The sequence below is a fragment of the Dipodomys merriami genome, unplaced genomic scaffold (assembly GCF_024711535.1).
Source record: "Dipodomys merriami isolate MVZ:Mamm:240054 unplaced genomic scaffold, mDipMer1.0.p SCAF_2117, whole genome shotgun sequence".
Lineage (NCBI taxonomy): Eukaryota > Metazoa > Chordata > Mammalia > Rodentia > Heteromyidae > Dipodomys > Dipodomys merriami.
The window spans coordinates 2,299-72,887 of NW_027203513.1; the positions used below are offsets into that span (position 1 = coordinate 2,299).

Below are 70,589 nucleotides of genomic sequence, written 5' to 3' on the forward strand. Positions count from 1 at the left end.
CTATGTCATATGGTTTTTTCTTTCTCCTTCCCCACTTTTTTGCCCTTGTGGTGAATATTGAACTCAGGATCTTGTGTATACTATGCTCTGTCACTGATCCATACCTCCAAACCTCATTATTTATTTGTTTGTTTTTGTTGGCTGTGGGGCCTGAACTGGCACTGTCCCTCAGCTCTTCTGCTCAAGTCTAGTGCTCTACCACTTGAGCCACAGCCCCACTTCCAACTTTTTCTGCTTATGTGGTGCTGAGAAATCAAACCCAGGGCCTCATGCATGCAAAGCAAGCACTCTACTACTGAGCCACCTTCCCAGCCCCACTCACTGGTTCTTTATTTGTGAAGAAAGAATGTAGTTTCTGCCACATACATATTAATAGCAGCTAGTAGTAATTTCTGATGTGTCTTTCAGAAGTCCCTTTGTCTTTTCTTTCCTTGTTTGATTTTGACCCTAGGGCTTGAACTTAGGGTTAGGCACTGTCCCTGAGACATTTTACTCAAGGTTAGTAGTCTACAACTTGAGCCACAACCCCACTACTGGCTTTTTTGGTAGTTAATTGAAAATAAGAAACTCTTGGGCTTTCTTGCCTAGACTGGCTTCAAACCATGATCTATAGATCTCAGCTTCCTGAGTAGCTAGGATTATAGGCATGAACTACTTTCACACAGCCTTTTGTCTTTTCTTTATTTGATAGATATATAGACCACAGTCTGATATAGTAAGCAGTTTAACTGGATTTTGTGAGGTACTCTTATAAAACTGAACCTATATACCTTCTGTAGAATTTAATTCCTTGACTCAGTAGTTCAGTAACATTTGGTTTGTATCTTTCACAGTGCTTACCACATAAGTATTTAATATGAATCATTGATTAAATCATATGATTTTAGAATTAGAAAAAGGACCTTTTAAATCATCTAGTTCTCTCTGACCTATTTCATAATTGTTAATGGAGGATCATATATTAGTAGTTTGTTATGATTTTTGCAGAGTTGCCACTTTTTTTAGGGGAGGGGGTCAGTCGTGGGGCCTGAACTCTGGGCCTGGGCGTTGTCCCTCAGCTCTTCAGCTCAAGGCTAGCGCTCTACTACTTGAGCCATAGTGCCACTTCCAGCTTTTTTCTTTTTGCTTATGTGGTGCTGAGGAATCGAAACCAGGGCCTCATGCATGCAAGGCAAGCCCTCTACCACTGAGCCACCTTCCCAGACCCAAGAGTTGCCACTTTTATTACTATATGTTTTGCCACTGATGTCATAATCAACAAAAAATAATATAGACAATGTTTAATAAATTGTACTTTTAGCCAGGTGTTGTCTGTAATCCTAGCTACTCAGGAGGCTGAGATCTAAGGGATGTGGTTCAAATCCAGCCCAGGCAGGAAAGTCTATGAGACTCTTATCTCCAATGAACCACCAGAAAACCAGAAGTGGCGCTATGGCTCAAATGGTAGAGCACTAGCCTTCAGCTGAAGTGCTGAGGGACAGCACCCAGACCCAGAGTTCAAGCCCTATGACCACCCCCCACCCACACAAACAAAATTGTACTTTGATGCAGTTTTCTTTGTGATTATGTTTATAGAATAGAAGTAGAGAAAATAAGTTTTGTGGGTTTTTTTGTTGGTCGTGGAGCTTGAACCCTGGGCTTGGGCGCTGTCCTTGCGCTCTTCAGTTCAAGGTGAGTACTCTACTGCTTGAGCCACAGCGCCACTTCCAGCTTTCTAGTGATTTATTGGAGATAAGAGTCTCATGGACTTTCCTGCCTGGGCTGGCTTTGAACCGTGATCCTCAGATCTCAGCCTCCTGAGTAGCTAGGATTACAGGCGTGAGCCACCGGCGCCTGGCTGAGAAAATAAGTTTTAATTACTTATGTTTCATGTTCTTTAAGTACTTACTTATCATTAAAAGGCATGATTTTTCTTTATTTGTATAACAATTCATATGAGAGTTTAAATGTTTTTGGCTAAGCTTGCTAGTTTACTTGTATTCTGCTACTTGAGCCTTACCTCTAGCCAAGCTTTTTGCTACTTATTTTGCTACTTATTTTGGAAAGGGAAGTCTCATGGACTTTGCTGGGCTGGCTTTGAGCCTTTGTCTTCTGCATAAAGTAGCTCTGGGTTACTAGGATTACAGGCATGAACTATAGGTGCCTGGCTTTACGAGTTGTTGTTTTTTTCTCCCTCTAAAGCAAGGAACTACTGAATATCATTTGATACAATAATATTTCTAGTGTTTCAGAAAATACAAATTTGTGAATTCTTACAAATGTATGGAATCAAGTTTTTCTAAGAAGTTTAAATGGTTAAGTACATGATATCACTATCTTAGAAACATGTTTTAATGTTATCTGTTAAGCTTACAAATTTGTTTTTACTTGTCAAGCTATGAGAGCCAGATTGCCAAGCTGCGGTCTGAGGTTGAAAAAGGCGAAGCATTACGACAAAGTCTGGAATATGATCTGGCTGTTGCTAGAAAGGAAACTGGCCTTGGAAGATGAGCTGCTGAAGAGCAATTAGCTGAAGCCCACAGGATCCAAGAAAAACTTCATGGTAAGAATATTGTTATTTCGGGGCTGGGAAGGTGGCTCAGTGGTACAGCGTTTGCCTTGTACTCATGAGGCCTTGAGTTCGATTCCTTAGCACACCACATAACCAGAAAAAAAGGGCCAGAAGTGGCGCTATGGCTCAAGTGGTAGAGTGCCTGCCTTGAGCTGAAGAGCTGACAGCGCTCAGGCCCAGAATTCAGGCCCATGACCGGACCACCCCCACCCCCCAAAAAAAAGAATATTGTTATTTGTTTTAATGTTTAGGGCTGTAACATTATTCTAGAGCATTGCTTGATGTGTAAATTTGTGTAGGATCAAAGGGAAGGTTTGGTTCATTGATGGACTTTGCTGAGTGTGCATAAAATCTGGCAATTCTGTGAATACTTACTTACTTTAGATTCTTTAAAAAAAATTTTATGATGTTGAGGATCCAATCCAGGGCCTTGTGTGTGCTAATTAATTATTCATCCTCCTTCAAAATGTATTTCAAGGGCTGGGAAGGTGGCTCAGTGGTGAAGCGCTTGCCTTGCATGCATGAGGCCGTGGGTTTGATTCCTCAGCACCACATAAGCAAAAAAGAAAAAAGCTAGAAGTGGTACTGTGGCTCAAGTGGTAGAGCACTAGCCTTGAGCTGAAGATCTGAGAGACAGCGTCCAGGCCCAGAGTTCAGGCCCCACGACCTGACCAAAAAAAAAACAAAAACAAAAAAATGTATTTCAAAATTACTTTTGCTTCCTACTACTACCATTGTTAAAGAAGGTCTTCCAAGAGTACAAAGATACCCTGGATTCTAAGGCATATTGGAAAAGACTGGAGCAGATAAATTAGATCAGTCAAAGCATTGCAAAAGTACTTAGAAGGACCAAGAGACATACAAGTCTTCTCAGACACAGTCAAAAGATTAAACCTACAGATGTAGGGATAGATGAGGAAGAAGAAATAAAAACTAAAGGCTTTGAAAACCTATTCAACAAAATAATAGCAGAAAATGTTTGAGAAATAGAGTATCATCCTTATGCTGGAGGCCTACCATACTCCAAACAGGCAAGATTAGAAAAGAAATGCTCCTAGATACAGTATAGTAAGCTATCTAAATATACAGAATATCGAAAATGTCAAAAGAGAGGAAGCAAGTAACTTACTATCACAAGCTCCTTGTAAAAACAGCAGATTTCTCAACACAGATAACTAAATGCAAGGAGGACTTGGAAAGACATTATTCCAGACCCAAAAGACAACTGTCAACCCAGACTATTTTACATAGTGAAGCTATCCATAAAAATTGGTTGAGAAATAACAACATTCCACAAAAAACAAAAACTACTGGAATTTATGGCTTTCAAACTAGCACCACAAAAGGTAGTTAGGGAAAAATTACCCGCAGAAGAAGCAAACATCACAAAAAAACAAAATGCCAGGAAACATGGCATACTTCTCTCAATACTGACATTGAATGTTAAAGATCTTAGTTCTTTAGTCAAAAGACATACACTAGTCAGGTTCTGGTGTCTCACATCTGTAATCCTAGTTACTCAGGAGGCTGAGATTTGAGGATCGTGGTTCAAAGCAAGCCTGGGCAAGAAAGTCTATTAGACTCTTGCCACCAATTAACCATTAGAAACCTGGAAGTGGAGTGGTAGCTCAAAGTAGTAGAGCACTAGCCTTGAGCAAAAAGAGCTCAGAGAAAATGCCCAGGATGCGAGTTCAACCCCCATGACTAAAAAATCGAAAGATGCGAGTTCAACCCCCATGACTGAAAAATCGAACAAACAAAACCCTCAAAAAACATAATGGATACTTAGATCAAAAAACAATACCTAAAACAAGACCTAACTCTTTGTTGCCTATAAGAAACACATGGCTTGGGGTAAAAGAATGGGAAAAAAGACCTTCCAAGCAAATGGACTTCAAAAGTGTTCAGCATTAGCCATATTTATATCTGATACTATAGATTGCAAGCTAAAAATTAGTCTGAAGAAACAAAGTCGCTTCATATTAATGAAGGTAATGATCCATGAAGAAAAATTATGATTGTTAATATATATGCACAAAATAGCTCACACTCAGATTTATTAAATATTTCTGAACTTATAAACTTTGGTAAATAATAATGAGAGACTTCAGTATTTCACTTTCACAGATAGGTTATCCATACAAAAACATCAGTAAAGAAATCCTAGAATGGCAGCATTAAATGGCAGTGTAGACAAAATGAAATCATCAGACATCTATAGATGTTACAACACAATACACATTCTTCTTGGCAGCTCATAAGACTTTCTAGAATATATAGGAAGTCTGAGAAAATATAAGAAAATTGAAATATTCTATCAGACCAAAATGGAATTAAACTAGATCTCAACAGAAAAAAGATACTACAAACAGTATTCAAACATAGACATCAAACATAATACCAAACGTCAAATTATCTTGAAGAACCAGGGTAAGCTGGGCGCTGGTGGCTCATGCCTGTAATCCTAGCTACTCAGAAGGCTGAGATCTGAGTATCATGGTTCAAAGCCAGCCTGGGCAGGAAAGTCCATGAGACTCGTATCTCCAATAAAACCACTCGAAAACGGAAGTGGCACTGTGGCTTAAGCAGTAGAGCGCTTGCCTTGAGCTGAAGAGCGCAGGGACAGCGCCCAGGCCCCCCCATGACTGACCCAAAAAAAAAAAAAAAAAAAAAAAAGAATCATGGTAACAAAAACATGGTATTGGCACTGTATGTATGTATACTTTACAGGAAATCATGTCATTTACAGGAAAGTGAATGCAATTGGAGGACATTTGTTCAGAAAACAAAATATCACCTTTTTAGTTATATGAAAACTATATATATTGGCAAGAACAAAATATCCTAAATTTCTAAAATTCTATATTTTCATACTGTTAGACCAAAAAGGCTATAGGTTCTTATCTTTTAAAAATATGCACACATAAGTGCTTTGCTTTTTGTTTGCTTTGTTTTTTTGTTGTGCTGGGAATAAAACTCAGTTGCTTGGCAAGCACCATCTATCTATGTATCTATCTATGTATCTATCTATGTATCTATCTATGTATGTATGTATGTATCTATCTATCTATCTATTTGTCAGTTGTGGGGCTTGAACTCTAGGTCTGGGTGCTGTCCCTGAACTCTTCAGCTCAAGGCTAGCACTGTATCATTTGAGCCATTGTACCACTTCTGGTTTTCTGGTGGTTTTATTGGAGATAAGAGTTTCATGGCCTTTCTTGTCCGGGCTTGCTTTGATTGGTGATCCTCAGATCTCAGCCTCCTGAGTAGCTACCAGTGCCCGGCTAGGCAAGCACTATCCCTCTTTTCTTTTTAATTCTGATCAGAGATCTCAAACTGCTTTTCATAAATAAATAAATAAATAAATAAATAAATAAATAAATAAATAAATAAATAAATAAATAAATCACAAACTGCTTTTCATAAATAAATAGCATACACATTACTATACTGCTGAACCAAATTACAAAAGAGACTCAGAGACAAAGGTATAGTAGAGGGTGCATAATTTTTTTTTAAGGATATGACAATAAAGTGTCTTTTTATTCTCTTCCTCTGAAAACTTGCATGGAGAAATTAAACCAAGGAAAGAAAAGTAATAAAATTTATAGGCCTCAGGGGTCTCAAAGGAAAAACAGAATAAAATCAGGTATCCACTAATATGCTCAGACATTGCACACTTAGTGGTCCTGAATCAAAAATTAAGAATGGTTTCTAAAGGGATGGGGAAAACATCCCCTACCCTTTACAAATTTAAATAGAGGGCAGCAGACATGCTTTACACTCCAAAACTATGGTAGCAGTCATTCTCAATGTGATCAAGGTAAATGTAGAATGGAGATGTTCTAAACACAGCTATGATTCTGCAAATCTTAAAACACACTAAAACCATGATTACATTGAAGGAAAATGCACAAATAGGGATTTTGAGGGTTTTTTTTCATTTGAAGGTAATCTTAATGCTATTAAATTCACAAATATGCTAATTTAAATACCCAATCCTATGTATCTAAAACACACAATGCATACATGCAAGTATCTATTCTCTCCACATGTCAGCGCCCATTCTTATCATGGTTTGGAAATGAGAACAGATTCCCCTTAAACTGCAAGTCAGTAGGTGTTTCTTTACAGTTAACTTTAGCAAAATTCATACAAAATAGTAATTAACAATGATCTTTACTTGTTAACTCACAAGGAAACACCTTCAAAACTGCATTTTGTTAAAGTTTCTGTACTAAAATGTAGAAAAACTGAACTACACAAATATTGAAAAATTAAAAATTCCTTAATTTTTTATTCCTGGTACCACTACCACAATTCACAGGGCAATATAGCTGATGTAATGAAAAGACAAAGACAAAGCTACAACAGATAAAAGACCTCAGGAATATACATCTAATTGACACGACGTTGCATTAATCAATAGCTGCACTTTTTGCAAACTGTGGCTATGACAGTCCTGAACAAGAAGGGTTTCCTGTTTAAGCTGCAGTAACTTTTCTGACTATGGATCATCGTTCCTTCTGTGGCAGATTTTTACAGTTCCTCTAAGGCATTTGGGACGACTGTCTCAAAGTAAACTGCAGCTTTCCTGACAACTCCTCGCTCTCTCTCTCCTGCTAAGAACTGTAGCCTTTTTTTCTGTTGTTTTAAAACCTTCTACTACCATATCCACCACTTCCACCACCAGATCCATAACCACCACCATATGGACTGCCAGAGCTTCTTCCACCAAAACTGTCCCCTTTCATGGGTCCATAATTTGATTGCTGTTGTCCACTGTAATTTCCAAAATCATTATAGTTACCACCACCAAAATTTCCTCCTTCATTGTAACCATCATATCCTCCTCCACCACCCCCATATCCTCCACCTTGGTTTCCATAACCTGGTCCACCACCACCATAGCCTCCTCTACTACTATAACCAGGACGGCCACCATAGTTGCCACCATCACCTCCAAATCCATTGTATCCACCATCACCTCCTCCATAGCTACCTCTGCTGCCACCACCTCCACCATCATAGCCTCCTCTTCCACCAAAGTTTCCATCACATCCAAAATTATCTCCACCACCTCCAAAGTTTCCTCCACGACCCATAATGTTGCCAGATCCACCTCTACGACCTCTTTGTGATCCAGAAGACTGCATCTCTTGTTTAGAAAGGGCCTTTTTCACTTCACAATTATGCCCATTAATAGTGTGGTATTTCTGAACAACAATTTTATCAACTGTATCATGATCATCAAAAGTTACAAAGGCAAATCCTCTCTTTTTTCCACTCTGCCGGTCTTCCATAACTTCTATGGTTTCAATCTTGCCATATTTTTCAAAGTAGTCTCTCAAATTATATTCTTCTGTATCTTCTTTAATACCACCAACAAAAATTTTCTTCACTGTTAGATGGGCTCCTGGCTTCACAGAATCCTCTCTAGAAACCTCTCTCTTTGGTTCCACAACACGCCCATCAACCTTGTGGGGTCTAGCACACATGGCTGCATCCACCTCTTCAACACAAGAGTAAGTCACAAAACCGAAGCCCCTGGAACGTTTTGTCTGAGGATCTCTCATTACCACACAATCTGTGAGTGTGCCCCATTTCTCAGAATGTTCTCTTAAACTATCATCTGTAGTTTTGAAGCTCAGACCACTAATAAACAACTTCCGCAGCTGCTCTGGTTCCTTTGGATCATGGCCCTCCTCCCCCCAGTGACAGGAGCGACAGCCAGAGTCAGGCTGGGGGCGACCCGGGCGGCGGTTTTACCTCCATTTTGAGACCGGACTGGCCTCTTCCAACTCGAGTTCAATATGGGACCGAGAGGAAGAGGCCAAGGGTGCATAATTTTGAAACATATTTTGGAAGGGTATAAATTTGATTGAAAGAGATGGCTTGCAGCTATGAAAATTGAACAAGGAAGCATGTTGAAATTGTTTTGGGATGGTAGGAAGGGGAGAAGGGGGAAAGGAAATTGATATAAGGGGTGAGATTGATTGGGACATATTTTAAACATGTCTGGAAATATAGCAGGTGTGAGCAACTGGTGCCCTGCTCCTTTTTATTTGTATATGAAATTACTCTCCCTTCAAGAATGCTGATACAGTTAATTCCCCTCATTAGAAAATAAAGTTCTAGCTTTCTTTGTTTGTATGAGCTTTCTTCTTTTATGTATGTGTGGTACCAGGGTTTGAGCCTAGGGCGTAAGGTTTGCAAAGTGGTGCTCTATGGCTTAAGCCACAACCCAGCACTGAGGCATGTAACTTTAAAGACATTTTTACATGTAGCTATTACAGCCTTGACACTGAAGACTTTACCTGCTCAAGGAGAGTTCCCCATTAGACCTCCCTTGTACTGGATCCTCTTTATACATTCATGTTCCGTAGAAATACCAGTAGAGTGCCCCTGAATTGTCTTCCCCTAGAGCTTCTACACGGAGACTGTCTGCATCCAGACCCTTGGCAGAAAAGGAAGGAGGGTTGGGGAAAACAATGAACTAAATAAATGGAAGAAAACTTCAATACACGAACTTATCACCTGTTTCAAAATGCCAAGTACAGGATATCATTTTTCCATCTGGGCAGATAAAACACAGAATGGGATGGGGGTACCTTCTTCGAAGAACAAGATATAGAAATACTTGAAATGTTCCCTACCCCAACCACGGCTCCCACCCCTCCAAAAACGGAGAATTCCAATGAATGGTCTGACTACCTGGCTTAGATTTACTTTATATGTACACAAAAGGTAGTGGGTAGGATAAGATGTTCTAAGGCTCTGTCCCATGTAATCCACTATGGCAGCTCAGTCAGAACCCACAGCAACATTCTGCTCCAGCTGAGACTCCCAATTTACCCCAGGGCCTGACCTAGGCTGGAGTCCTGAATGAAGACTACTTCTAAATGACATGACCAAGAAAGGACTAGAAGTCATCACCAGGTCTAATCCTGTATGATCCGGACACCTGCCAGCCGGGCATCCGTGGCTCATGTCTGTCATCCCAGCTACTCAGGAGGCTGAGGTCTGAGGATCATGACTCAAAGCCTGCCCAGGCAGGAAAGGCCATGAGCCTTTTTATCTCCAATTCATGACCAAAAAGCCAGAAGTGGAACTGTGGCTCAAGTAGTAAAGCATTAACCTTGAGCAAAACAAAAACAAAACAAAAAAGGCTCAGGGACAATGTCCAGGCCCTAGTTCAAATTCCTACCACCCCCCCCCCAAAAGATCCAAGAGCTCTTACGTCTAACTAACCACTAAAAGATAGAAGCAGCACTGTGGCTCAAGTGGTAGAGCACTAGCCTTTAGCAAAAAAGCTTAGGGACAGTGTCTAGGCTCTGATTTCAAAGCTCCATTCTCAACTACTGGGTTTTTACTGTGCTAGAGAAAGGGCTTTCAGGGAAGCACCTTGAGTAGATCGAAGACATCATCTGCATCTAGCCGGTAATCACAGAGGCGGTGCAGAATCTCCACACGGGTACGAAGAGGCAGGTCTTGGAAACTGGCTTCTCTCAGGGGGTTGGGTTTCCCCTCCTCAAGCTCCCAGCAGTAGTTGATAATGTCTTCCAGGTAGCTGTGGAATGTCTGAGGCCTATCCATAAGGCCCAGACAAAAATACATGAATGTACACAAAGCTGTGGCTTGAGAGCTGACAAACTTATCAATGGCAACAAGGAGGATCTGACGGTCTTGGCTGCTTTATGTATTAGACCAACTACATGAAGTTCCAAAGAAGATAAACGTGTCCTAAGAGCTCCCCACAGAGAACTCTTAAAACACAGGCAGCAGCACACGCAAGTCAACAGCAAACTACGAAGTGGAGACAACTGTCTAATCTTTTGCTCATCCTATTTATTTATTTATGCATGCATGCGTGCATGCGTACATGTGTACATGCCAGGCCTGGGGATTGAACTCAGGGCCTGGGCATGGTCCCTGAATTCTTCTGCTCAAGGCTAGTGCTCTACCACTTGAGCCACAGTGCCATTTCTGGTCTTTTCTGTGTATGTGGTACTCAGGAATTCAAATGCATGCTAGGCAAGCACTCTACAACTGAGCCACATTCCCAGCCTCCAAATACTCTTAAAGATCCATTTTCTCTTTACTTTCCTATTCAAAATATTAGGAAAGACCACTGGTTGTAAGTTAGTATTGCATGAATAAAGAGACGAAGACCTACTTGAAGTTACCTGTTTCTTATAGCAAAGAAACCAAGACAGAGCAGTAGAAAGAGAATGAAAACAAGGATGAGTCAACTGCTTTCTAACACCCAAGGTTAGCCACTTGATAGAAGTCAGCAAAGAGCTCTTCAGCCAGCTTCAGACAGACGACACTTCCCTTCTATTGGCCAGCCCACAGACAGAGGCAGAGGGCTGGGGTACTGGCCACTTTTAAGGGTCAGCTGGCTGGAACTGGCAGAATTCATGACTAGGCAAAGCAACTGATTTAACAGCTGCAATGTGTTTGGGATATCATAGAAAACAGGCAGCTATTGACCTCTTAGAAGCACATGTCAGGGACATGAAAAGGTATCCAGTCTCCTTACTAAGGCAAAGAACCATACACAATGCAGACTAAGTGAAAAGTAGAATCGCCTCCTTCCACACGCTTCAAGCATTGGTGAGGCTTAACTAATGCATGCACATGATTGATGAGACAATATTTAGCAGGAGTTCTTGTAAATCAGCAAGTGAAGAGGTTGTATAAGATAATCTGAGGCCTGCGGTAGAGCGCAGCAGTGCACCATCCCCAGTACTGGAGCCACAGCCACTGACTGACAGTGTCTATCCTTTATTTGTGTGGGTAGATGTGAATCCTGAGGCTTGAACTCAGGACCTGGGGGTGCTGTCCTTGAGCTTTTTTGCTCAAAGCTAGGGCTCTACCACTTGATCCACAGTTCCACTTCTGGTACTTTTACTTGTTAATTGGAAATATAGAGTTTCATAGGTTCTTGCCTAGGCTGGCTTGATCTGCAGATCTCAGACTCCTGAGTTACAGGTACCCAGCTTGAAAGTGTTTCTTCTTTAAGATCACAGAACCTAGGCCAAAATAGCTAACAGATCTTTTGTTTTGTTTTGGACAGGACTTTACAATGTAGCTAAGCCTGTGGATGAAATCTGAGGATCATGGTTCAAAGCCAGCCCAACAGACAACCTGAGATTCTTATCTAAAACAAAACAAAACAAAAACAGCAAAAAAAATCCTAGATGGAGGTATGGCTCAAGGCATACAGCACCAGCTGTGAGCTAATCTTAGGACCAACTCAAAAAATACTGAAATTGGAATTTTGCAATAATAAATGGGGTGATTTGACAAGAATACCTAGAGAAGTTCTATAAACACCTAACAACAAGACATCACACAGGTGCTGCCCCAAGCTACATCACACGGCTGAGATGACCTGGGAAGACCATGGTTTGAGGCCAGCCAACCAACAAACACAGAATTGGGCATTCCACGCCTGTCATCCCAATTCTGAGGAAGGCTAAGATCTGGAACAGTAGGGCTCCAAATCAAGACAGCCAAAGGAAAAAAATCCTGGGACTTCTTATCTCGGCAGAAAATGCTAGCCCTAAATGCAGCGAGAAGACAACTTATAAGAAGCTAAATCTGGAAAAATCGCTAAAAGAAAGCATGTGAAAATGATCCTTTTGTAGTATCACTGATTTCGCACACAGAAAAAAATGTGAAATATATAGGAAAAAATATATTACATTGACTTGAACTAAATGAAACTTTTTTTGGAGGGAGGGAGGTCATGGGGCTTTAACTCAAGAGACTGGGCACTGTCCCTGGGGTCTTTCACTCAAGGCTAGCACTCAAAGCTAGCTCTCTATCACTTGGAGCCACAAAGCCTCTTTTGGTTTTCTGGTAGTTAACTGGAGAGATGAGTCTTAGGACTTTCCTGCCAGAGCTGGCTTTGAACCACAACCTTCAGATCTCAACCTCCTGAGTAGCTTGGATTACAGGTGTGAGCCATCAGTGCCCAGCTAAATAAAAACTCTTGTTCTTTAAAAACATAAATGGAAAATACACACTAGGAGCAAATATTTACACTTTGACATTGTATGTCTAACAAGGGACTTACATCCAGACTGCATAAAAAATCTAAACAGTTCCATCTACAAACTAGTAAATACCCCTAACGGAACATAAGTAATCAAAAGATGTGAGTAAATGTTTCACCAAGAAGAGATGTACAAATGAACAAGAACGATGTCCAACATTCCTGGTCATCGGGAAAATACAAATTAAAATGACAGTGAGTTACTACCTTAAATAGGTGAAATTAAAAGAGCAAATGTTGGTAAAGATATAGAGCAAGCAACTAGACTTCTCCTATTTCACTAGTAGAAATATAAAATGTCACAACCACTTTGGAAAAAGAGTTTGGCAGTTTCTTGCCGTTAAACATACCATTACCATAAGATTCAGAAATTCTCAAAATAAATGAAAACACATTTACAGCAACATTTGCATGCAAATACTCACAGTAGCTTTATCGTAACAACCTCAAAAGCAACACACATGGAAACACATGGAAAGCAACACATGGAAAGGATAAACAGCTTGCAATTTATTTTTCACTAGATACAATTTAATCCTTCACTTGGCCAAAATGAACAAATTAATACAAACAGCAATCCCAAAGAATTCTGCAGACATTGCACTGAATGAAAGAAGCTGGACTTGACAGTGTGTTGTCCCATTAGCATAAATTCTACAACACTACCACAAGGTATCTTAGTAAAACTGAGGCCGCTGACAGCCAGACCAGTTTACATGGGAGAGCAACTACAAAGACAACTTTCTGGGAAGATGGAAATGTTCTATGTTTCTGAGCAGAATGATGACTACATGGCACATTCATTTGTTCAAATCCATTGGCCTGCCAGGTGCCAGTGGCTCACATCTGTAATCCTAGCTACTCAGGAGGCTGAGACATGAGGCTCCTAGTTCAAAGCCATCCCTGGCAGAAAAAGTCTATGAGACTCCTATCTCCAATTAACCACCAGAAAGCCAGACGTGGAGCTGTGGTTCAAATGATAGGCAGCTTTGAGCAAAAAAAGCCAAAGGACAGTACCCAGGCCTTAGTTCAAACCCCCAAACCAGTACACAGACCCAGTCATGCGCACACACAGAAGTGGCCTGTATGCTGAAGATATGTGATTTTACTGCATGATGTCACAAGTTCAAATAAACACATTTAGCAGGAGCACTGTAATTTCCAAAGAGATAATGTTTAAAGGACAAACTTTCAGTATTAGATTTTGTTTTTGAAAGCAAAGCAAAACAAAACAAAGAAAGTGGGGTTGGGAATGTGGTTCAGTGGTACAGTGCTTGCCTAGCATGAATAAAGCCCTGGGTTCAATTCCTCAGTACCACACACACAGTAAAAGCTAGAAGTGGCATCATGGCTCAGTGATAGAGTGCTAGTCTTGAGCAAAATAAGCTCAGCAACAGTTTCCAGGCCCTGAGTTCAAGCCCCAGGACTGACAAAACAAAAACAACAAAAACACCCCTGTGTATACTAGAGAAGAAAATGGAAAAAGAAACCCCAGCAAGAGTGAACAGAAGAACCCAGGTGCTTATCATCAACCTTGGGGAACAGAAGATAGGCAATATTCTACTACTAGCAGAACTTGGGCGTGCTCCAGAGCTGTTGGCTCCTACGACTCTGAAAGCATGTAACCTCAGACCCCTGCTCTACAAGTGCAAGTGCTGGACCCACACAGTGCAGATAACCCCAATCACCCATCAATGTGAACACCGACACTCTCCCTGCCCAGGAGACAGAACAGCGCTCCTGAGTTGTGTGAGGCAGCCTGTCAACTGCTTTGTACATTTTGTCCATTTACATGTACCCTCAGTTTTCCTTCTTTTGTACTTATAAAAATACATCTCTGATAATGCTTTTGCAACTTGTGCTGATTGCTCGACCTTTTCACCTGTCGTGTCTATCGGCCGGGGCGAGTCTGCTCCTGGTTCTCAGGGGGACATGGGCCTGGCACGGCCGTGCACCCCAGCAAAGCCAAGGAGCTTCGGAGAGTCCACAAGGGCCCAGAGAACCATGAGACCCTCCTCAGAATCCAGCATCTCTACTTTGGGGAGTGTTTATTTGTGCAGCAAGAGGAAATAAACAGACCCAGGGCCTCATGCATGCTAGGCAGGGGCTCTACAAAAGGGAAGGCTAACAAATGTCAGGGCTCTTTTCCAAAAATAAGGGAAAGGTGAGGTACAGTGGCACATACTTGTAGTCCAGCTATCCAGAAGGGTGAGAACTTCAAGGAGAACCCCTTGAACCCAGGAGTTCTAGACTAGCCTGTACAACACAGCCCATCCCAGGCTCCAAAGACAACCACCACCAAGAAAACAGATCTCAGCACAAAACAGTTTTGTCAACATTGATCAAATTTACTTGCTAGTGCCTTCACAGACACTAGAGAGCTATTTATTTGCCAGTTATAACGGCATCAGAGAGCCCAGAGGCACCAAGTAAATTATGCTACTGCTACCAGGTTATGTGGACAACAGAAGACACAAGTGCAAGAAATATAGAAAACTCTATCGTTTTGTTAGGCGGTATTTCACCAATATTTCAAACAAAAATCAGAAATAGGCACAAACAAGAGACAAAAATTCTACACTTGAGTGGCAGCTGGTGTAGCTACGAGTAAATGGTAACAGATTTGTGAAAAGCAAACTCAACCATCACAGTAAAGAATGAGCAGGGGCTGGGAAGGTGGCTCAGTGGTAGAGCGCTTGCTTTGCATGCATGAGGCCCTGGGTTCAATTCCTTAGCACCACATAAGCAAAAAGAAAAAAGCCGGAAATGGCGCTGTGGCTCAAGTGGTAGAGCGCTAGCCTTGAGCTGAAGAGCTGAGGGACAGCGCCCAGGCCCAGAGTTCAGGCCCCATGACCGGACCTCCCCCCCCCACCCCCCCCACCCCCGCCAAAAAAAAAAAAGAAAGCGCAGACACAGAGCCTGGGAGCTCATTTGCATATTATGCATTAGGGTATACTGTCTTATATGGACTAGGGGTAGATGCTATGATTGGCTAGCTATCCCTGTGCGATAAATATGTGCTAAGAGCACAGTTAGTAGTTACTCACTTGATATCCCTTTGCTGATGTCAGCCCTGAAGCAAGCAGGCAATCAGATCGCTAATAAACTCCACATCATCTCTGTGAAGAGCTGCCTCTAACTCCTGAGAGAGAAGAGGAAAGAGAGAGATTAAATACTGAGACTTCTTAAAATCTACACTACCACCAAAAACACAGAGCCCAAACAACAGAAAATGGCTGGTCAATGAAGCAAAGGTCTTGCTGCCATTTTCCCTCTTCCCCCAGTTACTGCTGCAAGAGGAGCAAAGAGAGCTTTCAGGTTTTTCCTGGAGTTTCTCTTACTGCCCCTACCATCCCTCCCATTCCTTTTGTCTACACTCTGGAAGACATACCCACAGTTCTTGGGGAGGGTTGAGGAAGACAGTAATGGGGGGCAGGAACTGAACTCAGGGTCTTGCACCTGCTAGACCTGTATTCTAACACTTGAGCCCCAGTGTTTGTGTGTGGGAGGGAGGAGGTTGGGGAAGACAGTAATGGGGGGCAGGGACTGAACTCAGGTCTTGCACCTGCTAGACCTGTATTCTAACACTTGAGGCCCAGTGTGTGTGTGTGTGTGTGTGTGTGTGTGTGTGTGTGTGTGTGTGCGTGCATGCGTGTGTGCATGTGTGTGTGTGTGTGTTGATCCTAGGGCTTGAACTCAGGGACTGAGAGCTGTCCTGAGCTTAATCTGCTCAAAGCTAGCGCTCTGTCACTTAAACTCAGCACCACCTCCAGCTTTTTCTGAGTAATTTTCTGGAGTTGAGTCTTAGGGTCTCCCCTGCACAGGCTGGCTTGGCAGCACAATCCTCAGCTCTCAGCCCCTTTTGCAGCTAGGGTTACAAGTGTGAGCCATGGGCGCCCAGCTCAGCCTGCTTTTTTGTTGTCTATTTTGGAGACGGAGCTTGGAAACGGTTCCCGGCTGACTACTTACTAACGGCAATCCTCCAGATCTCATCCCAGCCCCATGGCTGTGATACAGGTGCGTATTTCTTTTTTGCAAAGCCATGCTAGCTGTATAATCAACTAGTTTGCATATTGTATAGTTTTCTAATTTAGTGGCAAAACAAAATACAGGAGCATTAAATTCTTTATAATCAATTACAAGTACTCTTTGTTATATAACGGTTTCAAAAATAAACCAACTGCAGCACTGTATTTTGAACTAAACAGAACTGGGAGGAAGAAATTTGGCAACTTTTACTTTAATGATGCTACTCCTGCATGTCTAGAGGAGATTGCTAGAATAAGACGGCTCTTACATCATCTGGAGAGTAATGCCTTAGTGAGATGCCTTTGTTTTGCTTACGTTTGCAAACACTCATGTGTACAGTCTAGGGCCTGGAAATCCCTTTTCTGGGCCAACTGTACATCACACAAAGACTTTTTTTTTTTTTTGGTCGGTCGTGGGGCTTAAACTCTGGGCCTGGGTGCTGTCCCTCAGCTCTTCAGCTCAAGGTGAACGTTCTACCACTTGAGCCGCAGTGCCACGTCCAGTTTTCTGAGTGGTTTACTGGAGCTAAGAGTGTCACGGACTACTCTCCTGCCTAGGCTGGCTTTGAACCACAATCCTCAGATCTCAGCCTGCTGAGTAATTAGGATTAAAGGTGTGAGCCACCAGCACCAGGCACAAAGACTTTTCTCTACGGTCTTCCCAGGTGAATTTCACTTTGCCAATCCTCCAATTTCGATGCCTGAACTACAGTAGCTATGTACCCTGCAACACACCTGCCTATGAGTCCCTCCTCTCCCAGAGTACATCAAAAGTGCAACTTGCTTGCTCTTAAGTGTGGCTTCCAACTCTGAAGAATAGTAGAGATGGGACCCAGGCCTTTGCACACGCCAAGTACTATTCCACTGATGTAAAGTCCCAGCCCAAAAATGCTCATTTTTCATTAGAGGTGCTTAGACTGAACTATGTAATGTCTCCTAGAGTTTATATTATTACTAAATATATTACTGGCTCTGCCAAGTAATTCTAACTACCTAGGAGGCCGAGATCTGAGGACTGAACTTCAAAGCCAGCCCCAGACAGGAGTCCATGAGACTCCAATTAACCACCAAAAAGCCAGGACTGGAGCTATGGCTCAAGTGGCAGAGCACTACACTAGCCTTGAGCAAAAAAATCTCAATGACAATGCCCAGACTCTGAGTTCAAATCCTAGGCAAACGTGCACTCGTGCATGTGCGTCTACATACACACACACAGAGGACATACCAAATTAAGTTGTTTTAACAGCCACACTTGAGAACATAAGGCAAGAACCAGGAGGGCATTGCTCAAGAGAGGACTGCCAGAAGTCTAACATAGGATATGCGTGATCTCTTAGAGACCAGACTTGGAAAACATTTAATGGTGACTTTATTTTTAAAAAATAATCATGATTTGGAGTAGAATGTAAGATGTGCATTAACTTTTTTGGCTGAGGACAGCTCCTGGGCCTGGCACCTGTAGAGAAGGCTTCAACCACTGAGCTCGCCCCCAGGCTCCCTAAATCAATATGAAGGGGGAACAAAATCATAAATGATCTTCAGTCAACTACTAAGTGAGACAAGAGGCTTCTCAGGCTTCTCTCTGGGAGAAAAGTTTGCTTTCTTATAGGATAAGTACAATAGAAGGATACAGAGTCCGGACTGTTGGATTAGGAGAAATGAACAGGCCCATGCTGTCTTTCAAACAATATTCCAGCCCCTTTCCTTGCTTCCCATTTACCCCCACATCATAGGTCCTAGAATATGGTAAATAACTCAGTACAGTCTGTAGACAAACAGGTTCAAATACAAGACTGCCTTTTAAAACGTAATTCTACAATACTATGTTTAATATAACAGAACGCCACCTGGAAATATACTAGGATGGGGGAGAGGCATGCAGGCATGGATGCACAAATGCCAGACCTGAGTTAAGAAGATGGTTAAATCATTAGGAGTGACATTGTCCAAAAAGAGATGTACTGTACTCATTATCTGACTTATGTAATTGTGACCGGTCACCCTTGTAACAACAATTTTTTTAAGTTATCATTAAAAACTAGAACCAAACTGGGCCTAGGTGGCTCACACCTGTAATCCTAGCTATTCAGGAGGTTGAGATCTGAGGATCAGGGTTCAAAGCCCGCCTGGGCAGGAAAGCCCATGAGATTTTTTTCGCCAGTTTAACCACTAGAAAAACAGGAAGTGGCACTGTGGCTCAAGTGGTAGAGCGCTCACCTGGAGCTGAGGGACAGTGCCCATGCCCAGAGTTCAAGTCCCATGACCAACAAAAAAAAGAGAAAGAAACTTTTGCAAAGGTGTAGAAATATTTTCCTGCCAAAGGTCATATGGCCTTTTATAACATCATTATGGGCCATACAAAGTTATCAGTACAATCAGAGCAGATACATTCCTGTCTGTCTGTCCCCTCATTTACCAACTGACTTCCTAGGCCTTCAATGGGCCTCAGGCCAGACTTTCCCCATCTCTGTTTAAAGAGTAGTTTGAGTTGTGCAAGATGAAAAGCTCTGGAGATGTGTTTGTTTCACAACCATAAAAATACACTACTGAATATAACAATGAAAATAATACTACAGAAACACACTGGTGGCTAATGGTAATTAATTACTGTACAATGAAATCTTGTTAACAGGAAAAAAGTCATTTTCATGATTTTTCTTTTTTCTTTTGGCTTTTGCTCTACCACTTTAAGCAACAGCTCCACTTTCTGGTTTTTGAGTGGTTCACTAGCGATAAGAATCTCATAGGGGGCTGTGAATGTGGCTTAGTGGTAGAGTGCTCGCCTAGCATGCACGAAGTCCTGTGTTTGATTCCTCAGTACCACATACACAGAAAGATCCAGCAGCAGAGGTGTGGCTCAAGTGGTATAGCACCAGTCTTGAACAAAAGAAGCTCAGGGACAGTACCCAGGCCCTCAGGGACAGCACCCAGGCCCTGAGTTCAAGCTCCAGGACTGGCAAAAAAAAAAATTATAGGGATTTTTCTGCCCGGGCTGGCTTTGAACTGTGATCCGCAAATCTCAGCCTCCTGAGTAGTTAGTGTTACAGGTGTGAGCCACCAGCACCCGACTAATGGGTTAACTTTTAATTGTAGCAATGATATAAATGTTTTAAAATTGTTACCATAATTAAAAAATACTTTTCACAGCAAGATGCTGTGTGTTACTCACACGAAGTATGTGGTCTCCAAGGGGTGGTATGGACAAAGAAGGGAGGTAAATACCACCCGTGATACACAAAACAAATGCTGCACAAAGTAATATTATATTTATCTCATCTTCCTCTATGGAAAGAGAGCAAAGACTGAGGAGATACCAGTATCCTGTTTTTTGATATAAGGAATTTGAATTCTCTTCATACATAACCCACTGCTTTAAGTACGGATAAAACTGTCTCCAAAGAGAGTCCAGCGATCCAGGTTATTCAAAGCTTTACTACTTAAGGTTTCAACCCAGAGCTTAAGTCTTAGACTAAGGCACAAGGGACCCTCCTCCTAAAGACATCCACCCCAAGCTTTTTTTATTTCCTCTTCTCACTTTCTCTCCTTGGGCCTTTTGTATTCTTTCACTGTGCGCATTGAACTGTGAGCACAGAAATCTGAACTTTGCCAAGATGCTCAGGGACAGCAGAGGACGGGGAAAGAAAACAGCAGAAAGGGGTAAAAGGAGACTCCATTCCTACCACAGCTCTGTGGCTTCAGAGGAGCTGCGGAGAGTAACAGGATTTGCCTCTCTTGCAGCTGGTGCCACAGCTCATTAGGGAAAAGCCTGCTTAACGTGTGCACATGTACACACACACACACACACACACACACACACACACACACACACACACACACACACACACACACACACACACACACACACACACACACACACACACACACACACGACTGAGCAAGGGGCACCCAGACTACCTCTGGGGGAAGGGGAAGAAGACAGCGGTTAGAAAACATGCCCGCTAAGGATGAACAACCGCTCACTTTAAAAAATCCTGCCCGCCTTACAGCCAGATTCCAGACCAAGGACAGTCTAATGACATACGGAACATGAAATTTCCTTAATATAGCCAGTCACTCGACTGTAGCTTTTCTTAAATAACACTCCAGACACTTTCCTTTTGTAATGCGTACCTATTCCCTGTGTAAGTTTTCTTTAACCTTTTACCAATTTGTTTCTTTTCTTCAACTTCCAAGAATCAATATACAGATTTATATTGCTGCCATTTAGTCACAATAATTCCTTTGAGTTTATTTAGAGGAGGGAGGGAGGGGGGAAGGAGAGGCTAAGGAATAAAGTCATGTTGGTTGTATTTGCTTTTGGAGTTGCAAATCTTCCTGATTTGCCCAGGACCGACTACAATGTACATCTAGATGAAAGCCCCGTGTGGGACCAGAACCCCTCATGCACAAAGGCAGGGCAGCGGGCCCCTGAGGGACTCTGGCAGCTGCTGGCCACAGAGACTGCCTAGAGTGCCGGCTCAGGACATGGGAGTAAAGGCACACTAGCCTCCAGAAGGCACCCAGACTGGCAGCTGATGCTTTCTAACTTGGTACACGTTAATTTAACCCCAAAGGATTGTGGCATGCCAATTTAGCAGGAATGTATAAATCAGCCAGAGCAACTGCACTGCCGAGGGGCCTGAAAGCAGCTACGTGGGCAAACCTTTATCTGCGCAGCCCCCAAAGGCTAGCAGGTCTGTTCTGCTCCTTTGTATGCAGTGACCAGACTCAGCTATGTCACCGGCTACAATGCTGTGGAAACCAAACAGCTCCTTCCCTCAGTGTTGACTATAACTCAAAATCATCAACTGGAAAAATGTTAATTACACAATAAATGTGTGAAACTAGAATGACTTTTCTGCAAATGTTTAAATTAGGAATAGTGGCTCCAAAGGCTGTTTAAAAAAAGTATTCAAAATTGCCTAATCTTCCCCCCACACACACACACACACACACACACACACACACACACACACACACACAAAATACCATGACACAAACAATGCCCAATGACTGAAAAAGCAGGGAGTGTGGTGCCTACCAGGCTGGGGTGGGAGGCACTAAGCTGGACAAGCATGGCTACACAGACGGAAAGGCAGATCCTAGCCAGGACACACATGCTCTGTGCGGGTCCAGTCAGATGTCTGCCTTCACCAGCCTTCACCAGCCGGCAAAGGTCTCCCATCGGGGCTGATGACTTTCCTGGGTTCCACACCTAAGACAGGAGGTAAAAATGGCACAGCTTCCTGGAGTCATTTGCCTTTTTGTTTTATTGTTGGTGCTTGTTGCTCAGAAACACATTTTCATTTTTTTCCTGCAGTTCTGGGAGGTAGCACCCATAGTAGGTAGATGCTCTAAGATTATTTATCTGTTTAGCCAGTCCTGGGGCTTGAACTCAGGGCCTGGGTGCTGTCCCTGAGCTTCTTTTGCTCAAGGCTAGCGCTCTACCACTTGAACCACAGCGCCACTTCTGGCTTTTTCTGTGTATGTGGTACTGAGGAGTTGAACTCAGGGCTTCAAGCATGCTAGGCAAGCTCTCTACCACTGAGCCACATTCCCAGAGTCATCCTCTCAAATTTTTAACTTTTAAAACAAAGATTGGGAGGGGGGGGGACCAAGATGGCGACGGGGCAGTAGGGAAACGCCACAGCTCTCTCCAACCAAAAAGAGAGTTCGAGCTCCAACGCTTAATCTCCCCAAGAGACCGACAACAACAAAAAGACGAACACTCAGAGAAAAACCAGAGGCGGAGAATAACAAAAAAGAAACAGAGGAAAAGAAGAATTTCAGAAGAAAAGCGAAGACCCCTCCCCCAACCTTTACTGGCCGCGCGGCAGTGCGCCAAGCCGCCGGCCAGCCGGCCCGGCGGGGGCTGCGGGAGCCCCAAGAGACACAGCAGAGACACAGGGGGCCGCTTTCAGATCACCAGGTACTGGTTTACAGAACAGCGGATCGCCAGGAACAGAGAAGCCTACCAGCCGGGAGTCTCCACGAGGATCCCACCCCCACCCCTCACTCTCCACCTGAGCAGAGAGGCTCCATCCCGCCAAAGCCGCTCGGCACCAGCAGCGCGCCCGCCCGATCGCGATCGCAACGACCCGGCACTCTCCACCCGAGCAGAGAGGTTCCATCCCGCCAAAACCGCCAGCAGCGCGCAAAGGGAACTGTCTGCAGACCACCCACCCGCCCGCCCAATCACGATCGCAACGACCCGGCGGGGCCACTAGGGCCCCAGAGGTACCGCGAAGAAGCTGTCTGAGCGGGGACACTCTTGACCCGACAGCTTCGACAGAGGCAGAGACAGAAAAGAATCACACAGAGCCACCACCGCCCAACCCAGCCCGGATTGCAACAACAACTGACGACCTACACCACACAGAAACAACCAGCTCCAGGGTGAGTACCCCACAGGGGAAGTGTATCCCTCAAGGGAGACCAGAGCTGGAGGGAATCCCCAGACCCTGACCTAGACTCCCTACCCCAACACCCGGACCACAGGACCCACTAAAACTGGGAACTGTTTGAGAGCTCCACCAGCCCATGGAGCACACTCAGCTGGCCAGGCTAGAGCAAGAGCACCCCTGGAAGGGAGCTTAAATGCCCAAGCCAGGAACAGCGCCCCTGGGTCAAGACTACCAACAGTAGAAGAAATTTGAACTGTGTCCCCCAGGCTGTATAACCTAGGTGGTATACACATCAGCACAGGCCTAACAAGTGCGCTCCAGGCTGCATAACCTAGGTGGTATACACAGCACAGGCCTAACAAGCGCGCTCCAGGCTGGGATCCGGCGCCTGAACAACACAACCAACTCCTCCCAATTGAAGTAAAAAGCTGAGCATACGCCTCAACAGAGGGGAGAAAGCCAGGAAACAACACTCCCCGGGGAAGCACGCCTGTGACAACAAAAGACCTGGAGGCCCAGGACAAGAGAAGCCCAAACCCCACCAAAACTCCACCCATATACCCTAGACTGGGAATTGGGCAACACAGGCTGCCAGCACCTGATAGTAAGCAGGAGCTCAGACTGTTAAGGCGGCTCAGCAATAGAGTGATAGTCTTGGATGTATGAGGCCCTGGATCTGATTCCTCAGCATCACAAAAGCAAAAAGGGTCAGAAGTGGTGCTGTGGCTCAAACGGTAGGGTGCCAGCCTTGAGCTGAAAAGCTGAGGGACAGCACCCAAACCTAGAGTTCAAGCCCACAACCAGCCCAAAACAAACAAAAACACATCAGGAGCCCATAGCAGACTCCAGCATTTGGGAGAGTGCATCCAGAGCATCTGTTCTTCACAAGAGCACCCGTAGGAGCAAACACAAGCAGTCTAGGCTGCTCAACCCTTCCAAAGGCGGGAACTGCCAGCAATCTACAGCAGAGAGCTGAGAATCCTAAGTAAGTCAGAATAGCAGCTGGAAATAGGCTCCCAACAGAACCCAGATCAGGCACTGACTCTCTACCAATACAGAATCAGCAACCAAGCAAAGACAGACACACCAAAACAAAATTGAAGAGCAGTCTCCTGAACCTCCATGCGAAAATCACAGAGAAAAATCACAAGGTTTACTACCACCCAGGACAGCAAGCTCACCTCAAAAGCCAGCAGCCACACAGGGGAGAGCCCCAGTGGGAGCAAAGCAGGAATGGAAGACAAAGGCTACTTCCAAGGGTTGCTGGAGGCAATGACTCAAGAAATAAAGCGAGAAATTGATCAGAAATTGAAAGAGCACAAGGATGAACTATCCAAAGAGATACAGGGTATCAAACAAGAGATGCATGCAAAAATAGAAGCTGCACAAACCTCAGTAAGAAGTGAGATAAACGCCAAATTAGAGGTAATGCATACCTCATTGAGAGGTGAGATCAGTACTCTGAGAACCAACATTGAATCCATAAAGGGATCCATTTCCTCCATGCAAACCACAATAGAAGCCACTGTCAACAGAGTGAATGAAATGGAAGGTCGAGTGTCAGATACAGAAGACAGAATACACCAACTGGACCAAAAAGTGACAGATATGGAAAAATTACTCAAATTAAACCAAAGGGATATTCAAGAGCAAGCAGATAATGCTAAAAAATTTAACCTTCGCATAATTGGAGTGGACGAAGGTGAGGAATTCCAGAGCAAGGGAATGCACCACCTATTTAACAATATAATCAATGAAAATTTTCCCCACCTCAAAAACGACCATCTTAACTACATCACAAAAGCTTATCGAACACCCAACAAGCAAGACCCCAGGAGAAACACTTCTAGACACATTATAGTAAAAATGATAGATCTGAATAATAAGGAAACAATCCTGCATGCAGCAAAAATGAAGAAGGAGCTATACTACAATGGGAAAAAAATAAGAATTACTGCAGATCTCTCCACACAAACAATGAATGCAAGAAAAGCCTGGGAAAGCACCATACGAGCCCTGAGAGCCAATAACTGCCAACCCAGACTGATCTACCCGGCAAAGCTAGCATTCACATTTGACGGAGAACTGAAAACTTTTAATAGCAAAGAAAAACTAAATGAATACATAAACATTAAGCCAGCATTACAAAGAATTCTAAGAGGGGGGACACAACCTGAAGAAAGCAGCCAGGAACTGGGGCCTGCCCCAAACAGGCGTTACTCAAAGTCTAACTGAGCAAGCACAGGAGGAAAGGAAAAAAGAAAAACTTAGGAAAACGGAATGGCAGGGACAACAATGCATCTCTCTATACTTTCTCTTAATATAAATGGGCTGAATTCGCCAATTAAAAGAAAACGAACTGAGGACTGGATAAGAAAACAAGACCCATCCATCTGTTGCCTTCAAGAGACCCACCTCTCAGCCAAACATACAAACAAACTCAGAGTGAAGGGGTGGAAAAGGATCTACCAATCAAACGCCCCCAGTAAGAAAGCAGGTGTAGCTATCCTGATATCTGACAAAATAAACTTTTCATTAAAATCAGTACAGAAAGACAAGGACGGACACTACATATTAATAAAGGGAACAATCCAAGAGGAGGATATAACCATCATCAACTTATATGCCCCAAATATTGGTGCACCCAGATATGTCAAACAAATGCTCTCAAACTTACAGAATAAAATAGATCCCAATACGATAATACTAGGAGACTTTAACACACCACTCTCACCAAAGGACAGGTCTACCAACCAGAGGATTGGCAAAGAAGCTACCGAATTAAGAGAGGCCATACTGCAAGCGGAATTAACTGACATCTACCGAGTATTTCACCCTAAAACAACACAGTACACATTCTTCTCAGCAGCTCACAGAACTTTCTCCAAAATAGACCATATCATAGTTCATGCAAGGAACTTAAGCAAATACAAAGGGATCGACATAATCCCCTGTATCCTATCTGACCACAGTGGAATCAAGCTAGCTCTCAATAACAAAGCATACCGCAGAAATTTCTCCAATACATGGAAATTGAACAGCACACTCCTTAACAATGCCTGGATAACAGAAGAGATCAGAGAAGAAATAAAGCATTTCCTACAACTCAATGAAAATGAAAACACCTCACAAAGAAACTTGTGGGACACAGCAAAAGCAGTCCTGAGGGGCAAATTTATTGCCCTCAGTGCCCACATCAAGAGAATGGAGACAGACCAAGTAAATAATCTCATGTTGCAATTAAAACAGCTAGAAAAACAGGAAAAAATGGGACCTAAAGCTACTAGAAGAAGCCAGATAACCAAATTAAAAGCAGAGATTAACCAATTAGAAAATCAGAAAACCATAACCAAAATAAACCAAACAAAAAGCTGGTTCTTTGAGAAAATAAACAAAATTGATGGCCCATTGGCTAGATTAATTAAAAAAAGAAGAGAGGAAACCCATATTAATAGGATTAGGGATGCCACGGGAAACATCACCACACGTACCCAAGATATCCAAACAATTCTAACAGACTACTTTCAAAAGCTATACTCTCTAAAGGAAGAAAATCGGGCAGAAATGGATGCATTTTTAGAGAAATACAAGTTGCCCAAACTGAGCAAAGAAGAAGTTAACCAATTAAATAAGCCAATATCCTATAATGAGATACAGGAAGCTATCAAAAGTCTTCCAACAAAAAAAAGCCCAGGACCAGATGGATTCACAGCAGAATTCTATAAGACCTTCAAACAAGAACTAATACCCATACTCCTCAAGCTCTTCAGAGAAACAGAGAAGGAAGGAGCTATACCAAACTCATTCTACGAAGCCAATATCACACTCATCCCCAAACCAGGCAAAGACCCAACCAAAAAGGAGAATTACAGGCCAATCTCCTTGATGAACACAGATGCAAAGATCCTTAACAAGATTCTAGCTAACAGAATCCAGAAACACATAAAAAAAATAATTCACTATGACCAGGTAGGCTTCATCCCAGAGACACAGGGATGGTTTAACATACGTAAGTCAAGAAATGTAATCCAACATATCAACAGAGCCAAGGTCAAGAATCACATGATTATCGCTACAGATGCAGAAAAGGCCTTTGACAAAATTCAACATTCATTCATGCTAAAAGCTCTGGAGAAAATAGGAATAGAAGGAACATTTCTAAAAACAATAAAAGCCATTTATGACAGACCAATAGCCAATATTATACTTAATGGGGAAAAGCTACAACCAATTCTCCTAAAATCAGGAACAAGGCAAGGATGCCCACTGTCTCCACTCCTCTTCAATATAGTCCTAGAACCCTTAGCCAGGGCAATAAGGCAAGAAAAAGACATTAAAGGGATCCGCATAGGAAAAGAAGAAGTTAAACTATCCCTTTTTGCAGACGACATGATACTATACCTCCAAGATCCCAAAAACTCCATCCCCAAACTCTTAGAAATCATAAATCACTTTGGCAAAATAGCAGGATACAAAATAAACCCACAAAAATCAGTTGCCTTCCTATACACTGATAATGTACAGGAAGAGAGGGAAATAAAGGGAGCAACCCCATTCACAATAACCTCCCGAAAAATAAAATATTTAGGAATTAACCTAACCAAAGATGTAAAAGAACTATTTAATGAGAACTATAAAAAGTTAAAGAAAGAAATTGCAGAAGACACTAGGAAATGGAAAGACCTCCCATGCTCCTGGATAGGCCGACTTAATATAGTAAAGATGGTAATACTTCCAAAACTAATATACAAATTCAACGCAATTCCTATTAAAATCCCAATGACGTACATCTCTGAAATACAGAAAACAGTCCAAAAATTCATATGGAACAACAAAAGACCTAGAATAGCCAAAACAATTCTAGGGGATAAAGACAATATGGGAGGGCTATCCATGCCGAACTTCAAACTCTACTACAGAGCTATAATAACAAAGACAGCATGGTACTCGCACAAAAACAGACCCGAAGACCAATGGAACAGAATAGAAGATCCAGAAATAAATCCACAGGCCTACAGCCAGCTGATATTCGACAAAGGAGCCAAAGACATACAATGGAAGAAACACAGCCTCTTCAACCGCTGGTGCTGGGAAAACTGGGCAGCCACATGCAGAAAACTAAAAGTGGACCCCAGCCTATCACCATGCACCAACATCAACTCAAAATGGATTAAAGACCTTAACATTAAACCTGAATCTCTGAAACTACTGCAGGACAGAGTAGGAGAGACACTTGAACTAATAGGCACAGGAAGGAACTTCCTGAACAGAGTCCCAGGGTCACAACAAATTGGAGAGAGACTCGACAAATGGGACTACCTTAAAATAAAAAGCTTCTGCACAGATAAAGCTATCGCAACCAAGCTAGAAAGACAACCAACTAATTGGGAAAAAATATTTACCAGCAATATATCAGACAAGGGGTTAACATCCTGTATATACAGGGAACTCAAGAAACTAATCCCTCCCAAACCTAACAAACCAATTACTAAATGGGCAAGGGAACTAAAGAGGGACTTCTCAAATGAAGAAATAAAAATGGCAAAGAAACACATGAGGAAATGTTCATCATCCCTGGTGGTGAAGGAAATGCAAATAAAGACAACCCTGAGATACCACCTTACCCCAGTCAGAATGTCCCACATCCACAAATCAGCCAACGACAAATGCTGGAGGGGTTGTGGAGAACGAGGAACGCTATTACACTGCTGGTGGGAATGTACACTCATACAACCACTTTGGAAAGCAGTCTGGAGGGTCCTTAGAAAGCTAAAGATTGACCTCCCTTACGATCCAGTCATACCACTTCTAGGCATCTACCCTGAACAACAGGAACCAATATACAAGGACACGTGCACCTCCATGTTTATTGCAGCACTGTTCACAATAGCTAGGATATGGAAACAACCTAGATGCCCCACCACAGATGAATGGATCCAAAAATTGTGGTATCTATACACAATGGAATATTATGCAGCCATTAGAAATGACAAAATAATGGCATTTGCAGGGAAATGGATGGAGCTAGAAGGAATCATGTTGAGCGAGGTAAGCCAAGAACGAAGAGACAAACAGTACATGGTCTCCCTGATAAGCGGATGATAAATCCAAAATGTTAGGTGATATGACAAAACTAACAGGACTTAAGAAACAAAGAACTCCCACTCATCTGGTTGAACCACTACTAAATATCCCCATGCTGCTGATCACGTGTATGGTATATAACATATGAACACCGTTATATATTACAGACTGTGATAGACAATTTGCTCCAGGAAAGTTAGAATGAACGTGTGACTTTAAATGAGCATCATTATTCCACAATACTGTGAATTTCCGGAAATTAAGTAATCACTTAATCACAATCAAAAAAAAAAAAAAAAAAAAAAAAGAACCTTGGGGAAGGGAGGGAGGGAGGGGATGGTAGGGAGAAAACAATGGAGGGGGTAACAATGTTCAAGAGGAAGTGTACTCATTACCCCACTCATGTAACTGTAACCCTCTGTATAGAATCTTTACAATAAAAAAAAAAAAAAAAAGATTTATAGCAGAAAACAAAAAAAAAAAAAATTAAAAAAAAAAAAAAAAAAAAAAAAAACAAAGATTGGGGCTGGGTGTCAGGGGCTCAAGCTACTCAGGAGGCTGAGATCTGAGGGTCATGGTTCAAAGCCAGCCTGGGCAGAAAACTTCCTATGACTTATCTCCCACTAACCACTCAAACACTGGAAGTGGAGCTGTGGCTCAAAGCAGTAGAGTGCTACCTTTGGGGGGGGTAGGGTGGGGAACCACCTCAGAGACAGCACCCAAGCCCTGAGTTCAAGCCCCACAAATGACCAAACAAACAAAGCAAAATAAAAAAAGGCTGACCAAACCCAAAACATTTATCTATGTTTGGTCTGCATCTGCATCTACGTTTGGTATGCACAGGACATTGTGAGGGACGGCAGGAAGGTGAAGAGAGAGCCCCAGTCCAGTTGTGAGAAGTGATAGGTTGGTTACTACTGGAGGGATGACAGTGGAACAGGCAATGAGAGATGAAAGGGAAGCATTTCAGAAGCACAGTCAATAGCTTGGCACCTACTTGTAGGTAAAGAAAAAAAAAAAAGACAAGAAAATTTAGGTTGAGTTTTAATTCCGTCTAAAAACAGCTAGATAAGTGTAAACAAGGAAAAGGCTAGATTGGGGTGGCAGTGATAACAAAGAATTACACTGGAGATAAAAGTCCTCTCAGTGTATACAGTGAGATGTAATCGTGTAGTGTTGTACAGACAGCTGTTCACACCCAACTGAACCTCAGCTGTTCATGTCCCAGACTCTTGTGTAAGAATGAAAACATACGCAATCAGACGTGCTTCCCACAACTGTGGAAAGGCACCTACAGTGCCTGGCACGCACGTGCACACACACATACGCATGCACACACACACACACACTGTGTGTATGTGAAGGATAAAAAGAGAACCTATTCTTACACAATGCTGATCAAGAATGAAAGGTTGGGATAGGATTCGGCTCAGTGGAAGAACACTTGCCTGGCAAATGTAAGGCCCTGAGTTCAGTCCTCAGCTCTGGGGAGGGAGGGAGGGAGGGAGGGAGGGAGAGAGGGAGGGAGGGAGAGAGGGGAAGAAAGAAAGAAAGAAAGAAAGAAAGAAAGAAAGAAAGAAAGAAAGAAAGAAAGAAAGAAAGAAAGAAAGAAAGAAAGAAAGAAAGGAAGAAAGAAAGAAAGGAAGAAAGAAAGGAGGGAGGGAGGGCAAGGAAGGAAGGAAGGTAGGGAAGGAGGGAGGGAGGAAAGGAAGGAAGGAGGAAGAAAGGGAAGGAAGAAAGGGAAGGAAGGAAGGGAGGGAGGGAGGGAGCGAGGGAGGGAAAAGAAAAGAAAGGCAAGGTAAGGCTGGCAATTCAACGGAAGGACACTGCAATGTTGGTTCTGTCAGAATGCCACTGTGGTGGTGAACAAGGAGCCGCCAGTGGACACAGGCTGACAACAGAAAGGCACTTAGTGACACACAAGTCACCTCCAAGAATGAAATATTAAAAGTGTTTTTGTTTGCATTTGTTATGTGCAGGTCCTGGGGCTTAAATTCAAAAGTCTGGGCACTGTCCCCAACTTTTTTGCTTAAGGCTAGCACTCTACCACTTGAACCACGGCACCACTTCCAGTCGTTTTTGATGGTTAATAAATCTCATGAACTTTTCTTTCCAAACTGGTGTCACACTGCGATCCTCAGATCTCAGTCTCCTGAGTAGCTAAGGATTATAGGCAAGAGCCACCAGCACCCAGACAAACCATGTTTTAAACTAATAAAATCCTATGCTTAGCTAGGTGCCACTGGCTCACACACCTGTCATCCTACCTATCCAGGAGGCTGAGATCCTCAGACCTCAGTCTGAAGTCGGCCAGAGGCAAGAAAGTCAATGAGACTCTCGTCTCCAATAAACTACTCAGCAAAAGCCCGAAGCATCGCTGTGGCTCAAGTGGTAGAGCACCAGCCTTGAGCACAAAGAGGCTCAGGGACCACGCCCAGGTCCTGAGTTCAAGCCCTAAGACCAGCCCAAAAATACATAAATAAATACTTTTTTAAAAAATCCTGTGCTTAAATTCTGGTACTGACCAAGTCCCTTCACAGAACAATTGGTCACAGATGTTCACCAAGCAAACAAACTGGACATTAGTAGCAACCATTCTGAAAAGATGTGTGTGACTGGAGATTCTCAGGAATGCCTGAACTCCAACCAAGAGAAGAGATATGGAACAGTAATGTGAACTAGGAATCACCAGGATCTGATTCTAACTAAGAAAATGGTGCTATAGCCGGACTCCGGTGGCTCATGCCTATAATCCTAGCTTCTGAGGAAGCTGAGATCTGAGGATCACGGTTCAAAGCCAGCCCAAGCAGAAAAGTCCATGAGACTCTTTTTTTTTTTTGGGGGGGGGGGTCCGGTCGAGGGGCCTGAACTCTGGACCTGGGCGATGTCCCTCAGCTCTTCAGCTGAAGGCTAGCGCTCTACTACTTGAGCCACAGCGCCACTTCTGGCTTTTGGCTTTTTGCTTATGTGGTGCTGAGGAATGGAACCCAGGACCTCAGACATGCAAGGCAAGCACTCTACCACTGAGCCACCTTCCCAGCCCCATGAGACTCTTATCTCCAATTAATCTCCAGAAAACCGGAAGTGGTGCTGTGTCTCAAGCATTAGAGCGCTCTCCTTGAGCTGAAGAACGCAGGGACAGCGCCCAAGCCCAGAGTTCAAGCCCACGACCGACAAAAGAAAAAAGAAAACGGTGCTATAGTTTGAATCTGCAGTGTGTTCAAGGCCTAGCCCCCCCTTCCCCCCCGCACTGCAATAGTGGAAGACAGTGGAGGCTTTAAGGAGGAAGGCTAGTGAGAAGGAAGGTAGATGGGCAGGACTCCAGTACTTTCTTCTCTCTCTCTCACCCTCTGCTGGGTAAGTAGATAGTCCTGCCATGATGGACTATTACACTACAGGCCCAAAGCAACAAGGCCACATGACTATAAACTGAACTCAAAAGCAAAAACAAATATTTCCTCTTTTTTAAGTTTATCTCAGGTCTGAGACAGAATGCTAACTAATAACACAGATAGTATTGAAAATGTTAATATTAATGTCAGGTGTTGGTGGCTCAAACTTGGAATCCTAGCTACTCAGTACGCTGAGATCTGAGGGTGGCAGTTCAAAGCCAAGCCAGAACAAGCAGGAAAGTCCACGAGACTCATATCTCAAACTCAAAGAAAAACAAACGAGCTGTGGCTTTCATGGTAGAGCACTAACCTCAAGTGGAAAAGCTTAGGGACAGTATATTCAAACCCCACAACCAGCACCCAAAGGAAAAAAAACATGAAACCAGGCAATGATGGCTCACACCTGTAATCCTAGCTTCTCAGGAGGCTAAGATCTGAGGATCTCAGCTTGAAGCTAGCCTGTGCAGAAAAGTCTGTGAGATTCTCATTTCCAATTGGCCAGCAAAAAGCCTAAGGCAGAGGAATAGCTCAAGTAGTACAGTGCCATTCTTGAGCAAAAGCAGGCAAGCAAGCATGCAAGGCCCTGAGTTCAAGCCCCAGTACTGGCACACAAAAAAGAAAAAAAGAATTATTAGAATCCAGATATGATGCATGCTATCTACACTGCCAAAAAGATCCCGAGATAAAAACAAAACAACTTGGCAGTGTTTATCCAACCTTATCCTGGGGGAGAGATGCTTTGTTGGGGGGGCGAACTATTTCATCAGCCCTGGGAGAAATTATTCCCTCAAAACCAGTATCTTTTTAACACAATTCATCTGACAAAGGCCTAATATTGAAAATATACAAGGAATAAACCCCATCCAAAGCTAATAAACCAATTACTAATGGTCTAAGAAGCTAAGGAGAGACCTTCTCTGAAGAGGTAAGAATGGTAAACAAACACAGGAGGAAATGCTCATCAGCCCTGGCCATAAAGGAAATGCAAATCAAAACAACTCTGAGATTCCATCTCACCCATGGTGGACTGGTCAGCATTGTGATTTCGAACAACAAATGCTGGGGGAATGTGGGGAAAAGGGAACCCTACTGCACTGTCGGTGGGAACAGAAAGTAGTGTAACTATTCTGGACTGCAGTCTGGAGGTCAGACCCTCCCTACCACTCAGCCATAACCACTGGCCACCTACCCGACCCTCACCAGCAAGGATACCATACAGATACCTGCACATTCAGGTTCACTCCTGCATGACTCACAATATCCAAGCTACAGAAACCACCCAGATGCCCTACAAATAGCTGAATGGATCAAAATAAGAGGTACCTATACACAATGGAAATTTACACAGGCATAAGAATATCGCAGGAAATGCATGGCTCTAGAACAAATCATGTTAACTGAGGTAAGCCAAGTTCAGAGAAACAAATGGTGCATGTCTTCTACCACATGAGGAAGCTAGACCTAAAATACATGGGGGGACATGATAAACTATACAGGACTCTAGTAGATGAAGACACAGGCACATCAATATGTATCTGATCACATAACACTTATCAAAATGAACTCCAGGAAATGGAAACAAAAGATTTGTTTTTCTTTTTGTTTTCTTTTTGTCTTGTTACTTCATCTGCCTTTGGGAGAGTAAAGCAGGGCACAGAAATAGAGGGACAGAGGGTGAATAAATGCAACAGTGATACTCAGTAGACACTGTTGAAAATGAACTATATAACCTGTGGGTAGTTATGGGAAGGCAAAACTGAGAAAGTGCAGGAAAGGGTGACACTGTCCAAAAAGAAATGTACTCTTTACCTGGCTTATGTGACTAGAACCCCTCTGCATATTACCTCTTTTTTCTTTTTTTTTTTAAATCAGTTGTAGGGTTTGAACTCTGGACCTGGGAGCTGTCCCTCAGCTCTTCAGCTCAAGGCAAGCACTCTACCACTTGAGCCACAGCTCCACTTCGGGTTTTCTGAGTGGTTTATTCTAGATAAGAGTCCCACAGACTTTCCTGCCCAGGCTGGCTTTGAACTTGATCCTCAAGATCTCAGCCTCCTGCTGGGTGCTGGTGGCTCACCCCTGTAATCCTAGCTACTGGGAGGCTGAGATCTAAGGATCATAGTTCAAAGCCAGCCCAGTCAAAGAAATCCGTGACTCTTATCTCCAATAAACCAATCAGAAAACCAGAAGTGGCTCTGTGGCTCCAGTGGTAGAGTGCTCACCTTGAGTTGAAGAGGTGAGGAACCACGCCCAGGCCCAGAGTTCAAGCCCCACAACCGACAGACAAAACAAAAACAAACAAAAAAATTAAAAACAAAACACTAGTATCTTCTGATGCTTGATTCTGGTCAGTAAGCTGGTCTTACGTTAGAAATATAGCTTGTGCTGAATTGGCAGGTGTGAACATGAAAGCCACCAAAGGCACCCTATGTATTTTAAATAAATAGTCTGTCCCACAAAAAAGGAAAAAGTAGCATTTTTGTTTGAGTGGTGCTGTTGGTGGTTCTGGAGTGTTGAATTCAGGGTATTACACTCGAGCTCTACCACTTGACCTACAGCCCTTTTTGCTTTGGTCAATTTTGGGTCTGGTAGAGGCTCAGGCCTGGCTGGACTGTGAGGACATCACAGTAGAATCTTCTCACCTCTGCCTTCCTGTAGCAGAGATTACAGGTGCTCATGTCGGTGATGACAGCTCACTACCATATCTGGCACAAGAACTTTAACTTATAGAGCTCAGGGACTAATTTAGTCATCTGAAGGCAATCGTGATAGAGCAAGACACATTTAGCAGACATTCATTATATAATTATATACTTATATAATCAGAGTGACCACTTTCAAAACAACTGGTGAACAGAATGATTTTGCTGGGGAAAGAAAGACTAGAGAAGGCAAAGTACACAGGACATAGACAGAAGGTTTGTTCACTGTTGTTTTTCAGTTGGTCATGGGCCTTGGCACTCACTGTCCCTGAGCTCCTCAGCTCAAGTCGAGCACTCTACCGCTTGAGCCACAGCACCACATTAAACAGGTTTTACACAACCAAGGGCAGGTGCTAGTCAGCCAACATTTGCTGAGCACTCAGTGGTGATGCAAACTTTCTTACTGACTAAAGCTGAGTGCTCCCATGGACAAAGGCCTTAACCAGACAAGACGTTTCCCCGCTTGGTGGTACTGGGGGTCGAACTCGTGCTAGTGAGGAAAGTTCTCTTCTACTTGAGTCATGCCCCAAACCCCTTTTCTGCCTTGGTTTACTTTCAAGATAGGGTTTAGACCAGCGTGAGCCACAATCCTCTTACTTGGGCTTCATATTGCCAGCATCTGCCACCAGGCCGAAGAAATGGTTGATATGGAGTCTTACTAGCTTTTTAATGCAAGATCCCCTCATCTCCCTATGGTTACAGACTTGCGTCAGTACTTACCTGTGAATTTCACGGGGGGGGGGGGGGGGGGGGGAATCATGATGTGCTGAAATTAGAATAGAAATCAGAAAGAAAAAAAAAAGAAAAGAAAAAGGGCTGGGAATGTGGCTCAGTGGTAGAGTGCTTGCCTATTATCCAGGAAGCCCTGGGTTTGATTTCTTAGCACCACAAACACAGGAAAAATGGGAAGTGGTGCTGTGGCTCAAGTGGTAGAGTGCTAGCCTTGAGGAAAAGAAGCTCAGGGACAGTGCCCAGGGCCTGAGTTCAAGAAAGGAAGGAAGGAAGGAAGGGAGGAAAGGAGGGAAGGAGGGAAGGAAGGAGAGAGGAAGGGAGAGAGAGAGGGAGAGAGGGAGGGAGGGAGGGAGGGAGGGAGGGAGGGAGGGAGGGAGGGAGGGAGGGAGGGAGGGGAAAAGGAAAAGGCAAGGCTTTGCCAGTACCACAGCAGCCTTTGTTCTGGACTTATCAATGAACTGCCTTCCTGGGCCTTCAGCCATTACACTGAGCCAATCACCCCCTTTCTTCTGTCTCTCCTCTGCCTTCTTGTAACTGGGATTACCCCCTCCCCATCTCCTGCCTTTCTTTCTCCCAAATACAAAATGCCAACTAAATCGTTAGGTTAAGTGTATGGCATGCTTCCTTTCTGCATTTCACCACCATGGCTTCTGAAACACTTATTCTCTGCTTTCTTGTTTTCTTTTAAGCTCCTCAGAAGACCTACTCCACTACCTATTTTCAGTAAAAATGGTTAAAAACAACAAGAGGGCTGTTTCTTCTACAAACAGCCTTTTATTTCCAGTTCCTCCACTGCTGAAACAAAAGGAAGTCCTTTATTTAATTTATTTTTGCACATTGTGGGGCCTGAACTCTGGGTCTGGGCGCTGTCCCTCACCTCTTCCGCTCAAGCTAGTGCTCTAACACCTGAGCCACAGCGCCACTTCCGGCTTTTTTCTTTTTGCTTATGTGTTAGTGAGGAATCGAACCCAGGGCTTCAGGCATGCAAGGCAAGCGCTCTACCACTGAGCCACCTTCCCAGCCCCTCTTGTTCCAATTTTTAATTGGTCTTCTCATAAGTTTATTTCCCACCATCACTGATATCAGACATGCTCATCTGAAATGAGCAAAAGTACTACTTCATTACAGAAGGCAAGAGGAGGAAGAAGATAGCACAGGGCAAACAGCTGATCTACAGAGACAGTAAACACAGGGTAAACAAACAACAGGTATCACATCACAAGCATTCCTCTCCCTCTCACCCAAGGGCACCTTACCCCCATGTGGTAGAGGCTCAGGTCAGAAGCACTGTTATCGCCCTTACCCTATCTCCCCAACTCACTCCGTGTATTTCAGTGTGTCTCACTCCCTCCCTTCCCTCACCCTGTCTCCCCATGAATGAACACCACCATTTCTCCCTGCTATAGTTAAATGTGTTGGGAGCCTAGTCCCTAAATCCCTGTTTCAATGGTGTTTGAAGGCACTGAGAGGTAGGTGAGGTTGGGAGTTTGCACACAGAGACCTGGGCACACAGGTGTGCCAGCTTGGAGTCTGGGAGCTCCCCACCTCCACAGCCTGACGCCAAAGGCCGCCAAACGCTGTAAACTTGTGAGGTATCTTATTTACTAAAGCTTTAGAAAATAAACGTACTTACTACTTCATCCCCCACCTGTAAAACTGGGTGGGGAATGACCGGCTGGCCAGAGGGCAGATCAGGATTGAGAAACCAACTAGTCTGTGATGGGACAGACAGACACACGTGCTTCTGATGTGATTTTCTTCTGCTGTTCTGGGAAGTCTGCCAATATCTTGATCATTTTGTATGTTATAAATATCCAATGGCCCTTGCTTTATGATTGCCACCACTTGCAATAAGATTCCAGCTTGTCGTAGCTTACAAGGTCCTCATGATCTAGTATCCACAAATTTCTGGTTCCAATTCCTGCTATTTCCCTTGACTTACACCTGGACTCCCTTCTCAGTCCATTAAGTTGCTACACCTAAAATTATCCTGGCCTTCAAAACCTGTGCCCCTCACCCTAACCCCCTCCAGCATTTTGGAGATATTTGCATTATCACTCTCTTCCCTCAAAATTCTTCAGCCAACAGATATGGAATGCCATGTCGTTCAGATGCGTGAAGGCAAAGCTCACTGGGTTCACTGCTGTGCATAATACACTCAATGCAAATGTAAATGTACCCCAAAAAGACATTTGAATCTGAGAGCTACAGTCAGCCACGCAAGTATTAGAACTATTAAAGTTTACATTTTTCTTCCTTTTCTCATTTTTGCTACATAAACTCTCTCTTTATTTCTTCACAAGGAAAGCTACACACAGGACATGTACCAGATTAAAAGGGAAGCCCTAATGCCAGGCGCTGGTGTCTCATGCCTGTAATCCTAGCTACTCAGGAGGCTGAGATCTGAGGATCTCGGTTCAAAGCCAGCCCGGGCAGGAAAGACCGTGAGACTCCTATCTCCAAAAAACCACCAGAAAACCGGAAGTGGCACTGTAGCTCAAGTGGTAGAGCGCTCGCCTTGAGCTGAAGAGCTGAGGGACAGCATTCAGGCCCAGAGTTCAAGCCCGAGGACTGACAAAAAAAAAAAAAAAAAAGCCCTAGAGTGTCAGGAGACAAGCATCAGACAACAACGTACTATGCACTGGAGAGCGTAAGGACAGACCTAGACTCAAGACAAATTTCAGTTCCATCATTTATATCATGTATGTCCTAAAGACAGTCATCATTTATCTGAGACAGTTTCCGTCTTTTCCTAAGAGTTCTGTGTCAGCCAAGCACCAGCTCACTCCTGTAATCTCAGCTATTCAGGAGGCTAAGAGCTGAGGATCATGATTCAAAGCCACCCCAGGGAAGCAAAGCCTCTGAGACTCCTATCTCCAGTTAACCATCAAAAAAGCAAATCGTAAAGTGCTAAAAAAAAAAAAAAAAAAAAGGTTCAGGGTCAGTACCTAGTCCCTGAGTTCAAGCCAAGACTGGCACAAAAGGAAGGAAGGAAGGAAGGAAGGAAGGAAGGAAGGAAGGAAGGAAGGAAGGAAGGAAGGAAGGAAGGAAGGAAGGGAGGAAGGAAAGAAGGGAGGGAGGGAGGGAGGGAAGGAGGGAGGGAGGGAGGGAGGGAGGGACTGGGTGGGAAGGAGGGAGAAAAGAAGGAAAAGAAGAGAAAAGGAAAGAAAAGAGAAAAGGAAAGAAAAGAGAAAAGAAAAGGGGCTGGGAAGGTGGCTCCATGGTAGAGCGCTTGCCTTGCATGCATGAGGCCCTGGGTTCGATTCCTCAGCACCACATAAACAGAAAAAACCAGAAGTGGCACTGTGGCTCAAGTGGTAGAGTGTTAGTTGTGAGCTGAAAAGCTGAGGGGCAGCGCCCAGGCCCAGAGTTCAGGCCCTGCAATGGACCAAAAATAAAAAAAGGGCAGGGGAAGATTTGCCAGACACTGGTGGCTCACGCTTGTCATCCTAGCTACTCAGGAGGCTGAGATCTGAGGATTGCAGTTCAAAGCCAGTCCAGGCAAGAAAGGTTTTTCTACCCATGAGACTCTAACCAACAACGAACCACCAGAAAACCAGAAGTGGTGCAATGGCTCAAATGGTAGAGCACTTGCCTTGAGCTGAAGAGCTCAGAGACAGTGCCCAGGCCCAGAATTCAAGACCCACAAACCAACAAAAAAAAAAAAAAGAGAGGGGAGACTTTAAATTTTCAGGTAACTGGGCTGGGAAGGTGGCTTAGTGGTAGAGCACCGTGAGGCCCTGGGTTCAATTCCTCAGCACCACAGAAGGAGAAAATGCTGGAAGTGGGGCTGAGGTTCATGTGGTAGAGCGCTTGCCTTGAGCTGAAGAGCTGAGGGACAGTGCCCAGGCCCAGAGTTCAGGTCCCAGGAGCAACCAAAAAAAATTTTTTTTTTTCAGGTAATTGGCAAAAAAGAGTAAGTAACTGGGGGATTGGGTATGTAGCTCGGGACGAGCACTTGCCTGGCAAGTTCAGTCCTCAGCCTTTATTTTTTGTGGAGGGCGGAGGAGGGAGAGGGAACAGTAAGTAATTAGCTGTACTATAAAGGTGAGCATATGAGAACTTTTTTTGTGCCAACCATGAGGCTTGATTTAAAATATTTTAAAAGTCTCTTAGTGTTCAATTATTTCTATTGATCATGAACACTGTAACAACATCAAAAGAAAAGATACCTTGGTAAGTTAAAATGCACCCATAAGATGTCATATAAAAGCAAGCACTCAGGCTGGGAAGGTGGCTCAGTGGTAGAGCACTTGCCTTGCATGCATGAGGCCCTGGGTTCAATTCCTCAGCACCACATAAGCAGAAAAAAAAAGTCGAAAGTGGCGCGGTGTCTCAAGTGGTATTGCTACCCTTGAGCTGAGGGACAATGCCCAGGCCCAGAGTTCAGGCCCGCAACTGGACCCAAAAAATTTTTTTTTAAAAAAGCAAGCACTCCTGCTACAAACCTGTAATAACCTACCCCTGGAGAACAGAACGGAATACAAAGAAAGAATAAACCTCCATTTCCAGATCACAATGACTAAATACAAGAAAGAACCTTGTGGGGAAAAATAAGCCACACTACCTCGAGTGTGTGTGTTCTAGTAGAGTAATTACAGACCCAGTAAGCTGCAGTTTTAAAATGAAGGTTGAAACTGCAGTGGTAGATGAAAGGGGGCCTCTCCAACATTTGCTCTGGGTCCAAAGACAGCAGTTGGCTGGAGTCTAAGTTATCCTGCAGGGCTGCAACAAAGGGACAGCCCCTCCAGACCCTGGGTGAGACAATGTGATAAAGGACTGCTCTGTCAAGGGACCCTGAGATGGAGATGTCTAGGAGCAGAAGGGGAATGTATCTAATTTAGGAGGCCTGGATGGAAGGGGAAATAGAGGAAGGCAGAGTGACTGACAGACAGGTGCACCATCTCCTTGTCACACAAACACCTGACCAGAAAACTTTAGGAGTAAACCCTGCAAAACCCCACATCACACAAACTGGAGCTTAATACTACCATGTCACAGGAGACCTAGTTTGGTCCCTCCCAAGTCACTTGGACTTTAAGGAAAACGTTTCCACCTTCCCAGACCTCTATTCTCTATCTCCAAGTCCAAACTTAAGAAACTACTGCTTGTCTGGCTAGGAAAGTGGCTCAGTGGTAGAGTGCGTGCCTTGTATGCATGAGGTCCTGGGTTCGATTCCTCAGCACCACATAAGCAGAAAAAGCCAAAAGTGGCGCTGTGGCTTTGAGCTGAAGAGCTGAGGGACAGTGCCCAGGCCCAGAGTTCAAGGCCCATGACTGACTGAAATAATAACAATAACAACAATAATAATAAATAATAATGCTCATTTGAGTTCTGGGGATGGAATTAAATACAAAGTCCCTTCCTTCCTTCAATGCCCCCAGCCCACTAAAGACTGCTGAGTCAGAACTGAGTCAAAGTACGGGAGCTCAAAGTTCATGCTCAAATTAAGGAAATATCCATTGCCATCGAGAGAGAGAAAGAGAGGGAGACAGACAGACAGACAGACAGACAGACAGAGAGACAGAGAGACAGAGAGACAGACAAATGTTAAATCACATGGGAGGCCCATCATTTCAATTCCTCTTCCCAGCTGTCATTGTTTACACAACTCTTCCTAACAGAGGACTAACCCTGGCTGGCTCCACAGGACCTCTCTGCTGGGGAGCTTTACTGATGATGACACTCAGTCAACACAGACTATGAACTCATCAGTCAGCACATAAGGCATTTCCAATTGAAAAAAAAAATGTTATCAGAATTGACTGTGGTATAAATGCCAGCCTTGAAAACAGCTATCCAAAGAATAGTGAATCATTCATTATGCAGTCAGCATGTGATAAAAGAATAGTAAAGCAAGTTTACTAAAGCTGCATGTTCAGGAACAAGCAAGCAGCATGAAAGAGACCTTCATTAAGTCGGGCACGAGTGGCTCACGCCCACAATCTAGCTACTCAGGAGGCTGAGATCTTGAGGATTGTGGCTCAAAGCCAGCCCTGGCAAAAAAGCTCTGTGAAAGTCATTTCCACTAAACTAGCAAAGAAGTGAGAAGTGGGGCTGTGGCTTAAGAGATAGAGCACTAGCCTTGAGCAAGAGCAGCTCAGGGACAGCGCTCAGGGCCTGTGTTCAAGCTGTACAACCAACCAAAATAAAGTATTATGTATTAAAGTTACTGTTATAAAATAATAATATGTTGTATTATTGTGCAGAAAACTTTAAAAGCCAAATTGACCTTTACCTGCAATTAAGTAAAATACGACAGAGTGAAAAAGCTAGAATTTACTTCGGGTGTACGGTTCCCTTTGAAGATTACTGTTAAAACTTATGCTCCCAGGCTGGGAAGGTGGCTCAGTGGTGGAGTCCTTGCCTCACACGCATGAGGCCCTGGGTTCAAATCCTCAGCACCACAGAAAAGAAAAAGGCCGGAAGTGGCACTGTGGCTCAAGAGATAGAGCGCTAGCTTTGAGCTGAAGAGCTCAGGGACAGCACCCAGGCCCAGAGTTCAAAGCCCCATAACCGACAAAAAAATAAAAAAAAATAACTAACTAACTAAACTTATGCTCCGGCTTGATCTAAGTTATTACTGTAGGTTCTGAACATCAGATTTAATAACTACACACCAGCAAGGTATTTATACTCTAATGGCATGTGACAACCAGGAGAAAAAAGAAATCACTATTTTGCTGGATTGAGATGGATTAAGTTGTTAGTTTCTTGAGGGTGAAAAAGAGCTAATGAATCTATTATAGGGAGAACATATCTGTGGCCTTTCTAGAATTTTAATGGATTAAAAGAAAAATGACCTCTCAGGCCAGCTCAGGCAGGAAAGTTAGATACTTGTCTCCAATTAAGCACCAAAACCCCCCCCCCCAGAAGTAGAGCTATGGCTCAAGTGGTAGAGGGCTAGCCTTGAGTGAAAAAGCTCAGGGACAGCACCTAGGCCCTGAGTTCAAGCCCCAGGACTGGCACCAAAGAAAACAGTGAGTTCCGGTTCATGAGCTGGCATTCCTAATCACAGAATCTCAGAACTTCAAGAGATTTTATTGTTCAACTAATCAAAGTCATCCGAAGCATAAGAGACTGCAAGAGACTAGCAAGCAGAAACGTAAGATCTGGTCTACAGTTTTGTCTTTTAAATTTTCAATTGGTTGTCTGATTTTGAAGGGAAAAAAAAAAACTTGGGGAAAGTTTATATAAAAAAAATGAGTCCTTCCCATCCCTTGAAGAATCAGTAAGCTCTAATTCTGATTCATGGTTGTTCATGATAAGATCCCACGGAGGCTAATGAGTGACTGGGTCTTTTAAAATGAAAATGTACACTCCATTTCACCAACTAATAATACATCGGGCCTACTCCCAAACTAGATCACCTATCCAGCTCTGTGGGTGAGTTTTCACATCCACAACTTCAATAATGGGAAGTCATCCTGAACTGTGCTCAGTATGTTCTTTTCAAGTTAAACAGGTATTCATACCCCTTTCTTCCCATATGGGCCCTCTCCTCCTCAAGCCCTCTCCCAAAACAGATACTTTCTTTCACCTGTAACATTAAGGAATAACACAACAGTCTTAAGATTGGACACTCAGCTGAGCGCCAGTGGCTCACACCTGAAATACTAACAACTAAGGAGGCCAAGATCTGAGGATCCTGGTTCAAAGCCAGCCCAGACAAAAAAGTCCATCAGACTCTTATCCTCAATTAACAAGTAAGAAGATGGAAGTGGAGGTGTGGCTCAAATTGTAGAGTGCCAGCCTTGCCAAGCAAGAGTGTGAGGCCCTGACTTGAAGCTCTAATACCAACACACGGTATCATGTAGGCGTGGGGATTTTTAATCCCGGGTATTAAAATCTGAAGCAGCAGCCTTGCCCAGAGAGCAGGCCAAGTAACAGGGAAGGCTAATCAATCAGAGCTTGAAGACAGGAGCTGGGGAGTGAGGGAAGAGGGAGCCGGCCAGAGACAACCAAATGTGATCAACTACCAGGGCTGAGAGTAAAATGACTGCTGGAGGATTGTGAAGAACAAGGGGCTAGGATACACATGCCAGATGAGGAAGGGAGGGAAGACATGCAGAAGGAGCAGGGAGCTCAGGTGCAGACAGGCAGGGTCACTTCTGGAGAAACCCACCTGCATGGTTTCTTGGGAAGGCTCTGCTACAGAACGTGAGCTGGGCGCTGGGGGCCTGGCAGTGGTCTGAGGATCACAGATCAAAGTCTGGCGGGGGGGCGGGGGGGGGGGGGGCGGGGCGGGGGGGGAGGGCCTCCAGAGCTCCTGGAGCTGGAGCCTGTCTGCATGTGTGGGGGGTGTGAGCGTGAGCATGGTAGGCAGGACAGATGTCTCCTTCATCCAGGAGGGTTTGTCTAGAAAGGAGGCAAGAGCTTTATAAAGCCCGGGATGTGAGTGAGACGCAGAGTGGCAAAGCACCTAAAATCAGAGCCTTACCTCCAATTAACTAGAAAAAAGCTAGTATGGAACTGTGGCTCAGTGGCAGAGTGCTCGCCTAGCATGTACGAAGCCCTGGGTTCAATTTCTCAGTACCACATACACAGAAAAAGCCAAAGGGGCGCTGTGGCTCAAGTGGTGTAGAGTGCTAAAAGAAGCTCGGGGGTGGGGGGAGCTGGGAAGGTGGCTCAGTGGAAGAGTAGCTTGCTTTGCATGCATGAGGCCCTGGGTTCGATTCCTCAGCACCGCATAAGCAAAAAGAAAAAAGCCAGAAGTGGTGCTGTGGCTCAAGTGGTAGAGCACTAGCCTTGAGCTGAAGAGCTGAGGGTCAGCACCCAGGCCCCATGACTGGACCCCAAAAAACAAACAAACAAACAAAGAAGCTCTGGGACAGTGTCCAGGCCCTGAGTTCAAACCTCAGGACTGGCAAAATTCAGTTAAGTTGTACCTTTAGCCAGGCATTATGACATTCGTAGGTAGTCCCAGCTATTCAAGAGCCAAACCAGAAGGGTCACTCCAACCTAGACATTCAAGTTGCCAGTCTAGCAGCATAGAAAGACTCCACATTCTGTAGGCACCAGTACAAGTGAGTACTAAATGAGTTAACTGACCATCATACTAGAATTCCTTATGTCCCAAATAAGAGACAATGTAGCCGGGCGCCAGTAGCTCACACCTGTAATCCTAGCTACTCAGGAGGCTGAGATCTGAGGATCACAGTTCAAAGCCAGCCTGGGCAGGAAAGTCTGTGAGGCTCTCATCTCCAATAAACCACTAGAAAACCGGAAGTGGCACTGTGGCTCAAGCTGTAGAGCGCTCGCCTTGAGCTGAGGAGCGCAGGGACAGTGCCCAAGCCCAGAGTTCAAGCCCCACAACCAACCAAAAAACCCAAAAAAAACTGTCAATAGGCACATTTCAGAAACTAAACATCAGGGGCTGGGAATGTAGCTTGGTAGGAGAATGTATACTTAATATGCAGAAGGCCTTGGGTTCCATTCCCAGCACTACAAAGAAGGGGGAGGGAGAGAAGGAGGGGATGTTACAAACTTAATCACATTGTTAAGATCCAATGGTGAGGCCCAGTACTTGTATTTTGCAGAAGCCAATGTTTACGCCTCCGCATTTAGTACTAGCCAACACTGGTGGTTCACATTTATAATCCAGTCTACTTGGAGGCTGAGATCTGAGGACGGAGCCAGTACCCAGCAGGCAGGCAAATACTGGTGACCGTTGCTAAATTAACCCGAAAAAGAGTGGGTATGTTTTGAGTGGCTGAGCACCAAACCAAAGCAATGAATCCATTGACAACCCAAAACTCCTAGCTACTTAGAGATAAGCGAATCTAGGTTCAAAGCTAGATCTAAGACTGGATCTCCAAATAGGGAGCAAAAGCTGGCTGTAGCTGGCGGTGGTAGAGTACCAGCCCAGTGGAGCAAGACCACCACCAGGCCAGTCTGGACCACAGCACTGCCATGCGACACACACCTGCATGTGCATGGGCCCTGCCTTCTCTACAGACTCAACCTAACCATAAACCTCTACTGATGTCTTGCTTTTGTTTTCTCAACATTGTTTTGTTCCTGCATCAGCCTTCACAACCTGCCACAACCTTGACAAGTTTCTAATGAACTTCTTTTTCAAGAGAAGGCTGTTTTAAATTTTGACATGTACTTAGCAGCGGTCTGGAATTTACAAGATAAATGGAGAGCCTAATGTCAGCCTTCAGATTTCCCTATCTTGTCTTACAGCTAACATTTCAAGTATGTGTTCGACGGTAATAATGACTTGCAGGGAAACCTACGCTCACATCCGACGTACATTGCATCACATCCTTGCACTCCGGGGAGCTCCAGATGGACCCTTACACTAGATTGGACAGCAGGGACTGATGGACTTGTTCCAAAGCATTAAGCCACCATCTGCAGCCTTTTGTTAATTCCCTCCATCTCATCTGTTCCATTCTGAAATCTTTTTATATACCCATTGCACCAGTAACCAAGATTTGTCCTGCACCTAGCTCCTTCCCATAAGGCAGAAATAAATATAATATTATTCTCAACTAAACAATGTTTTCACATTGTTCTTTAAATCCTAAAACATTACTCTGTATTTAACAGCAAAAGTACCATGCAAGGCACTTTAGAGTACAATACTCGGTCACTAATGACACAGGAACTTGTCATGAAACGGAGAGAAAATTATCATTTTAGGTCATCTTTGTTCTGCTGCTAGGCTTGGCTCTCTCCTGGTTCTATTCTCAATTCAAGCCACGATATGTTGTGTGAGCTGTACATTAAACCCAAATTATTTCTAACATCTTTTCCGTCTCTTACTGTCTGCCGGACTCCAGAACGTGTTGAAGTTGCCTGTACACAATAAAGAGCATTTAACGTCAAGTGAGAGTCCAGCAATGATGTCACTGTATGAGCAACCCCAGAGCTGGAGGCAGAGATGGGATGTAGGGCTACTCAATCCATTAGGACAACCTCAAGTTTTCACAGACTGCGTAGGCTACACCGTGAGATACTGTTTCAGATAAAATCAATCAATATATACAACCTGCAGTTCCTGGTGGTTTTTGTTGTTTTTCTGTGTATGCATGTGCACACCAGCACATACAGGCACACATGTGCATTATCAGTACTGGAGCTTGAACTCAGGTCAGGGCCTTTCACTCAGTTCTTTTGCTCACAACTGGCGTTCTACCACTTGAGACAAACCTCCACTTTAGGCTTTTTGCCTATTATTTGGAAATAGAACTCTCACAGATTTGTCTGCCTGGGCTGACTTGGAACCATAATCCTCAGATCTCAGCCTGCTGAGTAGCTAGGATTATAGGCAGGCATGAGTCACCAGGGCCCAGCTATTGCTTCTTGCTTTGAGACAAGGTCTCATTGCATGGACTAGAATTCACTATGTAGTAGCCTAGGTGAAGCTCATACTCACAACCCTCCTGCCTCAACTTCCCTACTAACTGCGCTGGGATCACAGACATATACCTACACCCACAGTGATCACAACTCTGCTTTTAGGAAATTATTTCTTTCAGTTGTTCATTCATTCATTCAGTCAGTCAGTAAATATTTTCTGAGCCATCGTACAGAGAAGATGACAAACAGATCCTGTGGATATAAGTGTGAAGGAGATAAGATCCCTGCTGATAGGACCCATATTATTAGAGAACCATTTTCGAGAGAAAACAGACAAACTGAAGAGAAAAAGCAGGAAGAAATGAGTTGGCAAAACAGGGAGAAGGTGAGATGTGAATGCTATTTTAAGCCTGGTGACCATAAATAAGAGATATCAGTAATGACTGAAGCTTACGGGTGGGAAATACTATTCTCTTCATTTACTTTTAATTTTTTATGGTGATGGGAGTGGGGATTGAATTCAAAGGCCTCATGCTTGCCAGGCAGGTACACTAGCTTCCACATCTCAGTCCTTTTTCATTTGTACTACTTATATCTGGTTCTTGCTTGCTGCCTGGTTTTGTACCTGGGCCCCAATAGTATTGCACTAACTGGGAGATGATGCATACCACCAACACGCAGCTTCTTCAGGTGAAGTAAGAAAGCTGGGTTGGATTCCTCAGCACCCCACACACAGAAAAAGCTGGATGTGGCACTGTGGCTCAAGTGGTAGAGAGCTAGCCTTGAGCAATTGCAGCTCAGGGACAGTGCTTAGGCCCTGAGTTCAAGCCCCAGGACTGGCGATGATGGTGATGATGGTGGTGGTGATGATGATGATGATGATGATGCAATTAGATTGTATAAATTGCTGGGAGCAGTTCTGGAGATTCACATTCTAACCAAACTCCAGACAGGAGTATTGTAGAACAGGGTTTCTCAAGCTCATCACTGCTGGCATCTGAGTCAGAGTTCTGTGTTTTGGAGGGCTGCCTTTATGGACTGTAAGATATCTGGCACTACCCCTGGCCTCTGCCATCAGCACACACAGACTTTTCCAGAGTGAGAAAAATACTCCTGCCTCTAGACGGTGCCAATCACCTTGTGTCTGTACTTCTGTCAGAAGAGACCTGGCTTCTCTGTATCTTGATAGCCCATCTATATGAAACAAAGGCTGGCTTATTTTATGTAAGGTCATCTTACACCCAGACAACTTCTGTTCTCAAAGCCCAGCCCAGATCTTGCTCAGCACATTATCTGTGCCTTTTACAGCTAGGGCCTTTCCCTTTCATCAATTACTAGCACCTGAAGGACTGTATGCAGTTTTACATTTGTATTATTTGTGGACTTATACTTCCTATGATGCTTCCCTTTAAACCGTATGAAACATCCCCCACATACACACAGCAGCCTGGGCAGCCAGCTAGGAAAGGGCACACAGCTCTGTACTTGTTTGTATGCCTGGTCCTTGGGCTTGAATTCAGGGCCTGTTGTCCTTCAGTTTTTGGTTTTTGTTTTTCTTTGTTTTTGTTTTTGGTCGGCCATGGGGCTTGAACTCTGGGCCTGGGCACTGCCCCTCAGCTCTTCAGCTCAAGGCTAGCACTCTACCACTTGAGCCACAGTGCCACTTATGGCTTTTTCTGTGTATGTGGTACTGAGGGATCAAACCTGGAGCTTCATTCATGCTAAGCAAGCACTCTACCACTAGGTCACATTCCCAGCCCTGTCCTTGAGCTTTTTGTGCTCAAGGCTAGTGCTGCTCTACCACTTGAGCCACAGCTCCACTCCCGGCTTGTTCTGGTAGTTAACTGGAGATAAGAGTCTCATGGATTTTCCTGCCCCGGCTGGCTTCAGGAAGGGGACCCTACAATTGAACTCTTCAGTCTGCCAAAATGCTAACTACGTAGGAAATGGAACTAATTCAGCTGTTTCTGGTGGTTTTTTGGGAAAAGAAAAAGTTCAACACCCTCCCAAACTTGCTCCCAGAGTTCTTTCCAAAGAGAAGTTTTAGCCCTCGCCTCCTTTCCTCTGGTGCCACAGGACTCAAATACCCTTCTGCAAGTCATCTTTGACCTTCAATGCCCAATGGCTGTTTTCCACTGTCTTTCTCCTGTGTCTGGATTATTACTCAGCAATATCAATCCTGTGACGGGGAGCAGAATCACTTTTTTTTTTTTTTAGTCGGTCGTGGGGCTTGAACTCTGGTCCTGGGCGCTGTCCCTACGTTTTTCAGCTCAAGGCAAGCACTCTACCGCTTGAGCCACAGCACCACTTCCAGTTTTCTAGTGGTTTATTGGAGATAAGAGTCTCATGGACTTTCCTGCCTGACTTTCCTGCCTGGCCGTGATCCTCAGATCTCAGCCTCCTAAGTAGCTAGAATTACAGGCATGAGACACCGGAGCCTAGCAGAATCGCTCTTATCTGAATACTCTACTGACTTCCATCACTAAGCCACCACACCTACCTGGAGCTTAGGGGTAGAGGAGAATCTGCAGTGATTACTGACATTTTATTATTTGCAGCCAGAAAAATCATACTTGATACACTTCTGAGTTCAATGTGCACAGGGTCGATCATCTAGTTCTACCCAGTGTTTCAATGGCAAATGACCTTTCCCACTATGACGATCTTCTTTCACTCTGTTCTGGCCCAGCAACCAGTGCTAGATTTAACATACACACAGGGCACACAAGAGTTCTTAGCCTAGAACTTTAAAAGTTTTCCCACTACCTGAAGAAAGATGACTAACAGTGAGCTGATATGCAAGGCTTACTGCAGCAATGCCTCTGTGGTCTCTCTCTCTCGACCTTTTTTTCTACCGGTCTGTATAAGGAAATAACTCTGATCCGGCCAGCTTTGCTAACTTGAACACCATGAACTCCTGAGTCCCGGAAGCTCTTCACTCATCATCATTGCCTCCCCCTGAGCTACTGGTTGCTTTATAGATATAACATGGGTTTTCTACTATATTGTAACAGATCCTTCTTGATAAATTTCCCAAGGCAACGGTAATAATCCATACAACTTCAGCATTAATAATGAAAAGAATGGAAAAGAGAAAGATTTTTTTTTGGGGGGGTCCGGTTGTGGGGCCTGAACTCTGGGCCTGGGCGCTGTCCCTCAGCTCTTCAGCTCAAGGCTAGCGCTCTACCACTCGAGCCACAGTGCCACTTCCGGCTTTTTTCTTTTTGCTTATGTGGTGCTGAGGAATCAAATCCATGGCCTCATGCATTGCAAGACAAGCACTCTACCACTGAGCCACCTTCCCAGCCCAAGAAAAAGATTTTTTAATTCCATTTTTACTTTAAAAAGCTGCATATTGGCTGGGAATGTGGCTCAGTGGTTAGAGTGCTTGCATACCATGCATGAAGCCTGGGGTTTGATTCCTCAGTACCACATACACAGAAAAAGCTGGAAGTGGTGCTATGGCTCAAGTGGTAGAGAGTTAGCCTTGAGCAAAAAAAAAAAAAAGCTCAGGGACAGTGCCCAGGCCCTCAAGTCAAGCCCCAGAACTGACCAAAAAAGTTGCATATTACAGAAATGGAAGTACAGGAATAAAGATGGGATCTATCCATCACTAATGTGAAAACTCCAGTCAGGAGGCTGTCAAGTAGATCCTTTTCCCAACTTATCCCAGCATGATGCAAGCTGGTCTGTGTGCCATTTGTAACACACGGGGATTGAGAAGAAAGGTCAGAAACAATAGATAAAAATCAGTACATGTGTAAGATATTCACTCAAATCTATATCAGTCTAGGAGTGGGAAACTTCTCATTATGGCAACCTGAGAAATCTTTGAACACCTTTCCCTCCATAAAGGTGTACCAAACGACTCCAGGAAATAAAAAAATTCTTATCCATATGTAGGATTATTTACAAACAATCTTTCGGGAAAAGAGAACACACAATAAAAATGGAAGAAAGGATTTAAAGTAGATCTGTTAATTTAACGGACTTTGTCAAGCAAATCCACCATCCCTGGTGTGCTATTTATTGTGCCTAATAGAACTAACACTCAGGGAAAAAGTAGTCATTAAAAAGGACTGGTCAGAAGGGGGAAAACACAGCAAACAAGCCAGCTTTAAAAGTTTCTCAGTTATAAGTGAGTTACTCTGAGGGAATTATCTGGAGGTGACTTTAAAGTTTAACATTAAAATATGAAGAAAGGATCATCATGGCCCCATCACTCCCCTATTTTCACTTTTTTGGGGGGGTGGGGGGATGTTATGGATGGACGGAGGGGCATGAAAGACCAGGCGCAGTCTGCTATCATGTTAGGTTCAGGTTACCTACTGCCAAGTCACACAATTACTCCAGAAAACCTGCCTAAGGAATGCGGGCTGCCTGTCAAGGTTACAAGCTGTCCACTGCAGTGTAAGATATACAAGAAAATGACACCATGTAAATCTCATAAAGGTCGCATGGTATCAGGAACTTTAAACGAGAAAATAAATACTATCCTCCATCTAGTTTTGTATACTAATTTCAAGTCAGCATACATAAATACCACACAGCACACAAGAGCATTACTGTAAGGGGTCACTTGCTCTGTTAAGAAAACACTGCTTTTGGCTGTGAAAGTAACTGATTTCACACAAATTCTAGGATTTTAGCACCTTAATGCAGGCCAGAACTCTACCCCTCCTCCACCAACCCCAGAGCAAGTCCCAGGACATCAGGAGAAGAACACAAAAATGGAGTGAAGAGAAAACAAAGGCAGGGGGTTCAGGACTTAACCCCAGCTGAGAGAGAGAGAACATCATTGTGGCTCAGAGGGCGAATGCTTGCCTGGCAGTTACAAGACCCTGGATTCAATACTCAGCACCAAGGCTTTGGCCTTCATCTGTAAGGACCAAATGAAATAGCCCAGACAAGACTAGGTGATAGGTGCTTCCAGAAAAGACAAGAGCAACGGGTAAGAGGAAAACACTGCCTTGATGTTCTGTAATATGTTCCCTCAAGAAGCTCAAACTCTTCGCACAAGTACACTAGGCTGCCTAGGTCACCACCACAATGCCATCCTCTCTAGAAACCATCTACCCATGGTAGATACCACCTTGGTATCTTTGCCTGGAAACCCATTGACATTCAAGAAATCATGAATGATTATTAGAGTTCTGTCATTTTGAAACTGATGGGAAAATGAATGTGTTATGTGTCCGGAACACATATTATCACCACCATCACATGTGCACGTGCATGCGCGCGCACACTCTCTCTCTCTCTCTCTCTCTCTCCTCTCTCTCTCTCTCTCTCCAACTCAAGTCCTGAACTTTTGACCTGGTTGCAGCTGAGCTGAGCCCCCTCCCGGGTCCACCAGGGCACCTGCTCCAGGGCTGACAAGAGTGCTGGCAGGCAATGGCCGCAAGGCTACAACAGCACAAAGCAGCCAGCCTGCAGCAGAGGCCTTTATAGAAAGAGCCAGGCAGCTTCACATCTCCCTCCCTACTGCTCCAAAACATGCTTCTTTAATGATTCCCCAAGAAAGGAATAAAACCTAACATCTGTTTCCCAGGTTTACTGACCTGTACAACCGCTGACAGCATGCAAATCTGGAAGCCTCGCAACTTCCTTCAATTTCTCTAAATGTGAATACTGAAGAGTTTGAATGGGAGGGAGGGGATCACTGTTTTGTGGTGTAGAGCCAGGGACACTCCTCGGTGTGCACCAGTCCCCCACCCCCAAGGACATCTCATGTTGGCATCTGGGGATGTAAATTACAGGGATGTAAATTCTGTCTTGCTTAATTTTGTGGAACACTATCAGGACAGCCTAAAATACAACTGGGCGGCTCAGTACAAGCAACCATCTGCCCTATGACCAGGTGAGGCTCAGGGCTAGATTCCTGGTGTGCTAAGGGTCCAGAATGAGGACTGGCCAAGCACAAGAAACACGCATGTGCAGCGCAGAGACGCGAGGGTGGGAGGGCGCCGCCAGGCAACTGGGTTTCCATCTAGCTGTGTGACACCCTTTCTTTCAGGGCTCCCATAGCACATGCACCATTCTGCCACATGCCCTGTCCCTGAGCTCACTCTGAAAAGGAACCACAACTGGACTGCAGGTCATCTCTCTGCCATTGAGTCTGGGTTTCAGATGGCTCATCCGTGCAAGAATTTTATGTTAGATGAACTCTAGGTATTTCACAGACCCAAAATTCCGTGATTTTAGGAGTGTTTTTGAGCATGCATAACAAGCATGGTGGCGAACCCTGGTCAGGATCTGTACCACCAAGTAACGATCTACCAAATGAAACCTACAAATCCATCCTCGGCGCATCTGAACTAGGGATTTCTTCTTTCTGTTCAATGTCCAAATTACTTTTAAAATAGCTTCTGAGGCTTAAAGATTAACCTTTCCCTCAATTAGACCTAAAATTGTGAGGAATTCTGGAGGATAAATGTCTTAAAACTATCTTTTGCCCTTCTTTCACTCTTCTTTGTTCTGTTGTATTTGAGATCCTCGTACATAGAACCACAAATAAAACCCAGGTCTAGTTTGTGGCTTGCCTATCCTCCATGCTGCAACCTCATGTATGAAACTGAGACCTCTTCAGAGAGCGGTGTCACCCACCCTCATATATTTTCATTTTTCACTGGGTGCTGTTCATTGCTTTTTTGTTGTTCCGTCTTCATATTAGCCTCTAGCAAACACTAGTCCACATCTGTCGAAAACATGGGCTCAGTGTCTTTCTCAGTAGTTCTTACTGTTAAAAGAGCAATGGTCTAGGCCGAGGAGGTGGCTCAGTGGTAGAGTGCCTGCCTAGCATGCATGAAGCCCTGGGTTTGATTTCTCAGTACCACATACACAGAAAAGGCCAAAAATGGCTCTGTGTCTCAAGTAGCAGAGAGCGGCTCAGGGACAGAGCCCAGGCCCTGAGATCAAGGCCTAGGACTGGCAAAAAAAAAAAAAAAAAAAAGGAACAGGCTCAGGATCTTTGTGATTCTTTCCTCAGCAATGCTATTTGGGGCCAGATACACCTTTTAGTGAGGAGCAGCACCATAAATTAAACTACAGTGACTAAGGGATGGGCCTCGCTCTGTGTGCCCGGCTGGGCTTTATTTCTTACAACCCGTTGACAGACTTCATCCAGGATTTACTGATTTGCTTATTATCTGGCTCACTCCACGAAAAAGAAGGCGTTATTTTTGTGTTGTGTTTACAAGTTTCACACCAGCACCTACTCGACCTGCCTAACACACAAAGGATGCTTTATAAATATTTGCTGAAAGAAACATCAACTCTCCCCGCTATAATCCTAGCTACTCAGGAGTCAGAGGTCTGAAGATCACAGTTCAAAGCCAGCCCAGGCAGGGAAGTCCATGAGACTTTTATTTTTGCCAGTCCTGGGACTTGAACTCAGGGTCTGGACACTGTCCCTGAACTTCTTTGGCACAAGGCTAGCGCTCTACCACTTAAGCCACAGAACCACTTCCAGCTTTTCTGTGTGTGGTACTGAGGAGGTGAACCAGGGCTTCATGCATGCTGGGCGAGCACTGTACCACTAAGCCACATTCCCAGCCCCTCCATGAAACTCTGATCTCCAAGGAACCACCAGAAAACCTGAAGTGGTGCTGTGGCTCAAGTGGTAAAAAATGCTCACCTTGAGCTGAAGAGCTCAGAGACAGTGCCCCAGGTCCTGAGTTCAAGCCCCAAGACTAACCACCACAACAACAACCAAAGAAATAGGAACTCAGCTGGATGCTGGTGGCTCATGCTTATCATCCTAGTTATTCAGAAATCTAAGAACTGAGGATGGCAGTTCAAAGCTAGCCTCAGGCAGGAGAGTCCAGGAGTCCTTTTTTTTAAAAATCAATTGTGAAGCTTCTAAACTCTGGGCCTCCCACACTGTCTTGATCTTTTTTGCCTAAGGCTAGAGCTCTACCATTCTGGTTTTCTGGTGGTTCACTGGAGGTAAGAGTCTCCCAGACTTTCCTGCCTGGGCTAGTTTCAAACTTTGATCCTCAGATCTTAACCTCCTGAGTATTACAGGTGTGAGCCACTAGCACCTTGTGGAAGATAGCTAGCCTTGAGCAAATGAGCTCAGGGATAGGGGGACAGGAGAGAGGGGAGGGGTCAGGGAGATGAGGGGAGGGAGAGATGAGGGGAGGGGAGGGAGGAAGAGAATGAGAGAGAATGAGAGAGAGAGAGAGAGAGAGACAGAGAGACAGAGAGACAGAGAGAGAGAGAGCCCATGCAAGAGAGAGAAGAAAAGAAGAAACATGATCTTGCCCCTGTACTCAGTTTCAGTAGAAGGCTTAAAAAAGATCTTCTGGCCAGGTACTGGTGGCTCATGCCTATAATCCTAGCTACCCATGAGGCTAAGGCCTGAGAATAATGGTTCAAAGCCAGCCAGGACAGGGAAGTCTGTGAGACCCATCTCCAATTAACTACCAAAAACCATGAAGTAGAGCTGTGCTCAAGTGGTGGCGTGCCAGCTGTGGCCAAAGACTAAGGGACAGTGCTCAAGCTCCAGTACCAGCATACACAAAAGAACAAAGGAAAGAAAGGGAGGAGAGGGGGAGAGAGGAAGGAAGGGAAGGAGGGAGGGAGGGAAGAGAGAGGGAGGGGAAAGAGGAAAGAGAGGAGAAAGACAGAGACAAGACAGGACAGGACACCTGGGCTCTGGTAGTTCATGCCTGCAATCCTAGCTACAAAGCAGGCTGAGATCTGAGGATCATAGTTCAAAGTCAGCCCAGGCAGGAAAGTCTGTGAGGCTCAGGTGTTACAGCACCAGCCTTGAGCAAGAAAAGCTCAAAGATAGTACCCAGCACCAATACAAAAACAAAGGCCAGTATGTTTCAATTAAAATAGTTTCCTGGGAGTGTAGTTCAACAGTACAACACCTGCCTGTCTAGTACACTAGAGACCTTCTTTCTTGATCCCTAGTCCTGCCAGGAAAAAAAAAAATACATGTTTCCTCACTCAGTCCACTACATCTAGTCATCATGAAATGAATACCCTAATCAGGGCTAACTTATTATTTCCTGTAGTTGAGGCCTCTTAAACCTTTGATTGAAGAACCTCCTTCAGAATTGATTAAAATGTTAAACCACAAACACACTGCCAGCAGATTGTGTATAAGTATACGAACTCAAAAATCTACCACCCATCCTTTGGCACCATGTTTAGGAACTGTTGATTGTATTTTTAAGTTCCTCCTAACCTTTAGTCTTTTGGGGGGGGGGAAGGGAGGAGCCAGGTTGGGGCTTGAACTCAAGAGCCTGGGCACTGTCCCTGAGCAGCTTTTGCTCTCTACCACTTGAGCCACAACACTACTTCTGGCTTTTTCTGTGTATGTGGAACTGAGGAGTGGAACCTAGAACTTCATGCACACTAGGCAAGCACTCTACCACTTAGCCACATTCAGTACTTATTTTAATGTGTAAATTCATGGCTTGTGCTCCCAGTAAGGAGTTAATCCAAGGAAACACCAAGTATAACATTCAAGACTCAGCATATTATACCCAGGTGATCATGCGGGTTAGGTAAGGGACTTTAAACCACATAAAACCACAATCAGAGCCCAACACCAACCAGTGACTCACAAATATAACCCTTAGTTACTCAAGAAGCTGCCGGCTGAGAATCAAGGTTACAAGCTAACCAGACACACCAGCAGAAAAGTTCAAGAGACTTTTATCTCCAATTCACCAGCTCCACAGATAGAAAGCCAGCCATGAACAAAAAAGCCTAGTAAGATTCAAGGCCCAGACTTCAAGCCACAGTACTAACCAAAAAAGAAGAAAGAACTAGAAAGAGACACAGCAAAGCTAAAGATTAGGTTCTCAAAGGCAAGAAGCTCATTAAAAGATACAAGAAAGCAATCAATTAATTTTCATTATCCTGCTACCATAAGAACTACATAAATGATTCTACATGAACATTTCCAGTTCCCTCGGATCAGACCACTGAAAAATCTCCCTTATCAAGTAAGGCACTAGTTTCTGAGAAGACTACTTGGTTAGGGGAAAGTGCTAAATCTCTGAAGAAGAGACCAATTAACTTTTCTCTTTGGAGTCAACAAAACTTAGCCAACCTAACCACTAAAATATTAAGCAATTACATGCTAGATTAAATAGAATACAAGCTGGGCAACAAGCTAGGTGGCTCACGCCTATAATCCTAGCTCCTCAGAAGAATGAGATTTGAGGATCACAGTTTGAAGCCAGCCTAAGCAGAGAAGTCTATGCAACTCTTATCACCAATTAACCACCCCAAAATCAGAAGTAGAGCTGTGGCTCAAAGTGGTAGAGCACTAGCTTTGAGCACAAAAGCTCAGGGATAGCACCCAAGCCCCATGAACAAAAAATACACAAACAATTGTGGCTCTGAGCTACTTTTTTCTTTTTCTGGTCGGTCTTGGGGCTTGAATTCTGGGCATGGGCGCTGTCCCTCAGCTCTTTAGCTCTAGCCAGCGCTCTACCACTTGTTCCACAGTTCCAGTTTTCTGGTGGTACACTGAAGGTAAGAGTCTCAGGGACTATCATGCCAGGACTGTCTTTGAATCGACATCCACAAATCTCAGCCTCCAGAGTAGCTAGGATTACAGACATGAACCACCAGCACCCTGCTCTGAACTACTTATTAACTGCCAATCTTCTGACAGGACAGTTATGAGCCTAACTAATATTATCTACTTCTATATAAAGCACATAGTAGGTACTTAATGATGCCAATGATTTAATTCAGTGTCACTAATCCACTGTCTTAACCACCCGCATACTTCAGTCTCCTCTGAAAAAATCCCTACTATATGACACAAATACATTGTGAATATATTTAGAAACTTATAAATATGCAATAAGCTACAATGTTACAAGTTCTTAATCTCATGGCTGATAGTGGGTTATTTCAAATTTTTACGTTTTTTTGCTATAATATTCAAGCTTTATATATAATTTTATGCAATTGTATGTGTGCCCATACTGGGACTTGAACTCAAGGCCCAGGCAATTATCCCTAACCTTCTTTTGCTTGAGGTCAGGACTCTTTATTACTTGAGTCGAAGCTCTACTTCTAGCCTCTGCCCCCCTTTTCTAAAATAGTTTATTGGAGATAAGAGTTGCACGGACTTTCTACCCCAGCTGGCTTTGAATCACTATCCTCAGATCTTGGCCTCTTGAGTAGCTAGGATTACAGGCGTGAGCCACTACCACCTGGCAATTTTATGTTATTATTTTTTAAACCACAGTTAAACAATGTAAAGGATCATTAACCGCACACTCACAGATTTCTGGACTGATGATTACAAACACTTTATTTAGGGCACAGAAACACTGAAGTCCTTAGATATATCTCCAAGCCAGGTGCTGGTGGCTCACGCCTGTAATCTTAGCTATTTAGGAGGCTGAGATCTGAGGATCACAGTTCAAAGCCAACCTGAGCAGAAAAGTCTCTGAGACTCTTATCTCCAATTAACCACCAGAAAACAGTAAGTGGTGCTGTGGCTCAATGTGGTAGAGCGCTAGCCTTTAACACAGGGGCAGCACCCAGTCCCACAGTTCAAAGCCCCATGATCAACCAAAAAAAAAAAAAAAATCTCCAAATGATAAGAGGCTAAGGAGTTTAATGGTAGAAGCCTTGCTAGCATGAGACCATGTGTCCAATCTCCCAGCTCCCAGCACCAGGAAAAAAAAAAAGTATGTTGCCTTTCCTGAAGAAATCCTCTATATTCAAGGCTGAAGTAAAAATATTTTTAGCATGCCAATATAAAAACATCAGCCCTTCAGGGCTGGGAAGGTGGCTCAGTGGTAGAGCGCTTGCCTACCATGCATGAAGCCCTGGGTTCAACTCCTCGGTTCCACATACACAGGAAAAGCCAGAAGTGGCGCTGTGGCTCCAGTGGTAGACTCTTTTCTCCTATAACCATGCCAGGCTGGCATGTTAGCTACTCTGGAGGCTGAGATCTGAGGATTCTGGTTAAAAGCTAATCAGGGCATGAAAAAGTCTGTAGGACTCTTACCTCCAATTAACCACCAAAAAGCCTGAAGGTGAGCCTTGACTCAAGTGGCAGAGTGCTAGCCTTGAGCACAAAAGTTCAGGGACAGCACCAAGGCCCTGAATTCAAACCACAAGAATGACACCAAAAAAATTTTAAAGCCAGCCTGGAGGCAGAGCTCAAATGTTGGAGCTCCAGCAGTGAGCAAGGAAATTGAGAGGCTGTGAGTTCAAGCCCCCATTAGAGAAGAAATGATATCCAACTTCTACCTGGTATTATTCACCATTTCTATCTTTTTTTTTTTTTTTTGGGGGGGGGTCTGGTCGTGGGGCCTGAACTCTGGGCCTGGCTGCTGTCCCTCAGCTCTTCAGCTCAAGGCTAGCGCTCTACCACTTGAGCCACAGCACCACTTTGGCTTTTTTCTTTTTGCTTATGTGGTGCTGAGGAATCGAACCCAGGGCCTCAGGCATGCAAGGCAAGTGCTCTACCACTGAGCCACCTTCCCAGCCCACCATTTCTATCTTTTCAAGTTGCTGTACATTACCACTGTAGGGCCTAGGACCTAACCTAGGAATCTTTTCTTTTTTTCTTTGCCAGTTCTGGGCTTGAACTCAGGGCCTGAGCACTGTCCCTGAGCTTCTTTTTGCTCAAGACTTAGCACTCTACCATTTGAGCCAAAGCACCACTTCCGGCTTTTTCTGTTTTATGTGGTGCTGAAGAATTGAACACAGGACTTCATGTATTCTAGGCAAGCACTCTACTACTAAACCACATTCCCAGCCAGATTTTTTTTCTTAAACAGTCAGGCCAATAAACTATTTGATATTTTTTAATTACCTAAGAAAAATGAAAATCAATTATACTGAATCAAAACTGATTAGTGTCCTCAGTTCTTCACAGTTGAGTCAAGTTTGGTAGACAACTAATTCAACATTTCTCAACTTTTGAAAATTTTTTTTTACTTAAAACATAGCCATATCGCCCATCATCCTAGCTCCTCACGTGGCTGAGATCTGAGGATCATGGTTTGAAGCAGCCTGCTCAGAAAAGTCTGTGAGAAGAGTCTTATCTCCAATAAATACCAAAAGTCAGAAATGGAGCTGTGGCTTAGGGGTAGAATACAAGCCTTGAGCCCCCCCCCCCAAAAAAGCAGCAGCTCAGGGGTGTGCGTACACATGCACACGTGCACACACGTACACGCACACACACAAAGGGGGGCATATCAAAATAAATACACATGATCTACGATAGAGATACAAGAACCAGAGCGTTAAGTAAGTAGGTTACCTAACGTCTCCAAAGAAAAAGATGTGTGAAGAATACTTACAGGGCGTACATGTTGGAATCTAAATAGGTATCTGAGGTGTTTTTCAAATTGCATATATTTTAAGTGAAAAGAAAAAGTTATTCCCAAGGAAGACTAGAATTAGAAGACAGTCACTTCGGGTGTCTGCACCAGTCACTGTGTAAGCTACAATCACTTCTCATTTCTCCTTTAAATATACTTGACCTCTTCAAACAATCTGCGTTTCTCTTTAGGAAGTGAGCCCGCTAAAACTCAGAAGCCACACACGTGTAGGACCCAGGACAAATCATTCCCAGGCTGCTGGGAGCATGGCTGTCTTCAGGCTGAAATGAGCCGACCTCTCCTTTTCCATCCACAAAACGGGTTCACGGGGGACCCGGGGACCCGGGCCGTTTCCCCCCAAAGGCTCTCCTGACGCAGCGTCCTCGCCAAGGTCCCTTGGAGCCCAAGGAGGGGGTACTGGGTGCTGGGCCCGGAGGCCTCCACGGAGAGACGCAGCCCTGATTCGCTGGCCGTCGTCGGGGTGTTTTTTTTTCTGCTGACCCACTAAGGAAATTCAGAACATTCGGGAGTAACTGTCAGAAAACCAACCAACCAACCATTCAACCATCCATCCATCCAACCATCCATCCCTCCTGCGGACTTCAGGCTCGCGAGCCTCGGCTGCCCGGATTCTAGTGATGGGGCTCCCACCGAGAAGAGGGAAAGTCGTTAGGTACCACAGCCCCCTTCCCCTCTCCCCCCTCCTTCCTCCTCCTCCCCCTCTTCTTCCTCCCCCCCCTTCCCCCTCCGCTAGAGGCAGCCCGCATCGCATTGTCCCGCGCTCCGCGGGAGCTCCAGCCGCTGGCGCCTGGAACCCCGCTTCTCCCGGCCGGAGCTCGCCTCCCCGGCCCCGGGAGCGCGGCTTCCCACGCCGGGCCGGGCGCAGAGCCGGGGGGGGGGGGGAGGGGGAAACATCAACACAACAACATCAACAACACAACAACAGGACAACACAACAACCACCACAACACAAAAGCCGTGCAAGTTTCCAGCCCCGCGCCCTCCCCACCGACCCCCCCCCCCCCGGGGCCGGACTGGGCCGGGCGCGGCGGGAAGACGTGGCGCCAGACTTTCCCCGAGGCCCCGGGAGCCCCCCCCCCCCGTCCGGAGTTGGCGGCCGGGCGCCGCCGCCTCGCTGGGGAGGGACGAGCTCCCGGCGGCCCTGGCCCGGCCCCGAGGAGGCTCGCGGCGCCTCCCGCCCGCCCGCCAGGCTCCCTGGCGGCCCTGACAAAAGCAAGCTCGACCCCTGACCGCAAGCGGGCGCCCCGCCAGACGTACCGGCGGTACGGGGAGCGCCGCCCGGACTCGCCGGCGGCCCCGGCCCCGGCCCCCTCCCTCACGACACCGTCCTGACCTCCAGCCCGGCCCCGCCGCTCACCTCGATCTCGAAGTCCGGCAGGCAGCAGGCGGTGCAGAAGAGCGAGCAGAAGTGCGCGATGGCCGGCACCTCCCACCAGGAGCGGAGCTCGCCCAGCCCCGTGGCGCCGCGCTCCTCCGGGCACATTGCCGCGCCAGCCCACGCCCGCTCGCTCGCTCGCTCGGCGGCCGGGCGGGCGCCGCGGCTGGGCCGGTCGAGCCCGCGCGCCGCCGGCTCCAGCTCCTGCCCCGCGGCGGCGCCTCAGCGCCTCGCGCCGGCTCCCGCCGCGGCGCCCGCGGCTCCGTGCGACCTGTGGCTGAGGTGCGCGGCTCGGCTGGCCGGGGGGTGCGGGCGGCGGCGACGGCGGCGGGGCCGAGTCTTCGAGGCAGCCGCGGCTTGGGCTGTCGGCAGGGTCCGCGCTCGCCCTGTCCCGCGGCGGCGCTGCGGCCGCCCCTGGTCCCCCGCACAACATAATCCACTCAGCGCCCGGGAAAACAGATGGGGGTCGGGGCCGCCACGCGGAGGGGCGAGGTCTGCGCGCCACAACAACCCCACCAACCCCAGGCGCAGCCGACGCTGCGCCTGCGCGGCGCGTGCGAGAGAGCGAGCAGGGGCGGAGGGGAGGAAGGGGCAGGGCCTGAGCAGGTCCCCATTCCCCCTCCCTCCCCGGCGGCGACCCCGAGGGTCGTCCGGGTGCGCCGGCTCTCGCCAGGCCCCGCGGGGTCTCCCAGCTCCTCCCTTGGCCCCCGGCCGCGCACGTGTGGGAGGGAGCGCTCCCAGGCCCGCGCCGGCCCCTGGACGGCGGGGTCCTGCCGAAAACAGCAAGGAGTCAGACCCGGCCCGGCCCGGACGCCTGGGGTCGGGGGCCGCAGCGCCCACTGGGCCTGACCGCTGCCCGGCCCCGGCCTCTGCTTGGGTGCGCTCGCACCGCCCTCCTGCGGGGAAGGCCGGCCCGGCCCGACCCCCCTGGGCCCCGCGAGCCTCTGTGACCAGCGCTGGGAGGGTGGGATTTGAACTCAGGACCTCGTGCTTCCCGGGTGGGGCTCTAGATGCACGCACGCTCACGCGCACCCTCAGGCCCCCCACAGGGTCCTCCATGTGCGCCCCAGCGTGCGAAGGCAATCCTCCTACAAGCGTCCCCTTCCCGCCTACCTCGGATGGTCCCTCAGTGGTAACAGCCACACCACCAACACACGCGTGCGCACACCACGAACAGATCTGCATCTGCACATGTGCACAGTGGTAACAGCCACACCACCAACACACAAATGCGCACACCATGCACAGATCTGCGTCTACACATGTGCACAGTGGTAACAGCCACACCGCCAACACGCGTGTGCACACCTCGCACAGATCTGTGTCAGCACATGGCACAGTGGTAACAGCCACACCACCAACACGCATGTGCACACCTCGCACAGATCTGTGTCAGCACATGGCACAGTGGTAACAGCCACACCACAAACACACGCATGCGCACACCACGCACAGATCTGGGTCTGCACATGTGCACAGTGGTAACAGCCACAGCCACACCACCAACACACACGTGCACACACCACACACAGATCTGTGTCAGCACATGTGCACAGTGGTAACAGCCACACCACCCACACACGCGTGCACACAACAGGCACAGATCTGTGTCAGCACATGGCACAGTGGTAACAGCCACACCACCAACATACGCGTGCGCACACCACGCACAGATCTGGAGTTCACAACTAGATCTTTTAGTGTAGAGAGGATGATTAACTAGGTCGTGAGTTGGAGTGTCTTTGATCTTCCATGCTTCTGCGGGGCAAGAGTGTCAAAAAAGGAATTTTGATGAGACTGTATAAGATGGAGAGAAATGAACTTTAAAATTCCCACAGATACTTAAAGTAATTCTTATGAGAAGTTAGAATTGAAGAGATGTAGGTATTAATGCCTACTGTCAGGAACCATCCCTGCTTAGGTGAAAGGCAAGGGAATATATAAAACACAATTATAGTCTCCAAATCTAGAAAATATTCCAGTTCCTCACCTAATGGTTGAGAAGCAAAGCAGCACAATATATAAATTATTTCAAGAAAATTAAAGAACACAAAGCAGCTATTCCCCTATGGTCAAACAAAACAATATTTGAAACAACCCCAAGAATACTAAAGGCAAATTTTAAGTGTTCAGCTTAAAACTTTCACAGTACTTAGTTGAATAATTTGAGTAAATATTTCTTCTGATATAAAAAGAAAAACTGAAACACAGAAAAACATTTTCCATTGCTAAATATCAGTATTATTTTTAATTAATACATTAGGGAGAAATCATGTATCATAAATTAATTCCTATTTTGATCATTGAAAATCTGTAACAGAATGGGAGAAAATATCTTCATCTTTATATTACGGAATCTTTGGATCTCATTTATGTTTTTGTCTTTTTTTTCTTTGACACATTTTAGATGTCCAAGAAATGGAGGAGGTGATTAAGACCTGCCAGGAAGGTCCAGATGAATGTCTGTGTGAAGTAGCAGTCACAAAAAGTAACCCAGTGGAAGAAAGAGTGAGATTGATAACATGTTTATCACAGCATTATTACCATAGTTAAGATGTAGAACCAATCCAGATGCCTCTCAGTAGATGAATGGATCAAGAAAATGTGATACACACACACACACACACACACACACACACACACACACACACACACACACACACACAAAGACACACACAATGGAATTCTATGCCTCCATCAGGAAGGACATTGCCCCATTTGTTAGGAAAGGGAAAGACTTGGAAAAAATTATATTAAGTGAAGTAAGCCAGGCCCAAAGAAACATAAATCCCATGGTTTCCCTTATTTGCAATAAAAAAGTATGTCTAGGACAACCAGAAAAAGTCAAAAGCTATGCACATATGACCATATAAGATGATGTTAAGGGAAATGAACCCCAAGACAGGGACACAAAAGGTCTTTTCTTTCTTGCTATTGTTTTTAATGTATTTAAAGTGTACTGTGTGTTTGTTTTTTGTTTGTTTGTTTGTTTCTTTGGTATGTTCCTCCCTCATGGTATAATCCCTGTTTTTACTGTATTTGATTCCAGTGACCTGCATCTTGTATATACACTTTTCTGATCTGGGGAGGAGAAGGGAAAAAATTCTTAAATAAGGATACAGGTTGACCCATTGTAACAATGAGATGTACAAGACACTATGTTGAAAATGAACTTTACAACTTCACCCAGCGGGGAGCCATGGGGGTCGGGGGAGTAATTGTGGAGGTGGGAAGGAAGGGATGATAGAGGAAAAACAAAGTAGGAGTCAACACTGCTTGATAGGAAATGTACTCATTACCTTACTCATGTAACTGTAACCCCTCTGTAGTATTTTTATAATAAAAATGTATTTAAAGAAAACTACCCTAATAGACTTCAAGACTAGTATAAGAGACATTCCTTCTAAATTGTTTTTCTCCCAATTAGATCATAAGATGTCTTTTTAGCACCGAGTCCCTTCTAAACTGTCATTTCACTCCAACTTTGGATAAGAACTACTGGGACATCACATTCAGGCAACGAAAAAGGCCTCTAGGGACAAAGCTTATTCCAGTGATGAAGAACCATTCAGATTCTAATAGTATGAAAGTAAGCATTGAGACAGGGGATGTTGTCAGATTCCAAATGGAGTCATTTCTGTCATACATTTCAAAAGTAATTAAGCCAAGAGATTGTAAAGAAATGGTTGATAAGCATGGTTTTCTGAAGCTAAAGCTTGTCGACCTTTCAACTAGCCAAAAATCAGAACTTTAGCTTTTTCTATCACCCACTATTTTGATGAGTATCAGAAACCCAGATACCCCCACCTAGGTATGGATACACTCAGCTTCTTACGGACAGGATGGTGGTCCTACCTCTGTTAATATGCCTAAAGATTGCATAAGGCATAAGGACAGAAATGGAAAATACAAATTTTCCCATGTGATTTATAAAATTCTGTCACTTCAGGCAATTTGAAGGCAAGTTTTACGTTCTAGAATTAGGAAGTATGTCCATGAGAAGGCTTTGATTTTGAAAACTGGAAAAGAAGCCATAAAGAACATTTTCCACCTGTTTTCTTCAGGCACAATTTTCTTGCATAGTCAATATATCAGACTGGTATACTTTCAACTTCTTTACAGTAAAAATAAGAAACCTTACATCTTTTCAGACAGAGGATGAGGAGGACTGCAACCCACAACTTCATCTTGGGAGTAACAGAGATTAGAAGAGTAATTGTCCATGAAAAGTTTGTTGTTGTTGTTTAGTTTTGGGTCTTAAACTCAGTGCCTAGACACTGTCCCTGAGCCTATTTGTCCAAGGCTAGCACCCATGAGCATATTTTATTGCTAGTGTCAGGGCCCTGATTCAGTACTAACAAAATTCTGAGTTACAAAATGAGGACACCTGAATACAAGTACCTGAGAATCTTGATTCAGTAATTCTCCTGTTGAGTCTGAGACTGCAGAAGTGGCTCTTATTGATTGGGAGCAATTCCTACATTTCCTTCACTCCCAGAGACTTGCCCTCTCATCATTTGGAGGCTGCTGGACAAGGACTGATTTGCAAGATACTTGAGTCAGGCAAGTTCTATGCCTGCTGTGTGAGCAGAAGGTACAAATTCAGCTAAGACATGAGGTGGAGCCAGAGGGTTTGCTTGGGATTATGTGCAGAAAGTACACAACTAAGGGCAGAAATAAAGAAGGGACAGGAAGTTTATGTACTAGAGGCCCCTCCTGAGGCACTGGATTTAGCCTCTTGGCAAAGACATGAAGGAGCTATGCAAGCCTGTTTGTTCAATCACTGGAAAAGAGGTTCTACACCTAGTGAGGTAGAATGCCTGAGTTGTGATAGTGGACAGTGTGAGAGATGTGGAGTCCCTTACAGTGCTGAGCAGAAATACTTCTGACAGGTAATGTTGGACTCCTGCATAAGAGAGGTGATTCTGAAGACAGCCTTGTGCACTATGTGTTCAATTGAGCAATACAAGTGTGATGGCCACCAACAGCTAGTCCTGTAGGTCATGACCAGGTGAAGGTGCAGGTAAATATGTTTGATAGAGTCAGGGATGAAAGGACTATGACATGGTATAGTACACTGGTGTGGTATAATACAGAAACTATGTGAATGACAAATGCAAATAGGATCCAGGACAACTTCCATTTGAATGGAGACAAAGTCAATTAATAAAACATAGCAACAACAGGACAAATCATGTCCCCTACTAAGGAGGATTGAATCTGTGTTGAGGTCCAAAGCCAAACCCTATGACTAAGTTTCCTACAGAGACCAATTTGTGCTGTTCAGATGAAAAGCTGCTCAGATGAAAAGCCCTTTGATAAATATCATGAAGAAAAGAAACAATGTTTTCCTTTCTAACATTTTATTATTCAACATAAATATATAAGGAATGTAAACGTAAACATTACAAATAAAATTTTATGCCATCCTTATTTACTCATAGTGAATTTACAGTTTCTTATGCTGAACTCTTTTTGACTAGCACTTATGTAAATTTTCTATTTCTCATGAGAATGTAAAAAGTCAGTAACTTAATATTGATTTGATATAATTGAAAACTACAGTCACTTTCATGAAATGAAAGATCACAAATAATCTTACTAATGTATGACTTGTACCAGGAAATTTGGCTTCTCTAAACGTTGAGAATTTTTAGTGGTATTTCATGACTGTGACAACAATTAGTGAATTTCCTATTTTTAAAATGTGCATTTTATTATACTTTCGACTAAGAATCTGTTGAACATATTTCTAAAACACATAACTCTCCAAAAATGAGTTTATGGAAGCATGGATATAATTTTCAAAATATTTAATCCTTAGCTAGGTTAATTTTACACAGAAAATTATATATTTTGAAGGAATATTAGACAATATTTTCATATTAAATAAACATTTTGAAATGGTTACCACCATAAAGCTAACACACTTAACAAAGTACATACTTATATGCATGTGACCAGAACTCAGAAAATTCAAGAATGTATTTTTATTGTAAAAATACTGTACAGAGGTGTTATAGTTACATGAGCAAGGTAATGAGTACATTTCCTATCAAGCATTGTTACCTCCTCCTTTGTTTTTCTCCTACCATCCCTTCCCTCCCACCTCCACAACTACCTCCACCCCCAACCCCCGACCCCCTTCCCTGCTAAAATTGTAAAGTTCATTTTCAACATAGTGTCTTGTACATCTCATTGTTACAATGGGTCAACCTGTATCCCTATTTAAGCATTTTGTTTTTTCCCTTCCCCTCCCCAAATTAGAGAAGTGTATATACAAGATGTAAATACAGTGCAAATATAAATACAGTGAAAACAGAGGTTATACCATGGGGGAGCAACATACAAAGAAACAAAAAAATCACATGGTACATTATAAATATGTTAGAAACAATAGCAAGAAAGGAAAAAACACTTGTGTCCCTGTCTTGGGGTTCATTTCGCTTAGTATCATCTTATATGGTCATATGTACATAGCTTTTGACCTTTTCAAGAATGTATTTTTGATGCCTTACTAAACAAATCAGTTGTGGAAAAGGAAATAAAAACAAATTATAAATCCTTGACAGTAGGTTAGACCATGCAGAAGATCGAATTTCAGGGATTGAAGATAGCCTAGATATTATAGAGAAAGAACATACAACTATCCAAGATATGATAGATCTATTCAACATTTGGAAGACATCATCAGAAGGCCTAATCTGAGGATAATTGGTGTAGGTGAGCATCTAGAGACAGAAGTTAATAGTCTAGGAAATTTATTTAACAGGATCCTAGCAGAGAACTTCCCAAACATGCAAAAAGATAAGCCAATGCAGATACAAGAAGCTTTTAGAACACCAAATAGACCAGAAAAGGACATCCTACCATAACATTAGAATCAACACAGGATCAATTCAGTTAAAAAAGATTCTTAAAGCTGTCAAGGAGAAAACATTAATGACCTATAAAGGGAAACCAATTAGAATAACCTCAGATTTCTCAGCAGAGACAAAGTAAGAAGAGAGTGGAATAATGTATGTCATGCTTTAAAGACAAACAACTATCAACCAAGAATGCTGTACCCAGCTAAACTCTCCTCATAACAGGAGGTCAGATGAAAATCTTCCTTAGCAAAGAAAAACTGAAACTATATCTCCACCAAACCAGCCCTACAAAAGCTACTTAAAAATGTTCTACACATAGAAAACCAACAAGACCACAATAAAGACCAAGAAACCACACCCAAACTGAGAATCCAAGAAGTATAGGAAGAACCCAACTTTTGCATCCCCCAAGAAGGTGAATAACATGTCAGGAACTCCCAAACACCACTCAGTCCTAACTCTCAACATTAATGGACTAAACTCTGCATTTCAGTTACATAGACTGTCTAGTTGGATTAAAAAGCAAGATCCTACTATCTGCTACCTTCAAGAATCACACCTTGCTCATAAAAACAAACATATTCTGAAAGTGAAAGGCTGGAACAAAATCTACCAAGCATAAACAGTCAGGACTTGCAATTCTAATATAAGATAAAATAGCTTTCAAATTAAAATTACTGAGAAGAGATAAAGAAGGTTGCTACATACGAATTAAGGAATCTCTCCTTCAGGAAGATATTACAATTCTAAATATCTATTCACCAAACAAACCGTACTTTCCCTCAAATCTCACATAAATCCAAAGACATTAATTGTTGGGACTTTAACACACCATTATCCCCACTAGGGGATAAAACTCAACAGAGAAACTGCAAATCTAAACAACTGCACAGATCAACTAGATTTAACAGGCATCTACCGAATATTTCTCCCAGTCCCATCAGAATACATGTTTTTCTCAGCATCACATGGAACGTTTTCCAAAATAGACCACAAAGCAAACCTGTCCAAATTTAGAAACATTGAAGTTATGCCCTGCATTCTCACAATGGAATAAAAGTAGAACTCAACACCAAAAGCCACCAAAGAAAGCCGTGTAACACATGGAGGCTAAACAACACACTGTTGAATCACCAGTGGGTCACGGAAGAGATTAGAAAGGAAATTCAAATGATCATGATATTCATCAAAATGAACACACAATTTACCAACTCCTCTGGGACACAGCAAAGGCAGTAGCAAGTTTATAGCTCTGAGTTCCTACATCAACAAATTGGAGAATCTAAAACCAACAATTTAATGAGACATCTGAACCTCCTTGAAAAAGTGCAGCAAGAAAAAGGAAATCAAAACAGAACTTAGAGAGTGGAAAAACCTCCCATGCTCCTGGATTGGAAGGATCAACATTGTGAAAATGGCAATACTTCCCAAGGCTATCTACAAATTCAATGCTATACCTAGCAATATTCCAACCTCATTCTTCAAGGAAATAGAAGAGGCAATCCAAAAATTCATATGGAACAATAAAAGACCCCAATAGCAAAAACAATCCTTAACAGAAAGAACAGTGCTGGAGGAATATCAATACCAAATTTCAAACTCTACTACAAAGAAATAGTAATCAAAACAGCTTTGTACTGGCACAAGTACAGATCTCAGGACCAATGGAATAGAATTGAAAACCCAGAAATGAAACCACAGAGCTATAGCCATCTAATCTTTGATAAGGGAGCTAAAAA

At 44.3% G+C, this 70,589-nt stretch overlaps 1 pseudogene; it reads right to left on the bottom strand.

The window, feature by feature from the left end:
- Positions 1–5,254: 5,254 nt before the first annotated feature.
- On the bottom strand, positions 5,255–60,640 carry LOC138834329 (heterogeneous nuclear ribonucleoprotein A3-like; annotated as a pseudogene).
- Between the last annotated feature and the right edge of the window lie 9,949 nt (positions 60,641–70,589).